The 72089-nt window shown below is 32.9% G+C and overlaps 3 protein-coding genes across 4 annotated transcripts; 2 read left to right on the top strand and 1 right to left on the bottom strand.

Annotated features, from left to right (window-relative positions):
* Window positions 1-7006: 7006 nt before the first annotated feature.
* On the bottom strand, window positions 7007-10204 carry LOC129940091 (acyl-CoA Delta-9 desaturase-like). Its single transcript, XM_056048334.1, has 5 exons — window positions 9984-10204; window positions 9288-9597; window positions 7921-8257; window positions 7670-7855; window positions 7007-7610 (listed from the first exon to the last, which is right to left on the bottom strand). Exons 2-5 carry the CDS (start codon window positions 9583-9585, stop codon window positions 7292-7294), a joined length of 1140 nt encoding a protein of 379 aa, XP_055904309.1. The 5' UTR covers window positions 9586-9597; window positions 9984-10204; the 3' UTR covers window positions 7007-7291.
* A 23816-nt stretch (window positions 10205-34020) lies between these two features.
* Window positions 34021-36353, top strand: LOC129939437 (acyl-CoA Delta-9 desaturase-like; the record flags this gene model as incomplete). Its single annotated transcript, XM_056047450.1, has 4 exons — window positions 34021-34644; window positions 35377-35713; window positions 35784-35969; window positions 36041-36353. Coding segments are annotated over exons 1-4 (1116 nt in total), but the record flags the coding sequence as incomplete, so codon positions are not given.
* Window positions 36354-40789: 4436 nt separating this feature from the next.
* Window positions 40790-43784, top strand: LOC129942894 (acyl-CoA Delta-9 desaturase-like). 2 transcript variants are annotated; one of them, XM_056052014.1, is made up of 5 exons: window positions 40790-40926; window positions 42426-42740; window positions 42807-43143; window positions 43203-43388; window positions 43442-43784. In XM_056052014.1, exons 2-5 carry the CDS (start codon window positions 42437-42439, stop codon window positions 43755-43757), a joined length of 1143 nt encoding a protein of 380 aa, XP_055907989.1. In that variant the 5' UTR covers window positions 40790-40926; window positions 42426-42436; the 3' UTR covers window positions 43758-43784. The 2 variants fall into 2 exon arrangements, with proteins under 2 accessions (XP_055907989.1, XP_055907990.1); XM_056052015.1 differs by having other exon boundaries at window positions 40909-40933.
* Window positions 43785-72089: the final 28305 nt, after the last annotated feature.

The raw sequence follows: 72089 nt of genomic DNA, 5'->3' as shown, positions 1-72089 counted from the left end.
TTGTTTGAAATGCCGGCAATTTTACATATATGTATTTAAACTGCATGCTTTGTGGAGTATTAAATGAAGATTATTGTTGATTTTTAAGGAGACTGTATAGAAGGGATTTGTAGCTTTGAAATATTGAATGTCTTAACGAAAAAAGACAGAAGTTGTCAAATCACAAGATCTTGGTGGCCAATTGTGATCATCTTTTCCATTTTGGGCTGTTAAAAATGAAAGCTCTTATAAAGTTCACAAGTAGTACCCGTGGCATGATGGTTAGTGCGTTGGATTGTCATGCCAGAGGTCTTGGGCTCGATCCCTGCCTATAACATCTAAAGTCTTTTTCACGGGTACTCCCTCTTGCGAGGAATTGACAAATTCTCCAAAAGTGATTCTTGTCATGAAAAGTGCTCTCTCAAATTGGCTGTTCGGATTTGGCTTAAAACAGAAGGACCCCTCCATTCTTGACTGCAGTACTCGCACACAGGATTGGTTGAGAGTTGTAAGTCACTAGGCCCTAGTTCTCAACGGCATGTTACGTCCCCTATTTATTTTCTTATAACATTCAAAATAATCCAGTTTCGTGGTATTGCAGCTTTAAAAACATCTCATTTTCATACAGACAGATAAAGGATTCGAATGAAAATACTAGCAGATATTTCTTTGAAGACACAAACATTTTCTATGTAGGAGGGTAGCGTTTTTTTTTTCAAAAATAATGATTTCCAAAGTAATATTAGAATCAGGTTGTCATATAATATTTATTATTTATATCTATGAAGAATAGTTAAAAATATAAAACAAATCATTATTAAAATTTGATATGCATTTGAAAAAAATAACAAATAACTATATTTTATAAGAAACTGCAAGAAATTATTTTATATCTCGAGAATCTGGGGGACGAAGAAGGACGTTTTTGACATCTGGTAGTGTTTTTGAAAAAATTAAAACAAATATTAAAAATAGTTAATATTGTTATCTGCCTCGATTATCTTTAAAACTATTGAAGAAATTGAGTTCAAACATATTTAATGAATTGGACAGTAGGTGCATACTTATATATTTCTAAGACTTCTGACAATTTCGATTTCGCACATGAAATACATAAACATAATTAAATTTTTATTCTCGCCTAGCTATTAAATGTGTTTGCTTTTTTTTAAACTGTTTGAGCCATGCGAAAGAGAATTCTTGAGGAATAGAATCATAAGATTATTGTTCTAATAACAAAATATAGAAATTTGCATGAAAAATTGAGTTGATATTTCTGAAAATACGGAAATCTCTGAGCTCTTAAAAATATGAATATGAAATATAAAATTAATTTAGGTACTTGATTAAAAAGATTTTTTCTAAACATACTTTTCAAGTTCTTTAAATTAAATGTTTGCACATTAGTTTAATTTGCAAAATATTAAGTATTTACAGTGGGTACATTTAAAATCCAATCCTATTTTTTAGAATTTGTTTTACGGCTTTTTTTATGTTAAAAATCAATTCTATTAATACTGGCTTAAGCCAATTTGTATTTAAAGAAAATAAATTTATTTCAAAAGTGTATGCCGTCTTGATTTTAATCAAGACAATAACGTCATTTAGTTAATTTCAACGAATTATTTAAAAATTATAATACCTATTTTGCTATGCCGATAATCCTCTTTATGAAAATAATTTTATAAGAACACACAAATTTTGATCGACTTACATTTAAAATACAGTGTTATCCATTTTGTGGTTTCAAAAGTAAACGTAAATAAAACACATACAAAATATTGTATGATATTTCTTTTTATTATAAAGTTTGAACGCTGACATTATTACACTGCATCATTTAAATGATCACCACGCTAACTGTTGCAAAACGTTGATTTTTTTGAGATAATTTCCGACCATTTTTTGACGCAAATTGGGTGGTATCTTAGTCATAACTCCACGAAGGCTGGTTTTTAAGTTCTGAAGAGTTTAAGGTTTATCTCCATAAAGACGATCTTTCGCGTAGCCCAACTAAAAAAGTCCAGTGGTGTTAAATCACATGATGTTGATGGCCAGTTGATATCGCCACGACGAGAAAACACGGCCATGAAATGTATGTTGTAATAACGCCATTTGCCCAAAATCAAAAGCCTAAATAAAAAGAGGCTGATAACTTCCCTTCCCGTCTGTCAAGTTGTCTTGCTTAAAAGTTTGAAGGGTTGGGTTAAAAAAGTTGTTAGTAGTTGCATTATGTATTCTTAAAAATTTTAAAATTACAAACAATATTTTTCATATAAGGAAATATTTTAGTTTGAAAATATAGTTTTGTTAAATCGATTTTTAGTCGAAAACAAATGTTTACCAATTTGAGTAGCATTTCTTAAATTTTTACCAAATTTGCGTACTATTTCTTGAAGATTATATTTTATTTTTATGAAAAAACGGACTGTTGGATTAAAAAAAAAAAACTACTGAATATCGAAAACAATATTTTCTGTAAAATAAAAAAGTTAGAAGATAATATTTTTAATTTTTGAAATGCTATTTGAGTCGAAAGTAAATTTTTACCAAGCTTGAGTACTTTTTTTGTAGGTTTTTATTTTTGGTAGAAACACTGTAAATTAGGTTTTTCTCAAAATTTTACTGAATGTTCACAACAATTTTTCAGGTAGGTAGTTTAAAGCCAATATCTTAAAGTTTTGAAACGATATTTGAGGCAAAAATCAATTTTTACCAACATTTATTAATTTTCTTGTTTAGGTTTTTATGTTTTGTAATAAAACTGTCAACTCGATTATTCTCAAAATTTTACTAAATGTTGAAAACAATATTTCTTATAAGATAAAATTAGTTGGTAGCCATAATCTCAAGTTTTTGAAAAGATATTTGAGTCAAAATTAAATTTTTACCAACTTTGAGAAATGTTTTTTTTAGGTTTTTATTTTATATAAAAAAAACTGTCAATTCGATTTTTCTCAAAATTTTACCACATGTTAAAAACGTTATTTTTAGTTGCACAAAATTGTTTTGGAGATAAAATCATTTTGCATTCGTAAAATATTAGAAGTGACAAATTTTTTTCTTTATTTTTTTTTGATTTATAAAAGAACTGTTAATTGGATGTTTTCCAAAAAATATAATTGTTTTGTATCACGTTAAATATATTATATAAAATTTAATTCAAGTCTCTAGCGTTTTTGGTTCATGAGATATTAAGGGTTAACCAAAATTTTCACCTTTTTTAAGCTACTATGGGAAAAAACCACTCACGCAATTTTCTTGAGAGGCCTTTCTGCAGTGTTATCTGTATAACAAAATTTATTTGAAATCGATATCTCTTCTGGTTCTTGAGCTATAGACGACGAAACAAACGTCGCAAACTTATGGACGCACGCGCAGACTTCTTTCTAAAAATGTTTTATTTCGACTGTAGGGACCTTGAAACGTCGAGAAATGACAAAATTTTCAATTTTACAAATTGGGCCCTTTACAATAACTTTCTATTTGAAGTTAAAAATTAACAAAAGTTGGTAAAAACTGATTTTCCACTCAAATATCTTTTCAAAAATTTGGAATTATGGCTTTCAAATAATTTTAAGTTATGAGAAATATTGTTTACAATATTGTGAAAAATCAAATTGACAATTTTTTTTTTTAAAAAAACCTAAACAAAAATTAATAAAAGGTTGGTAAAAAATTGATTTTCGACTGAAATATCTTTTCAAATCTTTGAGTTATAGGCTTAAAACTAATTTAATCTTTTAAAAAATATTGTTTTCAATATTCAGTAAAATTTTGAGAAACATCGAATTGACAGTATTTTTGCAAAAAAATTAAAACTTAAAAGAAAACCTATAAGGAATTTGGTAAAAATTTACATTCGACTCAAATATCTTTTCAAAAATTTGAGATAATGGCTTGCAACTAATTTACGCTTATAGAAGTATTATTTTCAACATTCGAAAACATTTAGAGAAAAATCGAGTTGACACTTTTTCACAAAAAAAAAAACCTTAAACAATTAATAAAAGTTGTTAAAAATCTACTTCCGACTCAAACATCTTTTCAACAATAAATAAAATGCACGACTGGGTCGCACGAACTTGCTCTTGGATGCATAAAGTCTGTTTAAAAAAGTACTTATATAAGATTTTAAAATATACCTATAAAATAAGTTTGTGTTTAAAGATATGAATGCCATTTGATTTGTCAAAAAAAACAGTTATTCATCCCAAGACACAACTCATCCTAGGACATTTCATCCCGCAAGTGAAATATACTTTTAAGCGTACTTAACGAAAGCAATTGGTTATGTATTCAACTATTTCGTTCAATTGGATAGCCTTATTTTAATTTCATATTAGAAGAACCAGGATGGAACGTAAATTATCTGAAGATAAGAAAGAGGAAGAATATGTATGTTTAAATTGTAAAGCGATCGCCTATTGGTTGTTTAGTAAGGTAGGTGTCTTAAACGGATAAAGAATAGTTCATTAGCGTGATCAGCTTTATGCAAATAGATAGATAAAGACACGTTTATGATGATAATGAAGGAATGTTATTGGTAGGTAGAAGCTACCTACTACAATTCAATCCTTCTTTCCTACAAGTTTTCAGCGCAAACATGGTGTTATTACGTTCAGTTTATTTTTTTCGTTAAAGTACAATTGCTATTTATATGTTGGTTACAGTCAGGCTCTTGTGCGTTTTGGATTTTAGCAATAAAGTAAGCAGTAGTTGAAGAGGTTGTTTCTTTAACTAGTACTAAGTATTTATTCTTTTATATAGGCAAAAGCAAGTAAAATATGTGTTAAACAACCTTATTCTTAAAGAAAAATATTTTAATATCTAATATACAAAAGTACCAAGATAATACTTCTTGACAGACACTTTGAAATAGATTGTTGATTAAACATATCATATTCGTTAATCCGATGCAGTGGCAATACACGGCCATAGTTGGTATTTACAATAGTTATAGTTATAAAAATACATCAATATGAACCAAATGCATTAATTTGGATAAAAGATAGGAATGCAATTAAAATTTTGTCAAAATAATTTACTTAAATAATTAAAAATTTAGTCAAAATAATTTTAAAAAAATTAAAAATATTTTCAGATTCAAAATTTTACCTGAAAAATAAGTTTGTCTTCAAAAATTTAAATGCCATTTTATAAATCAAAAAACCGTTGAATTTTCAAATTTTTTGTTTGAAAATCGTTAGAGCGGTTTTTTTTTTTAAATTAATTTTTTATATATAAAATTTTTCAATTTTGTTCTAAAAATATTTTTGGTATGCAGTTGTTTAGAAATTTAAAATATACGCTGTATATTTAAATTTTGTAAAAAAATATTTACCCGTTTTTGAGATTTCGAATTTTGAAAAATAAAAATTCAATATTTTTTTAAGAATCCCAACAATTAAAATTTTCACTTTTGATAACCAAATATTGTTAAGGAATTATAAGAGCTTATTCAGAAAACAAATTATTGAAATCAGGTCGTAAGTTGCTGAGAAAATTAAAAAAACAAAATAACGGTTCTATGAGCGGTACCTTTCCTGAGCAATACAAAAATTTGTTTTTCTTATTAAAAGAAGCCAAGTTAAAAAATAAAATTTTAAAGAAAATTTAAAGAAAATCTATCGGTTTGTTTTTGAGAAAATTCGAATTTTCGTTTTTTGACCAAAAAAATTGTATCGTGGCCACTGTTAGTTTTGATCTTTAAAAAAAAATGAAAAAAACTCCTAACGCGAATCTGCTCAAAACCTTAACTTCCAAGTTTGAATTCAATCGACCCAATGGTTTAGGCTGTAGGAGCGTGGACAGACAGACAAAACCGACCGGACGGAATCGCGGGACCAACTTTTTTCGACTTCTCTACCATCGTAATATCATGTTTGATTAAAATCTCGAGTTCGAAATTTTGCACGAATGCAAAACTTGCCATATAGTTCCTATATGTCGCAATTAAAAATGTTGGCTTCAAGCTTATCTTACAGAAAATATTGTTTTCGACATTCATTAATTTTTTATAAGACAACAGTCGGTTTTTCCATAAAAAAAAATTAAATATACAAAAAATAGTACGCAAAAATGGGTGTTCGGAAATGCTACTGAAATTGGTAAAAATAAGTTTTCCAAAAAAAACTTGCTAAGAAGACTAGATTTTGAAATAAGACTGTTTCATTATATGCAAAATATTGTTGGCAACTTTTTTAACACAACACGACAACCTTCACACTTTCAAGGAAGACAAATCGACAGATAGCATATAAAGTTATCAGTGTGGGTCGCATCCCAGTCTCTTTTTTAACCATTAATATTCCCACCGAATGAGAAATGTGCTTCGTTGCTGAAGAAACCCTTGTTCAACAAATCACCGTCCACCGCCTGTTGATCAAGCACCCATTCGACGTATCTACTACGTTGTGAATTGTCAGCTGGATTCAGGTGTAGATCCAAATGCAAAATACGCCATAATGTGCCGTAAGACCGTCCTCATTCCTGAGGACGACGAGGAATCGACACATTCTGGTCTTCGGCAGTTGTACGAGCGAAATGATGATGCACAAGTCTTACAATATCTGTAACCAATCGAGTCTTTTCATATTTCTTTACAATTTTGCAAATTGCTTGCGTAGTTGGACGATTATGTAAACCATAATATCCTTGTAAAGTTCGATATGTGGCTGTAGCAGAATCCCAAGTAGTGTAGTAGGTTTTAACAATTTGTATCCGTTGGGCGTTGTCCGATAGTTAAGCGAACCATTTTCGTATATATCAACTGAAAAAAAATCGTTTTAACAACTTGGTTTAACAGATGTACAATTCCAGCCCTTTTGTCCTGAAACCCCAAAATGGATAACCCCTTATATCCCGTAAAAACCTTTTTGTAGTTTTTAGTTAAAAGTTATTCAAATGAGAATTTATTTTTAGTTCGAATTATTGTGATTTGAATAACCTTTAAGAACGAACAACGACACACGAATACTTATAAGTTTTTAAGTTCTAAAATTTAAAAATAACTAAAATGCAAATATTCATAGTTTTTGCATAACAAAGAGAGTTATGCTTGTGTTTATTTTCATTTTTTCAATACTTCTTCTCCTCACTTAAGACTATTCTTCTTTTTTTTTTTTAATAAATATCATCTTGTTTGTTTGTTTTTTACACCTACATTATATGACTATATTAGCTTATGAACAAAAAATGCTTAAAACTAATTAAATTGTTGCAAACTCAATGCAATTTACTTTTCTTGAGAAAAATGGCAGCTAAGCATTAGTTGTTCGATTTCTGCTAAACGGTTGGTTTTGGCAATAATTTACTCCGCTTTTTGATTTTTGATCAAAATGGCTTCTGCTTCGGATTTGCTGATATCCTTATCACCAAAACCCCATGTGGGATGTGTACCATCTCCGGTTCTCTTTACACGCCTTTCAATAACTTCCTTTGAGACAGTCTTAAGATCATAAGCCCAACCGATCTTGGCGAAGAAGTCAATGAAGGCGGTGGTGATGTTCATGGAGTAGTTGCCCCATTCAGCTGTTTTGTAATCCCATGGGAAGACATGGTGGTAGTTGTGCCATCCTTCGCCCAAAGCAAAGATAGCAACTCCAACATTTTCAGAGGGATTGATAGATCTGTGAAATATAAGTTAATAAGTTAAGATTTTCTAAATTGAAGATTTTGTTTTACTTACGCGTCATAAGATCTGTAGCCGAAAGCGTGTGCTGCACTGTTTACACACCATGTAACATTCAACAAAATACACCAACGGAACATAGTGGCAACAAACCAAGAATTGAGGAAGCTTTCATTCCAGAAGACCATTGGGATCAAAGTTGGCAGAACGAAGCAGGCCAATGGCATAAGTTTCATGTAGTGACTAATAAATATGAAAACAAATTTAATACTTTTTCTCGAGACGATTAAACTTCTATTGAGACTCACTTCTTTTGGAACATAAGAATAGGGTCAGCTTTGAGGTCAGAAATATCAAGGCCCTTTCCCTTAGCTTTGACGTCGGGATGTTTCTTACACAACAACCAGCCGACATGAGAGAAGAAGAACCCTCTGGTGGCATTATGAGGATCAGCATCGGTTTCTGAGAACTTGTGGTGCACACGATGATCACGTGCCCAATGGTAGGCTGCATCTTGGAAAGCAATTGTGTTGAAGATAATGAGAATCAATCTCAGAGGCCATTTAGCTTTGTATGAACGATGGGCCCACAAACGATGAGCACCAGCTGTGATTCCAAGAACAGAAACGAAGTATAGAACCACCACTGTTGGAAACAAACATGTAAGCGTTAGAATTTTATTATCTATGCAATACTTTAAGTTTTATTATTATTATTTAAAACAGTAGTATTAATGACTAGTTAATCAAGATTGATTTGTGTTTTCTCCACTCAAATAATATTGATAATGGACACACCTGAAAACAACATAACAATACGAAACTTTTCTGATTTACGAACGTTTATCTACACGTGGAGATTTTTTGCGAAGCCTGATAAACCAAATTTGATAATAACAATAACGCAGGTGTCAAATATAACATATTTTTCTAACTAATTACTTTCATTTTTATTTTTGTGTGATAAAACCTTCTACGTATGTAAAATTTTGTTGACTTGGAAACGGCGCAGCGCACTTAAATTTGATATCGTCGCAATAATTATTCTGAAAGAGATTAGCTTCTCCAGTAAAAAGGGGCAACGTCGAAAATCTTTGATCAATCAAGGAAATCAATCCGGAAAAACCTATGATTTCCTTTTTATAAGAAATTCAAAACATTTATTTAAAGAATTTTTTTGTTAAGAAAAAACCTTTAACTCCTCATTCATTTGTCTATTGATTTTACTGAACACATGTCAAAAAATTATTTAGTCACAATTTGGACTTCCGGTAGTTTACAATTTAACTACCGTGTTTTGGAAATTGTTGTTCATACGTTTACTATCTGTTTTTTTTTTGAAAGTATTTGAAATTTTATTTCTAACTCAAAAGAAAAAATTTCGTTCAAGTAAGACTCATAGTTGACTTTGAATCCGTTAAAATAAAAAATTTCCATTCAATTATTTTTTGGGTAAAATTCATAATAGGGAGGATTATGAAATGTGGTTTTAAAATAAGTTGAGAAATTGAATATGAAAATGGTGATAGTTAGTCAATTTTTAGAATAATTTCTTGGAGATCAGTCTTGAATACGGTATTAATTCTACAAGTTTAATCATTAAGCCCAAGTGATACTTGGAGCTTAACATGTGTTTCCTACTTTTTGCTTTTTAATTATTAGAAAAATAAACTTACCAAATCCAATGGTTGCCCATTTGGCAGATGTCAACATCAACCACAATCCGTAGACTGCAGCCAAATGTAAATAACCAAAAGCAAGAATATTCCTCCAGACCAGCTTCAATTTTCGCTTCTCGGCCTTCTTTAAACTAACAATGTCCTTGGCGAGTCCACCATCAATAGTTTCAGCATCGCATTCAAATAAAACACCAGTAGTTTCTGGAGTTCCATCAGCCTTGAGGTTATCTGTAGATTCAGCATGTGCTGATGGCACTGTGCCTTGCTGTGTTGCTGAGGTGGCGTTTGGTGGCATATTTACGAAGAACTAAGAGGAATAATAATTATTTTTTTTTATTTTTTTTTTCACAATAATATTTTATGTGTTAATAATTAAATTTAATTGAGGGTTTGTGAATAAATTTCGTTCGTTGTTCTTAAAGGACTTGCATCAATGTATAGAAAAATCACTCCATTTTATTTTTCATATTTTCAAAAGTCATATGATTTATTTGATTTCTTTGAATTCAATCAATTGATGTAATTATTTAGTTGAAAATGATTGATTTGTATCCACTGCCACTGGTTTAATCATAGTCTTTAGTTAGAAAGTCTTTTGCAGAACGAAATTTAACAAATGCACTCAATAAAAATTCATCACTTAACATCCAATTAAAGGAATTTAAAAAGAAATATTTTCATTGTTAAAACTACCTTATGCAAAAAAAAACGAAATAAAAGAAATCACACAAAATTAAATGTTCACTGCTCGGTGGTGGTGTGGAACTCGTTGAAGGTTTCGTCGCGCACTGAAATGAAATTTCTCCAATTCGCCGGTATAAGAACTTTTGTGATGGCTTCAAGTTTGAGTCGTGACTCGTGAGGCACTGATGTGTCTATTAAGCCGGACAATGCTAAAAAACTTGTTTGACTAGAGTCGCTGTGTGTTTTATACTCCCCGAAGAGCTGCCCAAACGCCGAATATATTGTCCCTATCGCTATCGTTCGTAATCTTGCGTCGTGTTACAAGTGAACTTCGAGTACCTTATCAATAAAAGCAGCGCACAATAAATTCGCGGTGTGATAGGGACAGCTGATGGTTAATCGGTTATCGAACACCTCTGTAGGATAGTGTAGGAAAATGTTAATCTAATATTTTTGCATTTTGGAACCCTACTCTTTCTTGAAAAACTAATGAAATTGAAAAAAAAGTTCCTTTTTTGGAATTCAATTATTAAAATTACACACGCGTGGGTAATTAAGTGAAAGTAAAGTAAGAACAAAAGTTTAAATTTCTTTTTGATTTGCTTTTAAATAAACAGGCTTAAAAAAAGCTATGATCTATAAGAGAGGTTAATTGCTTCACTCTTTTTAAGTCCTTACACTTAGTATTTTTTTCTGAGATATTGAACTTTGAATCGAAAGTGTACTAACTCTGGAATTATGGGCCTAGGGTGAATATATTGTTTTAATAAGGAATTTTTGGAATAGCACTATTGGCACTATTGAGGCTTCGACACATGAGGCGACTTGCGACTACATGCATATAATATTGACATAAAATGGGACAAATGATTTTGTATTGGATTACTTACATAAAATTCATATCTTTGTTTATAAAAGGGTAGAAATTACAAAGGAATTGCGTAGTTATTCATAATTTTCTAATACCTTTTTAATTTTTGCAATTTAGACCTTATTCAAAAGAAAACGTATATTTTTCATTAGCAATTATTGATTTTCTATTTTGAAGTATCCTAATCTAGAAAATGTTCTTCTCGGAAAAATTAGTTTTTGAAAATAAATAACTTCACATATTTTATTATTGTAACATATACAATATCAGAAGATCGCTAGATGAAGATAACATAACCTCGAACTTTATTATTTAACTTCGATTCTGGTGTGTCAAATGTATTAATATTTTGTTTTAATTGATTGCATCTTGTATAACAATATTGATTAAAAAAAGGATTGATTTAATTCGTCGCGCAGTTGTTTGTTTAATCTAATGTTTCCATTTTTGTTCTATTTGTATCCATGCATAACAGGTCTTAAAAATATAAAGATTATTTTTGAAGATTATTGTTGGCATGTTACTTTTTTAATGCATAAAAGTTTAACTGGGGGGCAGTGCAGGATTTTTAAATTCTCGGCCCATACTATAGGTATTTTATTTATCGAAATTCCTAATAATAAAACAAAATACAAAAATAAAAATGAAACAGAATGATAAAAAGTTTCAAAAGCAAACAATGTTATAAAAGTTATTAATGTAGCCACTACTGTTTGCTCTTGATTTCAGAGGTAAACCAACTGCATTTGCGGATGATGTTGGTTTTGCTGATGGCATTAATAGTCTATTGGATTTGGTCTCAGATATAAATTGGAACCTTGAGTTATTGAGAATATGGTTTTCGGAACATAATTTGGTTATTAGTCCAAAAACGAAGCTAATGTTGTTCAGCTTATCATCCTTCCAAAACTTTGAAGTTGATTTTCTGTACCATGTCCCAGAATGTCAAAAGTTCAAGCTTCCTAACTGTAAGTTTTTAACCGGGACCAAGACTTATCTAACTTATACTAACCCAAGCTGTGCATCCAATTGTTTTTCAATAGAAAAAGTGAATGATTTTTAGTACTAAGGCCTTTGTTAGTTTTGCAAAAATATGTTGCTAGAAAAATTGTCCGTGAACCAAGTAGATATTCGAGTTTTCCTCTTTTTTGTGACCTGAAAATTCTTCCAGTGCGTCATTTTTATTGTTTTAAACTGCTTAAATCCTTTTTAATGAAGTCTGGTAATCATAATTTCCGTTTAATTTCAAATTATAGTATACGTGGAAACTCTTGGAACATCTTTTCCGTACCCACATTCCGTGCAACAGCGTTTCGAAATTTTTATTCTATTTCATTGTTTCGGTTACTTAACAAGCTTCCACTTCCTTTAAGAACAGTTACTGCTCCTGGTATGTTTTCAAGTCTTTAAAACTATGGGTTTTAGATTTTGATTATTCAAACTTGGAATTAATTATTTCATGATGTGTTCTTTATTTTCTCTATGAAATGTTTTTGATATTGTGTAACAAAGAAATTGTATTTTCATTATTGTAATTTGATAACATCTTTTTGTTTGTGTGTATTTTCAAAAGGATTCGATTAAAACTTTTTCTAAACTTTATTGTTAAGGGTCACCCCACCCATTAATTTTAATTAAGTTTGTTAATTGAAGTGGCATTCAACACTATTTTATTTTCTTTGTAGATAGAATACAGAATGTCACTACTTTTTTTATCATTTTATTATATTTAAATTTAGAATCTTTAATAAAATCATTGTAAACATTTACTTTAAGTTTATACGAAATGAATTAAATAAATAAAAAATAAATAAAAATAAATAAATAAATTTATTTTTATTTTCACAATACGTATTGTTTTCTTTTTTGTTTTCAATTTTGAAGCAAACAAAGTTAAGAAAAACGTCATTTAGATTCGGTTTATAATTTTTCAAAAGCCTTACAAACTTTTCGGATTAATTTTATTAATTTTGTATTATTATAATCTTGAGACCGTAGTACCCGTGGCATGATGGTTAGTGCGTTGGACTAAAAAATAAAAAAAAAAAACAACAAAATATGAAAAACAAAAATGTTAGATAGTTAGATTTGCTGCTGTGGTTGTTCTAGTTTTAAGTAGTTTATAGGTAGAATAGGTAGTTTAAGTTAGTTTTAAGTTTTATTTAAGGACCTTATTTTAAGTAGTTTGTAAGTAAAAAAAAAAAAGGTTATTAATATTAGTTTTTTTTTTTTAAATTTTCTAATGAAAACTAAACAAATAAACTTTAAACTGAAGTAAAATAGATCTTTAGGCCGAAAGGCATTAGTAATTAGTGTTATAGTTTAGCTTAGAGTGTCCGTATGGGACCATTAAGTTAGTTGTAAGTTATGGATAATTAGGCTAATTTTATGAATTTTTGTCAAGCTTTAAGAAAGGTTTAAGAATGAATTAATAAAAATTAATTAAAAAAAAAAAAGTGCGTTGGACTGTCATGCGAGAGGTCGTGGCTTCGATCTCTGCCTGTGCCACCGAAAGTTTTTTGCCTCTTGTCATGAACAGTGCTTTCTTAAATTTGCCGTCCGGATTCGGCTTAAAACTGTAGGTCCCTTCCATCCCTGACAACAGTACTCGCACACAGGAATGGTTGAAAGTTGTCAGTCATTAGGCCCTAGTTCTCAAACAGAATTGATTTCTTAAATTGCATAGTCTTAACTATCAGTCTAATTTTTCACTACCAAGTCCAATAAATCTAGCCGTATGGCGTTAATGCTACTTAAAAGGGCCTTGCACATAAGAGCGAATAACGACAACAAAAAGTCAATTTTAAACAAAAACACATTTAAGTTTTAAGAAATGAATTGACACTTATGTTAGGATAATAAACTTTGCACTTTGTTCTCTAAAACAAGACAATTTTGTAAAAACAATTTCGTAGTAACGAATTGCAGCGTGGTTGCTACGAACTGTCAAACTCTTTTATCGTTTGCACTCAACTTAACCTCAAAATTATAGCACTCTAGTTTTTTTTGTTGAAAAGGGTAATAATTATAAGTTGACAATTCGTCGCTGTCTGCGAACAGAAATAAAGCTTATGTGCAAGAAAAGTCAAACTATGCGAATATCCACAGTTCGCAGTTCGTAGCTCATGTGCAAAATGCTTAAAGCACCTTTTTTGCCGTCCAATAGGTATTTGAAAAGTTGCAGCTTTGTTGACATCAACTAAAAACTTTACATAGCCTCTTGAAAAGTAAACGAGTTATTAGTTAAGTCGCTCGAAAGAGTAAGCCAGTATCAGTTAATAAGACTACTTTTTGAAAAAGAGTTGTCAGCAAATGGCTAAGCAAACTGTATGACAATCTGCACCGCCTTGCTAAACTAAATATCGTCAAAGTTTATTTGAATTTTTTCTTCTAGAATGGCTTTGATAGCGCTCGCCATTCATCACAAAATAAGGACAGATGATGCCGCCAGCGTGTTAACCGCATCAAACAGTCAATTTCAATAGATGTTATGGTTAATCGTTAATTGCTTGAGGATGTACCACAATGTTTACTTATTGAAGAAGTCTTAGACACGAAGTGCTCTATGTACTTCGCAAAGAAATTTTTTTCACAGAAAATGTTCCCAAGTTTTAAATTTTGTTCTAGCAAATTTATTATGAATTTCTTAGCCTTTAACCCAACAGAAATGTCAATACAGTTTAACATTTTCAACTGTCTAACCATAGACAGTAAAAATCGAAATTCTTCACGGTTTAGGTTATTGAAGAATTCAAGCTTAATTCTAACATAAGTGATATGACAATTTTAAAAATTGCATTTGCGTAACATTTCAAACGTTTTATCAAAATGTTGAAGCCATTTTTAGCAAATTATTATTTGCATATTTATATTGATATTAATAATTTGCTAAATGTAAAATGATGGAATGGGTTCTTTAACTTTTAGCAATTTGCTATATCCTTATGACATCTGAAGAATTATTCTTATAGGAGAAGTTGATCAGTTTTGAATTCCAATTAAGATGTCCGTTCAAGTGTATTTGCTTCGTTTATTTTCACAAACTGTCACTTTTTTAGACATGTTTGGATGCTTGTTTTTAAACAATTTTAAATAAAAATAAAAGGCGCTAAGCAATTTACTGGTTAGCAAAAAAAAGGTTTTAAATGTTGGAGTCTTCTAGTAAATTGCTAAATATATAGCTAATTGCAACAGCAACAGGTTGTTTCAACTTTTGCTTCATTATTTATTTTTATACCAAAACAAACAGAACTTATTCGACTCGATTAATTTAAGACTTCATTATTTTCCTTCTGTTATATTCTAAAAGCAGATGTATTTCGTTTGATAGCAACTCTACAATTTTCAAAAATTCTATAAAAAAATAACTTAAAATAAACAAACAATCGTACGAGTGCATTGATTTTCTAAATCAAATTAAAATGTTTGGTTCGTTTTTTAGTTTCAATTTTTATTTAAAGTCATGCATGCATAACCAGAATGGTGTTTTCAAAGGTCACAATAAAAAATGCATATTTAATTTTTAGGGTAATGGGTTTTTGAATTCAAAATTTGGTTTTTAGGCTTAAGGAAATAGTGCATTTTGAACTTTAAACTTTTGTATTTCTGTTTTGGGTTTGATTTAAATTTATATCAGATTCTTTGGTTATCCCTAAGCCTTAACATTTATAAATTAGAACGGAAGTGATATCTTTTTTTATGTGTATCGCCACTTAATAGTAACACAAAGAAAAAATGCAATTGTTTATTTATTGTTGCTTTGAATTTCGTTAATTTTTGTATTGGGTTTATTATATACATATGTACATGTTTTTAATCGAACGAAATGGTTAATTATTTTAAAAGTTAGATATTTTTGTTTGTTTGTTTTATTAAAACAGCCGTATTTGAAACTTGAGAATAGCATATATTATTGCGTTCGCATCATATTGCTGATATTTATGTACATATATTCGAATAATGAATTTTGATATTAAATCAAAAGGAATGAAATTATTGCATCTCGAAAAACTTTATGAAAAATGAATGGTATGAGTCTATACTAACATGAACTATTGCCAATTTTATGTTGATTCCCAAACTCCATGTTTTTTACAGGAAGATAAATACTTAAGGACCTTAACCTGGCATTATTTTGAGAGGCAGCTAGGCGATCCTCGATTTTAAAAAACGAAGTCGAGTAAAATCACTCTACAAATGGCTGAAACACAAACTTCAGCTTCGGCTTCGCCTGAGGTTTACGTGTTCAGCCATAGAAATTCAATGCATGTCATCGAAATGAAGCTTCGAACTCAATTTTCATTTGACAATCATAAGAAAATAATGTATTGTTAAGTAATGTAACTCCAAACGGAAGCTCTAGTTCAAATTTGCTGACCATTTGCTTTGTCTGACAGCTCAACAACTGTAAAAAAGTCAACAAACAAAATACATTTGCTTTTGGAGGGATTCCTATTGGTTATTATAGGCTGTGTAAGCTACTTCCGCGATAAATTTATTTTTTTCGATTTCAAAACTCATATTTTTTTTTTATTTTGAGAAAAAATAACAGCTTCTAATAACAGAACTGCCATTTTAGAAATGTCATATTAGAAGTCTCATTCAAAGCAGCCGCGAAGCAGGCCCAACGTAACGCAGACGAATCGAAGCTGAAGCGTGTTGGTGTTTAAGCCATAAATGACAACAAAATCAACACATTTACAGAGAAGAAAGACCCATTCTATGCTGACATTGAATGAATCTAGCATTAGCGTTGTTATATTATGTAGTTAATTTAATCTTAACTAAATATTTTATTCCATTGAATATTGAGGAATTAGTTAGAACATCTCTCGATTTGTTTGCAAAGTTGACTTTTTCTTCTTTCTACAAATATGATTCTTTTTCTTAATAACTGTGAACAGTGTGAATTCAATTTATGCGTAATTTTTAGTCGCATGAATTTAATTGAAAACAGACCGCAACTCACAACGGATTCCAAAGAAAAAAAATATTGTTGGGATTTTTTGTCGCAAGATTCAATCTGTAGGATGAAATAATAGAATTATGTTTAATATAAATGAATGTTTTATTGAGAAAATTAAATAAAATTGTTTATCAAATTTAATAATAACAAGAATGACCTCAGTATGTCGAGAAGAACTCGAACCTTCAAACCCAGTTAAAATATTATGTAAAACTGAAAAAGGTTGAGTTTAAAAAAACTTAAGAGTTCAAATATCAGAAGAAATTTTTGGTAAACAGATGCATCAAAAGAAGTAAATAAAAACTCCAATACTTAAATCTGACAAAGTGTTTTTGATTTTAAAGATAATTGTAACCTTGATTCCAATTCGTAAGGGTTCAATTCAAATCAGTTATATTTATTGACACTTATTTTTACATTAAATAAATTTATAAACCTATGACTGCTCGTATACTAATGAAAAAAAAAAAAGAAAAGCAGAACGTAACCACGTATATTTATGTAGTATAGGGTATGTTGTTCATTTTTTTATTACATTGAGCTTTAATGTATCGTTTGATGATGCTTACCGTTTGCTTTTGATGTTGAGAAAACTAATGAAAAAGTACCGCTATTCTTTTTCTTGCTCTCTTGCACAGAGATCCATATGGAAAAATGCATTTTTTTTGCATCAACTGAATAGACACAAGATCATTCAAGGTCATTATCTTCATTGTTTATGAGAGTTTTAAGGTGATTGGCAGGCATACTAAATCAAGAGTTAAAGTGTTTTTGAAGTTAAATTTATTCGTTTAATTTAATTAAAAAAAATAGGTAGATCAAAAGTGTTGAAAGAGCTACAATTGATTTCTTCAAAGAACAACGACTGACCGGGCGTGCTATAGCTACCAACATTGATTGGCGTTTTAAGGTTGTTTATTCCTACCTAAGAAATAAAAGTTTTTAGGGGAAAAACATAAAAGGAGGTAAGAAAACGGCAACAACAGCAGTTAATCGTCGAGCGATTGTGAGATGTGCTTCCAATTCGTGCGACTCTGCGGCAAAAATAAAACAAAAAGCTGGTGTTACAACAAGTGTTTCAACAGTCCACAGACTAATAAATAGCGCGGATCATTTAAAACGGTTAAAACTTCAAAAAAAAACACCACTTAACGATCAACGAAAAGGTATTGGTTTATAATTTTCTGAACTCCATCCATATGAGTTGGAAAATTAAGTGGCGAAAAGCAGTTTTCTTGTTATGAAAAAAAGTTCAACTTTTATGGCTCAGATGGTTTCAATTATTACTTTCATGATGTGAGGAAAGATAAAAGATTTTTAGAGCGGCTTCATAGTCGGGAAGGTTTAGTTATGGTATGGGGAGCAGTTACCTACTATGAGACTGTTGATATTGAGTTTCAAACGTCAAAAATGACTTCAATTACATACAAAGGAATTTTGGAAAGAAATTTTCGGATATTTTTGAAGCCACTGACTGGAATTTTTAACAGGACAACGCCCCCATCCACACGGCGTGCATTGTCAAAAGTTGGATTCATTACCAAACTATTGAATTGCTTTAATCGCCGCCATACCCACCCGACCTAAACCTTATTGAAAATGTGTGGGGTTGGTTGGTACGAAAAAAGAATCAGTCTGGCCGTCAGTTTGGCGACAGCAGCTATTAAATTATCGTGGATTGAAATTTCGCAGGACTATTTAAAGAGCCTATACGATTCCATGCCAGACCGTATTTACGAAGTAATAAAGAATAATGGTGGTTAAGAAAAACTTGTTTCATTTCATTACATAAGATTTTATTTCCAATTTCAACAGCTGTATCTTTTCAGTTGACGCAAAAAAACTGCATTTTTCTTATGGAACTCTTTGCAAGAGTATTATTCTTTATGATTTATTTTCTCAACATCAAAAGCAGAACCAAATATCCTCCAAGTCCACATCATGTAATTGGGGCCAAAAATATTAGGTTAACATTGAACGGTAGCGATCCTCATTCACAGTAACGTGTCGATCTTGATCCTCATGGAAGAAATACCATCCCAATGACGCCGCCGCTGCGCCGCCGCCACCGCCCATAAACCACACAAAACCGTGATTTTTTCAGGATGCAATGATAACTCATGAAATAAGGCTTATCGCTTAGGGTGATTTTTAATGAAAATTCGAATCATTTTCAATTTGTTGCTGAGCCCAATTCACGAACATACGACGCTTTTGGTGGTCAAGCGTCTTTAGGTCTTACCTCAATTTAATCTTGTAAGGATCAAGGCGACGATCTTTTCGCAAAATTCGTCACAACGACGTCACAGAGATGCTTAACACTTGAGAACGACGTGTGAGAGACATTTGGGCTTTCTGCAACTGAAGTCTCAGGGAAAGCAATAGTTTCGACACGATAGACACTTCTTTGTCATACTGGCACGAAAACATTTTGTAATGTGCCTGTGGATTCAAATTTTTCCACTAGACGCTCAATTGTTGATCTCCTATGACGACCATAAAATGGAGGTTGCGCTCGTTGTTGACTCGTATATCTTTTCATTATGAAATGGCAAACCTTATTGAAGAGCAGCAAGAAATATGGCGTCGCATGCTATCCTTGTGGCTGTACTCTTGTAAAAAACCCTGTAATATGGACTTAAAAAAATGTAAAAGAGGTTGGGATGCGACCCACACTGATAACTTCCCATCCCGTCTGTCGATTTGTCTTGCTTAAAAGTTTGTAGGTTTTCGTGTTAGGTTAAAAAAGTTCTTAGTTGAACTATTCTTACAAAATTAAAAATTACCAACAATATTTTTCATATCAAGATATAGTTTAGTTTGAAAATCTAGTTTTGTTAAATAGATTTTTAGTCCAAAGCAAATGTTTACCAATTTAAGTAGCATTGAAGAGATATAAAGAACCGAATATCAATTTGTACCAAATTTGTGTACTATTTCTTGTGGATTTTATTTTTTAATGAAAAAAAACGGACTGTTGGATTTTAATAAAAAAAACTACTGAATATGGAAAATAATATTTTGTGTGAAATAAAAATAGTTTAAAGAAAATATTTTTAATTTTTGAAAAGCTATTTAGTCAAAAGTAAATTTTTACCAAGTATTAGTATTGTTTTTTTTGTTAAGTTTTTATTTTTCGTAAAAAAACTGTCAATTCGATTTTTCCCAAAATTGTTCAGATCGTTGAAAACAATATTTCTTATAAGATAAAATTAGTTTGAAGCCAATATTTCAAAGTTTTGAAAAGATATTTGTAGTTGAAATTCACTTTTTAACAACTTTGAGTAAACTGAAGATGTTTGACAGTGAAACAAAACACGAAACGTGGTCACCTGTTTAATTGTTTTACTCCAATTAAACGGAAAGTTCAGTGCGATCATTTCAAAATAAGACCGTCGCGTCGCGTCGTGCCAAACCGTATCAAATTCCCTTTTAAAGTCTAAGGAACATATTACCCTACATTCTTTGTTCCTCAGATTTTCAAGTATTATGTTTTCAAGGTACAAAACAATGATATTTTTATTGCTTGACATTGAACTTCTATTTGTTTAAGAATTCCTCTTTCAAGTATTTTGCCAAGATTTGAAAGAAGTGAAATTAGTGTGAAATTTTCAACTTGATTGTAGGAATCTTTGATTTTCAATTTGCAGGAGAATTGGTTTTTTTCGTGCATTATTTATGCGTTTATTCAATATTTTTGTTAAAGGAGTTAAAATAATATTCATCCGTTGTTGAGTGAAAATGTTAGATAACTTATACGGATCAGCCGATTTTTTATTATTTAAGTTCGAAATTGTGGATTTTTTAGAATCGGTTAACTTAAAACAAATGAATTTGAAAAGACTTGATCTGAATGAAAGGTGTGAAGGAGGTAAAGGTTAAGGAATATAAAGTTAGAATTTTGTAATGAATCAATTTTGGAAGCGGCTGATGGATTAGTTAATAAATTTCGGTTACAGTAAATTTCACCGAAAAACCAATTCTTGAGGATAAAAGCTGTATTTTTAACTTATTATTCTGATGCAGCTATTGTTACATACAAAATATCCAAAAAGATGAAATCGTAGTTCAAGAGAAGATTTAAAACCGAATAAAAATGTACACATTTAAAAAAAAAACCAAGTTCACGGGAGCAAGCATACTACAGACAGACTAAATATCAATTCAAAATAAACGCATTACAAGAAAAAAATCAGTAAGAGAATCATAGTTTTATGTTTGGTGGAGATAGTAAAATCTTTTTCGAATTTGATAGCTCATTTTACAAAGAAAGGCAAAATACCTGCCACTATTGTTATGACTTAAAGTATATTCAAGATAATAATTAAAACATTCGAGTAATACGAAGCTTTGGTTTGTTTTTTTTTTGCTTCTAAGATTGAGGGAAGATTTACACAATCATAATAATTTTGAAAACAAAAATTTAAATTTAATTTTAAAATTGAAATAAATTGTATTTTGACCTTAATGTCACTCTATGTTAATCTCCAAAAAATTAAAAACAAATCGATCAGACAGAATTGGCTGGAAAAATATTATCTACTTACGAGTATTGTACATAAGTACCAACACTGTACGAGTATTATTTTGAAATTGTTTACTCATCGTGTTAACACTCCACTGAACTTTGGATCCTTTTCTACAAAAAGAATTTTGACATCATCATTTCCCTTAGTATATGTGTCCACAAAAATTCTGGCTTTTTTGTTAATAAACAAATGTTAAGTAAATATGCCTACCTATTTATACGCAAGTAGACTTTAGACTTTGAAATAAGCGAACAAAAAGTAATATCCAAAAATAAGACTCTTTATCAAGCATAATTTTGAATAACTCAGTATAGCTTTTAGAAAGGAAAAAAATAATTTCATATCTTTAGTATTTTGTTTGCAAATATTAACATGCCACTTATTAGAGGTTTCATTAGCAGTCCGAGGTCTATGAATATCAAATATCTATACGAAGTGCGAACGAAAAGGCACGAAAAAGAATCTAACTATCAGACAGATAGTAAAACAGGAATACTTATCTAAGATTCATGTGTTAATGCCAAATATTTATTTCACGGGAAGGGTGAATCAAGGTATAAACAAACTATTTAGCTACCTTTATTTTTTTGGTCTGTTTTTACAGTGTTACTCATTTCGTGAAATTTGTCAAATACGAAGGGGCGGGTGAATAAGCCAGTAAGTTTTGAATTTCCCTCATCTTAATTGAAATATCATATTGTTAGTTTGTCTCTGGCGGTCTTTGATGCCGACTACCATGCTTTACAAACAATTTTAAAATATAGAATTTTGTGTGGCCAATAAGCATTACTTTTTGCGGAAAAAAACATCACTGAAGTCAAGGCTTAGCTTGATAAATATTATTGGGACTCTGCGCTATCCATTTCCATAGAAAAGAAGTGGTATGTGGAATTTGTATGTGGCCGTACAAGCACAGAAAATGCCAAAGTGGAATGTTTACCATTTACAGCAACGGATAGCTTAACAATCCGACAAAGCGTTAACTTTAATTTAATCTTACTACTTAAGTAGGCGAATTTGTGATCTGTGAAATTGTCAAGAAATTGAAAGAGAGTGGAAGCTTCGCCGTCGTAAGGTCTGTGTTTTATCGTAACAAACGGTTAGTTGAATTTTTTAGCAAAAACAAGTTTAACTTCAAAGACGAAAAATGAAGGAGCCTTTAGATACATAAAACAAACGTACGTATAAAAAAAGGTTAAAGGTTTTAAGGTTAAAAAGGTGGTACGTATTTAACCATGGAAAACATTTTAAAGAAGAATTCCGGTACTTCTATTAGAGTAAAAAGTGTTAGATTCTCTTAAAGCAATAATTTTGCAGATTTTTCTTACTTCACCCTACAATGTTTGCAGTTTATTTTTTGGTAAACGAGCTTATTATCACGTTCCGAAAGTTCTTTTGAGCTAACAGTCATAGTAACTTAAAACGCTGGATGTATATTTGTTTTTGCAAATGCCAATGTTATCTCAGGAAAAAACCAACCAATAAGAAAGATTTCTACTATGTTATAATGTACCTTTAGATATTAGATACCAATGTTTGCTAATAAATACGAAAATATTATTAGGTAAGGTTCAAGATATTGTATATTATTTATCCTATTGAAAAAAGAGAAGAGAGAGAAAGTCCATAAAGATAAGGCTGTTTTGTTGCTTTTGACATTTCATTTAGACTTTAATCAAGTTTAAGTTAATCATTTTTTATCGCAATTGAACTTTGATTATCAAATATGAAATGCGAATCAATAAACATTCATTAAAGCAATAAAAGCAGACATCACGTTGGTTGTACATGTATGAAGTTTATTGCTTTGCACGACAAAAAATTATTTGCAAACGCATCCAAAAAAAAGTTGCGATAGGTAATCAAGTCAAAATTTTGAAAAGTCCAAAAGGCACAGGAGGAGTCATACCTTATAACGATTGTAATCTTGTCGAAAAAAAACCACCTGTCATCTTAAAGGTTTTTGTTGATAGTAAAATCAACATTTTCTTAAATACCTAACAACACAAAATTAAAGAACTCTGTTGGAAGAAAATATTTTTAGTTTAGCAAAATAAGGATTTCATTCGGAATAAGAGATATAAAGCTAGAAATATGCTTATAACTTCAAGTCTCATAAAATCTCTACGTTAGACTACGTTTAAAGTTATGGACCGCCAATAGTCACGATAACAGCTTTTTCTTGATTATCAATGTTTCTATATGTCCAATGGTGTTAAGACCTTTACCGAAATTGTGAAGCATACAATTTGATACAACGTTTGTTTCAGTAATTTTTTCATATGCTCAACCATTTCTGGGATAGAAGACAGAAAATGCGACCTGCTCATCAAATTTTTTTGAAATTAAATTAGTAGTTAAAAAAAAATTAAAGTTAGTTAAAAAATGGCATTTTTCTTTAAAATGTGTGTGCTAAATCATGTCTATCATTAAAACCACTAATGGGTATGATTTAGAACTCTAGCTATAGACCTAAGTGCTTAAAAATAATTTCTGAAGCCAATTACAAAAAATGGTAGCACTATAAGTTCCAGATGAAGTAGTTAAAATTATGTTTTGTAATTGGGGTCCGCAAGTGGTTACAATGAACACAGGCATTCAGGAATTCATTTTTGTGCACTTCACCTCTTTCCAGTTGTTCTTAATCATATCTTTAAAATTCTTGTGTTTGAAAATTGAAAGATCCTGATTCAATACAGTAATTTTCAGTGGAAATTGAATAAATAATTATAGGTATTTCAATAAACAAATACTTTATTTCATATGTTTTTTTTTTAACAAACATTTATTTAAAAAATAAAATTTTGAGCTTCGCACCATTTTTACCTCTCTTCCGGAAATTGTTGAGCATGTGGAAAATAATTGAGACAAAGATTTTAGTAAATTTTATGCGCGGGACAATTGCGATAAAGATGTTAATACCATGGGACCTATAGAAACGGCGATACTCACGAAAAAGTGTTTTTTGTGACTTTTGACGTTTCATAAGTACCATAACTATCGCTCCGGTTATTGATATTGCAGCTTTATCTCTTGAGTGGCTTAATCTATCATTAGATTTTGAAGTAGGAGTGGCGAACTTCGGCTTTCGGCTGATGAGAATCACCATTGCTTAGTGCCATTATTCTTCTCACACCATGGTCTCGCCATATATATTAGGAATGATGTTGCATATCAACTTTTACCACAATACGGTCATTGTACCAACTCCTTTTTTAATTTCAAGTGGTTAAAACTTTCCGTGAATAAGCACATCATTCACTATTGTTTTCTTTATCGGAGCCCAAACCTGGACAGAGTTCCAACTTCTCAGGAATTTGATGCTCTGTCTGACTCCATACAAAGAATTGTCTCCCTGAATCCTCACACTGAAATCGTTATTACGGGCGATTTCAATGTTCACAATTCTTCGTGGCTTCGCCATTCGGGCCAGACAACGCCCGAAGGAATGTGTGCTGAGATTTTTGCTGAGTTTAACCATCTTACTCAGCTTGTCAATGAGCCTACTCGAATATCAGACGTTAACGGCCGAGCAGAAAATACCCTTGACTTGTTTCTCACTTCTGATCCTGATAAGTACACAATCAGTGTATTGACGCCTCTAGGCACATCGGACCATAGTGTTATATCTGCTAATTTCTCGTGTCAAACAAATCCAGTTAAAGAAAGAGCTCCAAAGAGAACCATTTGGCAGTACGAGAAAGCCAACTGGGACGGTCTCAATAATTTTTTCAGGATCTTTAACTGGTCGCTATGCTTCCTCGGTAGCGACGTAGACTCCAGTGCAGATATGATTTCTAGTATGATTCATTTGGGAATGGAAACGTTTATCCCGAATAGGGTTAAAAGTATTAAACCCAAGGATAAATCATGATTCGATTCGAGCTGCAAAGAGGTTATCAAGGAGAAAGAGGTGAGCTTCCGGTGTTTTAAAGCCAACCCAACTGAGGAAAACCGGAAAAAGTTTAAGCAAGCCAGGAAGGCCTGCAACGCCTATATTCGAAGGACCAAATTTTTACATGACCAAAATTACGGCGAAAAAAACTGCAATGTCCCAAAGGCAGTAAGAATTTTTGGTCATTTGTAAAAAACATGAGGAATTCTTCCTCGGTTCCTACGCTTGTTGTCAATGACACTCCTTTAGTTAGCTCTATTGATAAAGCTAACTTATTTGCAAGGCAGTTCGCCGAAAATTCCACCTTACCAGATAGTGTCATGACTCCTCCAGTTCTTGAACGCGTAAATGATTCTATGGAACCAATCTTTTTTCGTACTCGAACTGTGGCGAGAGTTCTTAAAGATCTCAACATTCATAAATCCGCTGGCCCAGATGGTATCCCCGCTATTATTCTGAAGAGGTGTTCTTCCACGCTAGCAAAACCACTGCGTAAGCTTTTCCATCTATCCTATTCTTCTGGGCTCGTTCCGAGTAGTTGGAAAACTGCATTTGTTCAGCCAATTCCAAAAAAAGGCGAATCTTCTTCTCCCACAAATCACCGACCGATAGCACTAACGTCCCTTCTTTCTAAGGTCATGGAAACTTGATATTTCAAAGGCATTTGATAAAGTTTGGCATCTTGCTCTCTTATCGAAAATGCGTGCTTTCGGTATCGACGAATCTCTTCTTCGTTGGATTAGAAATTTTCTTTCGAACCGTTCAATACAAGTTGTTTTGGACGGATTCAAGTCTGAAAAGCATAGCATAGATTGCATTCCGATTGAATTCTACAAGAGTAGTACGGCACCGTTTAAAAATCATCATCTGGCATATTCCAACAAAAAATCTTTTGTTCCAAACAATTTCAACTAAGCGATTATGTTCGCAATCTTCAAAAGAGGAGATATCAATCAGCCAGAGAACTATAGTCGAATCTCGATTCTCAACTCGGTAAAAAAAGATTCTAACTTCAATTCTTTATGAAAGGTTGACGGAATGGATTGAGAACAACAATCGACTCACCATTTTCCAGACATGATTTCGGTTGGGTTTCTCAACGCAGGACCATCTATTGGCTCATACTAGTATTGCCAGGAGATCGATTGAGCAGAAAAAGAAATTATATGCCTGTTTTGTGGATTTTAAAGCAGCCTTTGACAAGGTAAATAGAAATGCCTTGATGTACAAATTGTTTACCTTAGGAATTTCACGTAAATTCTTAATGTTTTTATTTCAACTTTCTTGCCTCATCTACTGCATCAGTGTGGGCGGAACTAATTTATCTGAATGGTTTGAAACAACATCAGGTGTCCTCTTAGGCTGTATATTAAGCCCTATATTATTCGCCTTGCTTATTGATTACGTTTGTGATTCACTTCCGGGTGGAATACTATTTGCCGGTATACACATCAAAGTTTTGCTCTACACCGACGATTTAGTTTTACTGGCTGACAATCCATCTACCCTTCAGCTGCAAATCAACAAACTTAATATATTATGTGAATCCTGGAGTCTCTCCCTCAATACTAACAAGACAAAAATAATGATTGTTGACCCGCGCCAGAGAAGAAGACTCGCAGAAGAAAACTGGTCAAAGCAACGAAGCCAAAGTGCTCTAAACTTATTAAATAAATTGGGTGGCGCAACAGTCCGTTGAGAACTAGGGCCTCGTGACTTACAACTCTCAACCATTCCTGTGTGCGAGTAATGTTGTCAGGAATGGAGGGGACCTACAGTTTATATGCCGAATCCGAACGGCTAATTTGAGAAAGCACTTTTTCATGACAAGAGTTACTCTTGGAGAATTTGTCAATTCCTCGCAAGAGGCAGTACCCGTGAAAAGACTTTAGATGGCACAGGCAGGGATCGAACCCAAGACCTCTGGCATGACAGTCCAACGCACAAACCATCATGCCACGGGTACAACAACTCAACAACAACAGCTCTAAACTTAATGAACCAAAAAATCGATCTTAAATCCAAATACCGTGTTTTTCAAGCATTCGTGAACTGCTGCATGTGCTACGGTACCCAAGTTTTTGGATATTTACAACTGGAGGAGTTTGAAGCCGTGCAAAAGAATTTCTTCAAACGCTTGTTCAGATTGCCTTCTTCTTTTTTTTTATTTTCTTTAAGAATTCCCTTCAACTCAAAGCTTATCGTATTGAATTATTTTGAATTATTTATTTTTTTATATGAAAATAAAATTTGTATTTTACTTCCTAAGACTTTGTTGCCAAAACTACCACTTTTAAAAGAGGACTGGACCGAGAACATAATATGAATCAAAAACTTTAAATTTGTATGTGCCACATTAAAGTTTATTCCCAACTTATTTGTTTACCTTAATTTGTTTTTATTTTATATTCAGTGAAATTAAGTAATTAAATGCACCTATTTCGTTAAATTCAAGAACCAAACATTTGTCTCTTTACAATTTTTAAGTTTAATTAACTTCTTTAAGATCAAAATATTTTCTAGCATCAGCTCCAATCTACAATTATTTATGTACGTCAAAAAAGCCAGAAAATTGTTGATATCAGATTCTTTCACATTTTCTGGGTTTTTGAAATTTTTTTAGCGTTTTTAGCGTTTTGCGCATTAATAGAAATGGCATCAAAAAAGGATATATTCTTTTTGGAAAAAAGCTGTTTTTAAACAATTTCTTACATTTCTGCGTGAAAGTAATCCTCTAAAGCATTGTGTTTTGCTCTTAAATATGGCATATTTAGAAAACTGTAGGAATCTTTGAATGCTTAAATGTGTAAAGTCGACCAAATTAACTAGTTAGAATATACATTGCTGGACAATAGCATTCTTAAATAATTTAATAAATAAAGTCGTCACTTTAGCCCTTAAAATGTGTATATTTAAGGTTAAGATACACATTATTTTATTATCATTATTAAGCGGTGAGTAAAAACTCGTCAATATGTTAAGCGTGTGACCCCCCTGATTAAAAGTCTGGATCCGCCCTTGTCCACTCTACATTCTTTGCGACTTTCATATTCTTCATTTGCGTCCACTTAATGTACGAGGATATCAACGAAAACAAATGAGTGGCTTTTGGGACAGATTAAGCACATCGTCTGAAGACCCTTATATGCGAGTTTGCGTACAGTGATTTAAGTCAGAATTTGAAATATATGTGGATTTTTATGTGCTGTCTGCCCGTATACCTTAAGACTATAATATGACATAAATTTTATATTTCCTTATTAACATAGGTACATCAAACTTTCAAGGAAAAACATTAAATGTTTTAAAAAACCGCTTTAAATAAAATAGCTTCTTAACCACTAGTGCCATCTACATAGTTAGATACATATTGACGAAACGAGAACCAAAACGAGCTTTTTTGGTGCATGAATTTGATATTCAAGTAGTTAATACTTGAACCACATTATAACAAATTTAATAAATAAAAAAAAGTTTTGGTAATCTTTTAACACTTCAAATATTTTTTAATTTAAAATCGTTTAAAAATGGTGAATCTAAAATTGTAAAGATACAATTACTCATTTGCTAGCTTGAAGCTTTTATACTTAGTGCAATTGATTTTCTTGTCCGGAATATAGCTCGCGGCAAACTAACTTACTAATTCATAAGTCGTTCAATTTGAATTATAATTTTGAGTATGGTTTGGTTAACATAGCAAAGTGCAACACATTAACAATAAAAACTTTAAAAAATAATTAAAACATCAAAGTGATACAATACAAATATGATTGTATTAATGAATTTAAACAAATTGCTATTTGAATGTCAAAACCGATATCGGTAATAATTAACACTCGTTTTTACAATTGTGTCACAATAGCTGTGTTGCCCTTAAATGTGTGAACAATGTGACTATGCACCCCGCAGGGTGTCCCATATTAAATAAAACAAACTTGTTATGCTTGAAGGGCAGTTAATAATCTAACAAAATTGGAGAAATCGTTATTACAGTTTTCCAGTGACGATTGCTCACAACAATATTCGAAATTTGTCTGCCTTCCCCAAATGAGTTTTGTTTTTAAAATTTGTTTCATTTAGCATCAATATCTGCATAATTATTGTTTTTCAAAAATGACATTGTGACTTTGATAAATATGAATAAATATTTTTAGCTTAAATTGAAATGTTGCTAGATATTAAGTTTTTAGCGTTATCCACACCCTGTATACAAATTTCATACTAAACCAAATAGCTTTGGCCATTGAACTTAACAGTCATTATGCCGTAATATTTTCATTTTGAAACACTTAATAAGAACGTAGTTGGTTCTTGAATATATGAATATTGAAAAATCCAAAGAATAACAGCGAAACATTATGCATAAATGATAGTGAAAGCAAATGCTTTACAAACTCGCACATGGAATAATTTTGGTTTCGAACGCAAGTTCAAGAAACGCCAATTGTGTAATAATTAGTGGTTTAAAACATATTTTTATCAAAAGAAGGTTATAGACAAGGTGATGCGATTTTTTTAAAATCGTACTTGAATGAATAGTGCAGAGTTCACATGTCAACACTAGAGGCACTATCTTTCAAAAGTCTGTCCAATTACTAGCTCCGCTGTAAACGCAGAAGACAGCAACAGCGCTGAGATCAAACGAAGAATAATTCTTGCTAAGGGAAAAGTTCTTCGTGTGATCTACGGTCCAGTATGCATCGAAGGGGAATGAAGGAGAAGATGGAACGACGAGCTGTACGAGTTGTACAAAGACGTAGACTTAGCAAAAAGGGTAAAACTATAGCGACTTAAATGGTCACGTAGGGTGCTTGGAAACCGATGCTCCGGCATTGTTTTCGAATCCACACCCACAAGACAGATCAGTGGAGGAAGAAGCGGATCAGGTGGCGCACAAGTGGAAGTGACCTCACCCAACTTTGAGCGTGAAACTGGAGACATCCAGCTAGGTACCGTGATGTATGGAGAAGTTTGTTGGGTAACGTCCTAGTTTACACAAGACTGTAGCGCCACCTTAAGTAAGTAAGGCTGGGCAACGCAACAACGTACATTTTTTTCATTTAATCGGCGTCTTACCGTCCTTAATGATATGTTGACGTCATAATTTTCTTTTAGTTCGTTGCGGATGACACTGGAGCTCCAAAACGGATCCTTAACTGACAAACGATAAATTACTTTGTCTTCTTCTGGTGTGTTCTTCCTTTTGCGAGGACATTGTTCGATATTTTGAATGGTTCCAAATTCTTCAAAATACCGAAGCGGATTGTAAGCAATATTCTAGAGCACTCCAACAGCTTGGATATATCAGAAACTGTCCTTCCTTTGTCTTTCATCTGCAAGATTATTTTTCGTTTATCTTCTAAACACTATTGGCCTTTTGTTCAACTATAAACGGATTTAAAAATGTATCAGGACTAAAATGTGCTAAATAGCTTAAATTACAAACTTATGCAGTTTTCTCAAAACGCAAACAAATGTATTTATTTAGTTTTTAATATGGTTGTCAATGAATACATGAAATTAAAAGTTACTTAGGATAAAACTTATACAACTAAAATACCGATATTTCTTATCTTCTTCAAGGGTGCTACGTTTTTGTCCACAACTGTGTATGCATTTTACATGAAATACTTTGACTGACATACACTCCGATGCAACTGAATACGAACACACATTTTTAAAATACTTTTTTGATGATGTTGATGATATTGATGATGATGAGTAATGTGCCATCTGTTTGTGCTTACGACTTTCTTAAGATGTTAAGAAAACAATTTGAAAGGAATTATCCACTACTTATTCTTTCACCCACTTGCTTAAGAAAAATTCAGTATTTACAAATATAAATAAATAGGTACAAATATTAAAATAATTATTGGATTTGAACAAAACAAGTTTGTGTTAGGTTTCATAGTTCCACCTTAACTTTTTATTCCGGTATGAATCCTGCAGCCTTTTGATATTTTGCTAAAAGCTAACTTCATTGTAGAAATTAAGGATTCACTGTCTTTAAACTGACGACCACCATCATTTACTCGTACTGTGGGTACTTATTATCTTTAAGCATTATTTAATAATGTTTAAATCAGATGAGTACGGCAGTTATTAAAGGAAGTTATGGTAAGCAAAGTTTATGGGTAAAAAAAAGTATATTAGGAAAATTTCCTTCCAAGATTCTCTTATACTTAGCTGCAGCATTTTGTGATTACCGACCTCAACCTTAACTGTTCCATAATAAAATGACAGCTTTCAATACTAAAACACAACTTTCACAGTTGTGATGAAGCTTTTAATCCTTTTAATTTTTCAATTCGTGAAAACCAAAAGTTTTATTGCTTGAAAAAACCACGTGATACTATTCTTTTTCCAGATATTTTGAGTTTTGAAAAGCATTACGAACGTAACTTTCAGTTATTCGTCCATTATGTTTAATGCGGTTCAAATGGCTTGCTTTTAATAAATCATAAAACTGTTTAGAGACTTGCGTTAAGGGCAATTGAATGTTTTATTTTAGCCCCAGAGTCAGATGCACACCTTAAACTTACCAAGTGGGCAAAAACAAGACAACAAGTTTTATTTGTTACATTTTTTTTTTATTTACATGTTAACATCTCAGCATCGACAGATGATACAAAAACCGTAAATATTTGGAAAAAAAATGTAAAAAGCATTTTCAAAAATGTTGAAGCGGAAACAATTCTTTATTAACAATTGAAAGAAAGAACAAAATCGCTAAAAGATTCGGAAGAAATTACCCTGATAACATAATAACATATCCAAAATTGAACATTGTACTCAAAAAAGGAATTTTATCGTTTACGGTAGGGCGATGAGTTTTTTTGAACTACAATTTAAAAATTCTTTATGTTTAAAGGTAAACATGCAGTTGATGCAATTAATTATTTGTGATTTGAATAAGTTTTGAACCAATGCAATAAAATCACAACATTTCTTTGATGTGTTAGCGAATTTGAAAATATCACTAAAGACAAGAATTTAATCAATCGAAGCCTTATTTGGTGATATTTTTCAAACTGTTATGTCATGTATGTGTCACATAAATAGGGACAAGATCTAAATATGCCTTAAAGGTAAAGAAAATAACAAAAAATCTTATGGTTTAGGTAAATACTGAAAATCAAATGGATAAAATAATTTTTAGTAATATGTGATGTAACATGTGGTATATGGATTCATAGAGTTCTGTCAGATAATTTAGCGAAATTTGGCTCCAGGACCGTTTTATACCTTCGAATATGGGTGCCATGGTAATAGGTTCACATTTTGCGCCTGTATCCAGGCTTTTGTTGTCCGTGTGGTATGTATTGGTGCATAATCTTCTTGGAAAGTCCATCTTTGTCTACTAAATAACTCAGAAAACTGCGAAAAATCTCGTTCCAGAATCGATTTGTAAGTGATTGCTCCCCATACAATTGCAATGCCTCGTTTTCCGTTTTTCAAAATAGATTTCTTCTTTTCTTAAACCATTGAAAAAGCAGCTATGTATATCCATCAGGTCCGTCCAAATTAAATTTTCTTTCATATAGGAAAAGACGACGGTATACCAAGCTCGATTCCACCTGATGTGATTTGTTGCTAAATTAAGGCGTTGGCTCTTCCGTGCAGTATTCAACTGTGGTTTTTTCTTAATTTGTTGGTGCTCTACATGATCTGCCTTCTCTATGACCCAAGCAGTCGATCTACTTGGATTTACCCAAGCTTCTTCCTTGGTTTTACTTATGGAAAACCTTGTATTTGTATAACAGCTCTCACTATCGCCCGCCTTTCCTGAAATCTCATCTTTTGTGGTTTTTTCATACCTCTCTTAGTCTTTGAAGTACTTTTTATGGCATTCTTATGAAAAAGCAGCTATAAAACTTGAATTTATCAACTTAATCCAAAAATATTTCGTGCATTCTATAAAAAACTCAATGTTTATTATCTTAAATTAAACTATTGCTATTTTAAAACGATTTCTTTTTCTCGAATTTGAATCACTTGAAAATCGCCAAAATCGAAATGTAAAACATGCAAATTCACTTCGTTTTAAGTTCGAAAAAAACGAAAGCGTTTTCAATGAAAGTAAATTTCAGAATTTATATTTTGAATCGATTTCAATTTCATTTAGCGTGAAAGTGAAATGTAGAACCTAAATATATTAAACTTTTTTTGACAAAAACTATTTTTTTTTTTTAGTAAAGTATTCATTCAAATAAAGGTTTTTTTCGTATTTTCCTTTAAACCATTTGTACACTTGTAAATCACTTTTAAAATTAGAAAATACTATCTCAGAAGTAAGATAATAATATTGTCAAATCTCTGAATTGTAAAACGTGCGGTCATAGGCTTTGTATAGAAAATTATCACGAAATAAATATATCTATCTATCTTTTAGTAAACTAAACATAATTACTTCCAGTTTTCTTCAATGATTCTATTGCAATAATGTAAATATTACTATGGAAAGTACATAAGATGTAAGTACCTATTTAAGCGAAATAGTTCCAGGAAAAAGCTTCCTTACGTCAGAGTTTGGTTCGATTTCTTCTAAAGTGTAGTGAATTAATAGTTTGATGTTTAAACAAGTATATAAAATAAGCTAAGTACAATACAATTTAATATTTTCATTTTAAATTATACCTGTGTTGAACAAGCTTCTTCTTATTTAATATAAACAAGTGAATATTTTCTATAAAACAAGGTTTGCATTTTGTTGGTAAAGTTCTTTCCGAACAGACGGTCTTAGGAGCCACAGTGTCGTTAGACAAACGACAAACAGCAATAGTGTATTGTACGTCCTGAATATCAATAAAAAGTGTCGTAGAGAATACCCTGGTCCTGGTCTAAGGTTGCTTAAATAATCTTTCATTTCAGCCATTGGTATTAAAAGTACCTGTATCAGTTGTGAAATCTTACGATCCGACTAATATTTGTGACCTATTAATTCATAAATGCAAATTTGTTGTACTTTGTTGTCATTTCACACAAATTTAAATGTATTAATTCAGTTTATTTACATAATAATATTGCTGTAAATTAAACTTGTGACAAGTTCAACAATAATTCCTCAATTTCATTTTAATAGAATCATTTTGAATTATATTTTCAGCACAATAACCTTATACAAAATATGCTACCAAATTTTACATCGTCAGAAACTTTCACCAATGAAGTTCAAACACAGATTCCTGAATCTGGAAGATGTCCAACGACAGGCGTTTTGTTCGAAAGTGAAGTCGATATGCTCGATGGTGGATTGGCGGAAAACACTGTGATTACCAGAAGAGCTGAGAAACGAAAGTTAGAACTGGTCTGGAGGAACATAATTTTATTTAGCTTTCTACATTTGGGGGCGGTGTATGGGGCGTGGCTGCTGGTTACCTCGGCAAAGTGGTTAACAAGTACATTGGGTAAGAAATTGGAGGTTCAATAATGACTTGACTTCACTGTCTATTTTTTAGCAAGTTTTAGACATTTTCTATAAGCAGGAAATTTTTGAAAATTCACTTAAAATAGTTTTACACTTTAGGCTCAAAAACACTAGAAAATCTGTCAAAAAATTAAAACGTAAGCACACAAAATTACGCACTTACATTTTTCTCGAATCCTAAACGAATTCAAAACTTATGAATATGATTTTAAACTTACATCGAAACGAATTTAACTAAGAAACGAAAACTTCAGGTAATTGAAATGAAATTCGAAGTCCGACGGAAATTAGAAGAACAACAGCTGATATAAATTTGTGGATTTACAGATATAACCAACATTAAAAAATAGGTATATCAGTCGTCTGGTAATTTCTTAGCGTGCGTCGCTGGCTGGCAGCAGGGGAAAAATAAATGTAAGCTAACGAGAAGTATGCCTTGATTAAGAAGTTCGGGTTCCAGACGTTGCTTGTCAAGAAGTGCTGCCACAACCAATCAGACGCTCCTAAGTTCATCATTTTATGATTTATTTTTTTAAACACAGAAAAGCTCAAGTTTAAATGTTTTTTTGTTTAAAATGCATTTTAACATGAAAAAGTCGAAACAAAAGATAGAACGTATGTAGGTCGGCTAAATTTTCAATGACTTTCAACTATTTGGAATTAAAGATGCTCCTCAATGAGTTGATGGCTGATGAAAGTGCTGTTTTTTCAGTTTTTTCATTGTTCTTTATAACTGGTTTTGGGGTAACTGGCGGGGCTCATAGGCTTTGGGCCCATCGAACATACAAAGCCAAATGGCCCTTGAAGCTAATTTTAGTTATTGTTAACTCAATGGCCTTCCAAGATTCGATCTTTTGCTGGGCCAGAGATCATCGGGTCCACCACAAGTATTCCGAAACCGATGCCGATCCACATAATGCCACAAGAGGTTTCTTCTTCTCGCACGTGGGTTGGTTGTTGTGCAAGAAGCACCCTGATGTTCTAGCCAAGGGTAAACTAATTGATCTTTCAGATCTGAAAGCTGACCCTTTTGTAGCGTTCCAGCATAGGTAGATATTCCGATACTGTATTAAGTTATTTTAAATATGAACACAAAATACATGCATTTAAAATTTACAGATATTACAATCCCCTAATGCTGTCATTGTGCTTCGTTGTACCAACTCTTATTCCGATGTATTTTTGGAATGAAACTTTATTAAATTCATTCTTCATTTGGGCAATTTTTCGTTGGTGTTATACCTTAAACGCTACATGGTGTGTAAATAGCGCAGCTCATGCTTTTGGTTACCGATCATACGATAAGTAAGAAGATTATCATAATTAAAAAAAACAACAGTAAAAATACTAACTAATACAATTCTGCAATAATAAAGATCCATCAGACCATCTGAAAACCTTACACTATCAATAGTGACGTTCGGCGAAGGATGGCATAACTATCACCATGTCTTCCCATGGGATTACAAAGCATCTGAATGGGGTGCTTCGGTACTGAATACTACAACTCTTGTAATTAATCTTTTCGCTAAAATCGGCTGGGCTTACGATCTCAAGACGGTTTCAAGAGATGTGATCGAGAGACGTGTAAAAAGGACAGGCGATGGCTCACACAACGTGTGGGGCTGGGGTGATAAGGACCTTACAAAGAGTGATAAAGATGAAGTATTGATCATAAATAAAAAAGTTATTGAAAAAATAATTATCTTTTTGTTTGAATTTAATATATTGAAAGAAATAGTAGACAAATTAAGTTTGTACTAAGTTTTTGGAGTACTTTCGTATCGTGTTAAAAGACTGTTCAAATATTCTGCACAGTCAGTTGAATTTTAAATACATAAGGCATTGTATTCATAGTTCTGAAAAAAATTAACACCGAAGAATTGTACTTGTATTATTGTATAAGTATAACACGAACACTAATTAACATTTTTGTCGATGATAATTTGACGTCTTAACAATCGAATAAAGCATAGACGCACCGAATAAATTAGCTTAATAAGTTATGGTTCTAAAAATAGTATAGGTTTTTTAAATTCGGAGCGGGTAGATTTTGGTTCCCCGTGGCGGCATTTTGTTTTGGTGACGTCTGTCAAATCTTTTGGTTGTTATTCAGTTGTTTATGTCAAATCATCATGGCAAGTTACACGATTGAACAGAACGTTCAAATGATAAAACGTCATTATCAAAATGAGCAATTTTGGAATTCTTCACAGAAAGAAATTTTTGAGGAAGTCAAACAAGCAACAACAAAAGCAAAATACAGGATTGGTTATTTTTATGCTATAGGCCCCTCTGGATACGGTGACCCATACCCTTTAGTCGGCAGTCGAAATGCGTTGTCAGCATTAAAGTGTCTCGATCAAACGTTTGTCTACAGCTGTAAGTGTCATAAAAACGTCAAAAGTGACACTTTCACCAAAGTAATATCTAATTAAAAAACATAATAAACGTTTCATATTTATAAATTATTATAAAAGCTTTGAATCTCTCGAGAATTGAAGTGAAAAGAGATTCTGAAACATTTAATTCGTGAGTAAAAGTTTCTTCCCAACTTATTTGCGTACTTTTTTTTTTATTTTTAAAAAAATTATGTACTTATTTGCAAATATTTCCTTAAATTCAGGAACCAAATATTTTTCTCTATATAATTTATAAGTTGTTTTTTTAAATTTTTCTTCTAGCATCAGCTCCAATTTACGAGTACGAACATTGATACAAGGGTGGATCCAGTTCAGACTTTCAATCAAGGGGGGGGGGGGTTAAACACTTAACATATAGACTAGTTTTTAGTCACCACTTATAAATGTTCTTTAATGTTCTGTAAAGGAGGCTAACAAAATTTAGATAACATAATGTGAATCTTAACCTTAAATTTGCACATTTCGAGCTCTAAAGTGACAGCTTTAGTTATTAAATTATTTAAGACAACAGTGTGTCTAGCAAGGTATGGTCTTACTATATAAACGACTCCCTACATAGGAAAGCATTCCAAGATTCCAACAGTGCTATGTTTAAGAGCTAAAACACAATTACTTAAAGAGTTTTTGTTGCCTTTACGCAGAAATGTAGACAAATTTTTTGAAGCTTAGCTTTTTTGGGTACAAAAATTCAAAAAAAGTGACGTAGTTTTTCGAACTCAATTTTCCGGAGTCTATATTCAACAGAAAATCAATTTTGAACTTTCTTGTTTCTTCCAAAAAAACTGTTTCAAAATATTAAATATATTTGAAGATTTGAAAATGTAGTTTTCCACAAACATTTAAATCCCATTTTATTTCTCTAAAAACCTAGATTAACAACATTTTGTTTGATCAAATTCATCATTTGATCATCGACAAGAGCTTTAAGAGAAGATATTTGAAATCGGTCTCTTAGTTCCTGAGAAAACTTAAAAACAAAATAAAGGGGTTTATAAGGATAAGGAACACCCTTTTGATCAATACCTAAATACATTTTTCTTTTAGAAAGAAGTCAAATTGAGAACAACAAATTTAAAGAAAGTTTTAAAAACATCTATCGGTTCTTTTTTAAAAAGTTCGAATTTTCGATTTTTAACCAACAAAATTGTATGACTGCTGTTAGTTTACGTATTTGAAAAATGAAAAACTGAAAACCTTGTTTTTAATCGACACAATGGCTTGGGTTTGGGTCCAGGACAGGCAGACAGATAGATGGAATCGGGGGACCAACTTTTTTTGACTTTTTTACCATTGTAATGGCATGTTTGATTAAAAGCGAGTGATCGAATTTTGTTAAGTTCTTATACGTCACAAGCAAAAATCATTTCAATGTTCACTATTTATGTGTGTCAAACAAAAATAAGATAAAGTACAAAATTGACGACTTCCTGTTCAAGGTTTCTTTTTGAGAATCTGAATATTTGCTCTTTTTTTAGAAATAAATTATATGAAAATTATTTGAAACATTAAATTTTAAGTTTTTCCAAATTCTAAATTGCGTGAAAACAAAAATTTTAGTGGTTTGTCACAGCAAACCACTTTTTTGTGAATGTCCGTCCTTAAATTACTAACAAATATTTAGATGAAATATTTACTTATACAATTTAACTGTATTAGCTTTATGGTTTATATGACCCCCCTCTGGATCGTCCATTCGCCAAAAGTTGATGAATTGGTGCTGCGTTTTTGGAATAGTGCTTAATTTCCGATTCATATTGTTTTTTGTCCGGAACGTAATAATGGGTGCGTTGGACAGTCATGCAAGGGGTATTGGATTCAATCCCTGCCTGTGTCACCTAACTTTTTTTACGGGTACTGCCTCTTCCGAGGAATTGACAAATTCTCCAAGAGTAATTCTTATCATGAAAATTGCTTTCTCAAATTAGCCATTCGGATTCGCATATAAACTGTAGGTCCCTTCCATCTCTGACAACATTATTCGGATAAAGGAATGGTTGAGAGTTGTAAGTCACTAGGCCCTAGTTCTTCATGAACTGTTGCGCCACCTAATTTGAATTTAATTTAATTAATTTATTTTTTTTATTTTATTATGTTTTTGTCTAGTCCTCAGTTAAAAGTAGTACTTTTAGCAACAAAGTTTAGGGAAGTTAATCAAACATTTTATTTTGATATCCATTAACGCAATAAATTCCTAGGATAATTTAAACAAATTATCTCCCAGGAGAGGGTCATGACCCCTACGACATAACACATTATTTAATTTTTGTGTTTTGTAATTAAAACTAATTTTCTCATACATTTTAATTTGGGATAAAGAATTGTAAGATTTACATTCTTCGAAAAATATTTAAAATGTAATGACGCTGGGAACTGAAAACTTATTTTCTTATGTACCGTTACTGCAGATTATAGGTAATTAATTGAAAACAAAATTTTTAATCTTTATTTAGTAAACTAATAAACAATACAAAAAAAAATTATTTCAGTGAATTTGATTTTAAAAGGAACTCCCAAAATACTCTTCAAGTCCAATCGAACTCTATTTTAATGCTGTTTTTTTTTATTCTATCAAAATCTTAAAACTTTTTTAAAGCTAGACAAAAATTCTTTAAAAACCAGAGTAAATTTCTAAAGCATACAAAAATATCTTACTGGCCCTATTCGGGGCTCTAAGTTAATCTATTATCTTATAACTACTGCTTTTCGGCCTAAGAACAATTTTAATACTAAAGAACAATAACTTAATCAAAAACCAAGAAAATAAAAAGAAAAACATGGTATCTTTATAATTATTTTTTATTTTATATAAAACTTAAAACAACTCAAAAAAACAAACGAAACCCATTATAATTCTTAAGCTTATTAAGATTAACCAAAACCAATAAAACCACTTAAAAATACTTAAAACTATTGTCGATTTGGTCCATTAATCACTAGTTGAACGTTAAATATTTAAAAATGTCTTTCTACATGTACTGCCACCTAGAGGTAACTAGAAATTACCAAAAAATGCTTTTAGCAATAACGATTGTAGTTTTTGTTTTAGCTTAGACGCGAACCCTTGGTCAAACTCCGAAAAACAGTAGCAAAGCAAAGTTTGCACACAAAATGCAAGTCTTAAAAATTATTTTTATTTGTGTAAAATAAAAAGAAGAAAAATTTCTATGAGATTTATAACAATAACAAATAGTTAATTTATGAAAAGATTGTTGGTCAAAATGTTAACTTTACACTTCTACCAAGACTACTAACACATTAATTCAGATGTTTATTATATATGGTCTTATCGATTCAACTTCTTACAAATTAATTGGGCCACAAATTTCACAATTTTTGCTCAAAAATTAATTTTACTCATGTAAGATTTAGTTTGAACTATAAAATTGAATTCTTTGAACAAATAAAGTTTGATATTCAAAAAAAGGTCGGGTACCTTACGAAATGCATATTCAATGCATTTATTCTGCTAAAATTATGAATCAATATAATTTCCAAAACACTTCTGCATTTCAAAACAATAAATCATTAATTCGAAATTATTATGTGTGTATTAATAGAAAATATGCTTCCTCACAATCGGCTTAAAGTACTGAAGTCTTTGGCGATATGGTGACGACAAGCCTATATAGTACCTAAATTATGCACAGCCTAGATTAAAAATGACATGTAAGTATTTATAAATTTATTATTTCATGGCAAAACAATGAGGAGTCAATAAATTGAATAAACATAAGAAGAGTATCAAGTAAAATTGAAAACTTAACTACATTCATTTAGTTTGGTTTGTCAAGCAATGCTTGGTTGATGGGCTTATAGACATTGTGTATAAGAGTTTTGAGGTAAGATGTGAGTGAAACTAAGGACAATTCATTTTATAAGAAGATCAGTACAGTGTCTTTCAAATTAAATTAATGAAAATATAAAAAACATGCGCATTATAATAATAATTCTGTTTCAATTATTTCAAATATTATCAACATTTTAAAACACGTTTTCGAACTAGCTGTGAATTCTTATTGGAAAAAAAAACTGTGTAAAATTATCGTTTAAATATTTCACTAAATATTACTTGTATAAATTTTAACTAATGTTAATGCGATACTGCAGTTCTATAGATAATTAATTGATGAATTGAAAGATTAATACGACGACGCCTTTTTATTTCACTAAATGTTTTGTAATTAACCTAGAAAAGTTGCTGCCTCCTCAGGGAACCAATATAACAAAGAAAACAAGTAAACTCAGGTTAGCAACAACAATTATTTAAATTCCCAAGGAACTTACGAAAAGCCCTTCAAAATATGAAGTTCAATCTTCTCTTATATTTTAAACAAAGACAAAATTATGTTTCGTGACAACAGAAGACAACACGACTTCCAATATTGTGAAGATATTCTGAGAATAAGTGATAAATAATTTCATCCCGCTTAAAAGAAAAAAGTAACTAAATCACTAAGTGACAAAGGTTATCCTTCGATTGTCATTCTAAACCTCATTTTTTAAAGAAAAAAACTATAATTCCACGAGGAATCAATGTGGATGTACGTATAGTACTTACCATACAGGAATAGTGTACATTCCTGGTTTGGCCGATAATTTTAAAAAGCCATAGCTAAAAACCTACTTGATGTTCGACATGCCTTTACGTCAAATTAAACACACTAATTCCTACAAATTTAAAACCAATCCAAATACGGATAGCTAAATGTAATGGAAAACCCAAAGCATCTTCCAATCTTTTTTATATTCGAAACATAAACCAATTTCTTCGACAACGTATTTCTAAGCATTGATCTGACATTAAGCTTAATAATACTGAGACCTAGCGAAATTCATTATTGAAAACGGTCATTTTCCAAATTTTGAAGGCATGAAAGTTCTACAGACGGAGAAATATGTTTCCAATCGTTAAACTTTTAAAAATATTTCACGTACTAAACAACAAGACAAACAAAATGTCGTCATGAACCACAATTAGTTCTTTGTTTAAAATAAAAAAAAAGACTAAACTTCACACCTTCAAGTACTTTTCTTTAGTTGAATTGATAATTTAAGAACGCTTTTTGCTTTCTTTTGTTATAATTTTGTTCATTAATATGTTTTTGTAATTTTTTATTTAAATAAAGTTCCCCTAAAGAAGGCAGCATCCCCTGTCAAAACGGAGGGAAAATCAATGTAACTTTTTAGATTCATTACAAAACTTATCGGAACCTAAAATGCCGAAGGCAAATTTTACTTTCAATATTCATTTGATATTGAAGTCTGTTTGTTTTTCCGCCTTTAACTTTTTTGCTTGAGGATTTTCAACTTTTCAATACACAAATTCATTTGTTTTTAGGCAAGGAAAAAATGGCGCCCAACGCAACAACTTCAAAACTAACAATCAAATCCACACTCCCACCAAAATGTCCACATGAAGTTGAGAAAATAGATTCTAAATCTTCCGAAATCACTAAAGTCTTATTTGAAACTGATGTCGATCCATTTGAAGACGAAAAATTAGCTGCCGCTATTGCACCGGCTTCAATACCTGAAAAACGTAAAATTGAGCTCGTTTGGAGGAATGTTATAGCATTTGGAATTCTTCATGTATCAGCTTTATATGGCGCATGGTTACTAGTAACCTCGGCAAAATGGGCAACAATCAGTTGGGGTAGGTTTTGGAAAATTTATCGTTTATTATTAAATTTAAGTTTAAATATTGTCAATTTAATTTAAGTTGTACTTTTGTACATGTTTTCTGGATTCGGGGTTGCTGCTGGTGCTCACCGGCTGTGGGCCCATCGTTCGTACAAAGCAAAGTGGCAATTAAGGGTGTTTTTAGTCTTTTGCAATACTCTTGCTTTTGAAGACGCAGCCTTTGATTGGGCTCGTGACCACCGAGTACACCATAAATACTCCGAGACCGATGCTGACCCACATAATGCTAAACGAGGATTTTTCTTTTCCCACATGGGTTGGTTGTTGTGTAAGAAACATCCCGATGTCAAGGAGAAAGGCAAAAATGTCGACATGTCGGATTTGAAAAGGGATCCCATTCTTATGTTTCAAAAGAAGTTTGTTTAAATTTATAGGTAGTTGGTGATTTTTGAAGTTCAATTGTAACTTAATTTAGGTACTACCTTACTTTGATGCCGCTTACATGCTTCATTCTACCAACTATCATTCCGATGGTGGTATGGAATGAGAGCTTTCTTAACGCATGGTTTGTTGGAACAATGTTTCGCTGGTGTGTTTTCTTACATGCAACATGGTTCGTCAATAGTGCAGCACACATTTTTGGCAACAAACCTTATGAAAAGTATACAAATTTTTAATTCAGTTCAAAATTGAATTAATTATCTTTTTTAACAGAGCAATAAATCCCACGGAAAATCTTGGAGTCTCAATTGTGACATTCGGAGAAGGATGGCATAACTATCATCATGTATTTCCATGGGACTATAGAGCTTCGGAATATCCTGGTTCAGGACTTAATCTTACAACTTATCTCTTAGACCGCTTTGCTGAAATTGGTTGGGCTTACGATATGAAAACTGTGTCTCCAGAAATTATTGAGAAGCGGACAAAAAGAACAGGAGATGGCAGTCATACAACCTGGGGTTGGGGAGACAAGGACATAACAGAGAAGGAAAAGGAAGCCGTTTTGATCACCAAACGAAAAGAATAAAGAGAAGCATTTTTTTATCTTATACTTAACCATTTTAATATCAAAACAAAATAAAATATTAGAAAATGGCTGGATTACAAAAATTATTGTGTTGTTTGGTGACTTTTGAAATACTTAATGATTTTATAAGTGGCGCAATTGGTAAGCGTTAGGAAAAGAGAAAAGATATCGATGATATTGCACATTGGTCTTATAAAAAAAAATTAGGTGGCGCAATAGTCCGTATATAACCAGGGCCTAGTGACTTACAACTCTTAACCATTCCTGTGTGCGTTTAATTGCAGGAATGGAGGGGACCTACAATATATATATCGAATCCGAACGGCTAATTTGAGGAAGCACTTTTTCATGAAAAGAATTACTCTTGGAGAATTTGTCAATTCCTCGCAAGAGGCAGTACCCGTGAAAAAAACTTTAGGCAGGCATAATAGTCCAAAGCACTTTTTTTTTCTTTATTTTTATTCAATCATTCTTAAGACTGTCTTAAAGCTAGACAAAAATTCATAAAACTAGCCTAGTTAACCATTACTTACAACTAACTTACTGGTCCCATACGGACACTCTAAGTTAAACAATAATATTTTATTCTAATGCCTTTCGGCCCTAAGATCTGTTTAACTTCAATTCAATTGTATACATTTTTGTATTCATTAGGAAATAAAAAAAAAAACTATATCACTATCCTTTTCAATTTTTACTTTAAAACTACTTAAAATTAGGTCCTTTAATAAAACTTAAAACTAACTTAAACTACCTATTCTACCTATAAACTACTTAAAACTAGAACAACCACAGCAGCAAATCTACCTATCTAACATTTTCGTTTTCCATATTTTGTTGTCCTTTATTTTTCTTATTCCATGTTTTTTTGTTTCATATTTAATTAATTTTTGTTTGTATTTTTTTCTACGTAAAACTTAATCCTTAAACTATGAAATAAGTATGTAAGCCGGCCAAGGCTTAAAACCCCATCCCGACTACCCAATATCAAGAGCCGATTGAAGCCAACAAAACTGGTTCTCCTGCGTCACCCTATCAGTTCGGACCCGTTCGGACACAGCCCTACTGAACCGAAGAAGCTCTGCTCCGCCTTGTGCCATAACGTCCCGATTGTACAGGACTTGCCTATCCACGGTTCTTCGTCTGACGTGGTAGATTAGCCGAACTGCCAATCTATCCTGTATCAGACCGCATTTGTCTAAAAAGAGGAATGCGTCTGGTGGAATGAAGCCGCTCAAGCGTGCACTTTCAAAATACTGGTCGTTTGGATAGAACCCCCCGAAAATAAAATTGTAGGTCGAAGACATAGCTCTTGCAATGTGACCTCGAACGAGTTTTCTGGAATAGAATTGTCTCAGACTTCTGGACATTTATTTTCAGTTTCCAGTCATCGCAATAACCTCAACCTTTCGTCGGCGTACGCAATTGCCTTTGTAAGACTACCTATCAGATCGCTGGTGTAAATGCTGAAGAGAATCGGCGAATTCACCGCTCCCTGTTGAAGACTATTTCTAATTGAGAATGTTGTGGTAGAAGTTACATTGCCACTTTTGACAACAAACCTATCATAAAGTATATACAACAATGGCGTGCTTATGCCAAGCCTGCTCAACTTTAGGTAAAGACCCTCTAACCATACGGTGTCAAAGGCCTTTTCCAAATCAATCAGAACAGCATCTGTGCATTGTTGTTTTGATTGATTCCATTGGATATCAGAAACGAGTTTAGACGCAGCATGAATTATGTTATTTTAAGCAGCACACTGAGTCAGAGCCCTATTGATGATCTTCTCGAAAACTTTGCTGATGCTTTGAAGACGACTTATCGACAGAAGGTTTGACGGTTTGGAGTTGTCCTTTCACTTTTTCGGGAGAGGATAAACCACTGCAGTCTTCCAATGAAGTGGATAATATGCATTTTCATTGCATTATTGAAGATTGTGGTGCAAATGTCCCCCTTGGGAAATGTCTTAGTACAACGTTGGATATACCATCGACACCTGCTGACTTTTTGTTTTTTATTGAGTTGACGATGAGCTGAAGCTCAACCTTCGTCACTAATAAGAGACTTACGCATTAATCATCATGCAACGGGTAATACATTGACATTGGTTTTATAGTCTTTAATATTAAAATTTGATTGAAAAACAGACTTGGGTAAAGCACTGAAGAAAGAAACTTTAATCTAAAACAGAATAATCCTGTAAGCTCAAGACAAGGGGTTAATGTAATTTCTATACAATAAACATATCTATAAAATAACTAATGACATGAAACATTATATTAAGCTTTCGAGTGATATAAAAGATTTGCTAATAATTCCATTATCATTTTCAAATGTCTTTTTTGAATTCAGTTAAAAGTTTAAAGCATCATATTGGGACAGTAGCCAAATACATATGAAAGTTGTACAGAAACTCCGGGCAAATAAAGGATTTTCAAATTAGAGTCAAACCAGAAGGGATCGGAAAAATTCCTAAACACTGAATTTTTGACAATGTCTGATATGTGATCATTTTGAGATCTAGAATAAACAAAACTCTGCTCTATTTTCAAATCACAACGACGCGAAGCTTCCAAATCAGTTACAATTTGGAGAAAATCCTTTCTTATTGGAACATCAGATGCCCTCAAGATATGTTTTAGCAATCAGAGAATGAGAGGCTTTATGTGTATAGATGTTTAGAATTCAACACCAGGTCAAAAGTGAAATTTTCCATTATTTCAAATTATTTGCAGTCCCACTCCCAAAATACAAAAACAATGCAGTCAACAGCAGCCGCTGCTATTCTCGTTCAAATTCAATTCAAATTCAACACTTCGTCTGTCCGTCCATTTCCGTACTAAAATTATCCAAATTCAATCCAGCAGGAGGCAGAGCATCAGCAACAATAATTGTCGACCATAAATTGGGACTCCGGCAGCAATAGCACAGCAGCAGTCAGAGTAAGAGTCAGAGCGGTTGGTTGTATCTCCTCTCCGATACTTATGGAATCTTTGTGTAGGCGATTAATGGGTTTATTGATGTCCATTTTGCGCATGTTTGCAATTTGAGGACCTATGGACGTCCAAAAGGGTGTCCGGGGTTGCGGCATCAATTTCGCGAATACACACAAATTCGATTTTATTTGTTGGCACTTCATTGGCATCGTTCCATAGTCATATTCAGAGCCTGAGCCATCTGATCCCTTGAGCCCATTGCGTCGCTATAGTTTGAACGTTCTTATTCCTCAACACCGATATAGTGCGAAAATGAGAGTTTGCGCCCCGAGTGTGAATGTGATGTAGGGCGAACCGCACGAGCACGAGAATCACGGTTGTTCAATGGAACAAGCTCCGTCCGGCCTTCTGGGGCCAAAGTGTGAATATAATTTAAAGTGAGCAATTTTCCATCTCTCAAATACAGCGATTATTTATTATCCTTGATTGGCTGCCTTGTGTTGCATGCAGCATGATACTGCATGCGTACATAGTACCTTACCTACTCCAAAAAACCTTCCGATATACGAGTATGTAAGCCTTTGGATTCGTTCCATCTATTTGGCTTGGCGGGTGAAATGAGAATGCGAAGCTTTGCTGTTCAATATTTGTTTAGTGTAGCGTGTGATGCCTAAACGATGCATGCAGCCAGCGAAGAAAGGATTGCAATGCGGCGCGAATCAACGGGGGAAGGATACGAAAGTGCGCTATGACTATGACTGCGAGGATGATGCAGATTCAAGTTGCGTACAAAATTTTTACATGCAACGATGATGATGATGATGTTTTTACGACCCGATATAATATGAATATTCTTGGCTTCATGTGCCTTATCCGTATGGGCCATAAAAATGGAACCTTGTGAATTTGCTTTTACTATCAGTAGGTGTCAATGAAATCTTATAATGGTGTTTTTAGCGTTCAGTAAGGAATACAATGAGTAAACGGTATAATTGAGGTAAGTTTATTGACTTAATAAAATCTGCTAAATATGCGATTAAGGTTACCTTTTCCGACTCGTCGACAAAGTTTTACTGCTTTTCTGAAAAGTACTTATGTACATTTTGTGAATATTTATTTTTAATTTGTTTAAAATTGGCAGCTGTGACTGTTTTTTATTGTCTTTAAACAAAAGATTATTACTTCCTTTTTAATTTAGCCGTTGGGCTGGTATTACAAAATTGTAATGCAAAGAATTGGAGGAATCGATTAATAAGAGCAAAAGCACCCCCTCCTCCGTTTTTTTTTGGAATGGAAAGTTTTGAATACGCAACACCACCTTTAAATACGTACAACAAGAACAGTCTGTTCGATGCCCGGTAGAATTGCAGCTTTTTTTTACAGTCAATTTATATTTCTTCTAACTTTTTGACGAGAATCTCGTGTCAGATACATCATGTTACGGAGGTACTAATATTCTCGAATCATGATACTTCCCTGAAGATTATCATTCAAGAATTTCCAAAATTTAAAGTTAAAGGTTGCAAAGATCATAGTACATCCAGATCAATAACATAATTTCTATAAATCTCCCAACTCAGTTTCTCTCCAACTTCTTCCAAGCCTAAAATGAAGAAAGGAGAAAAACTCTACAGAATTTTTCGATGAGCTTATCGTTTCTGAATAAATTTCGGATTTTACTTTGTAGGTTGAAGTATCGAAAGATTATATGACAGTCGCTACTACCAGATCTGTGTTTGACGTGTGCAAAAATTAATAAAAACCATATGATGGTCACATATGGTGATGGTCTCAGGTTTATTTTGAGTACCGGGAGTAGATTTCTCACTTTTATGTTCCGTCGATAACAAAACAACTTGTTTGTTTGGCTTTTTAACATAAAGACATTCTTTTAGAAAATCGAAAAGATAGGTGAGGGGGACTAGACGATACAATTTCATCACCAAAAAATTCCTTGACTACAGATTGTATTGGATATTGGCACGTATCGTTTGTTTTCGCGGATTTTGGAAGATGACACAATTTTGTATCGAGCTACTTCAAAACCAACTCAACGGGTATGGAGAAGTTATCGATTGCAAGGTTTCAAGGGAATTATCGTCAAGCTACGAAAAAAGGAGATTTTACAAAATGCGAAAAATGGAGAGGAATTTGCTTTCTACCAGCGCTTGCCAAAATAGTAGCAAAAGTTATACTGGAACGCATAAGAGAACACCTTGAGGCCAAACTCGAAGCCGAAGAAGCAGGATTCCGCGCTGGATCCTCCTGTATTGATCATATTAACACCATGAGCATCATTATTGAACATTGCGTTGAATATCGATCACCACTACACCTGTTGTTCATCGACTTCGAGAAGGCTTTTGATAGAGTTAACAGGGAGTACATCTGGTTAGCTTTGCGGAGGAGAGGCATCCCAGAAAAAACTAATTGCTATTATTAAATCAGCATATGATGGATAAAAGTGCCACGTTCTGCACGATGCGATGGTAGGTTATCAGATGATTTTGAATTCGGTAGCGGAGTCAGGCAGGGCTGTATTCTGTCACCAATATTGTTTTTGTTAGTGATAGGCGATGTACTGGGCTCAGCTCTTTCAGGTAGCGAAGGGATCCAATGGACTTTGACATCCTATTTAAAGCTCTTGGATTACGCTGGCGATGTTTCCTAACTCTCTCATAGGATCATGGATCAAATGACAACAAGTGCGGAGAAAGAAGCAGAAATTGTGGGACTGACAATTAATTAAGGCAAACCAGAAATTTTCAGGCTCGGAACCCAATACTTCAATACTTTCCATCGAAGGTATAACTGAAGAAGACGTCATGGGCAAAGCAAAAGTGGCGTTCGGTATGCTGTCAAAAATTTGGAGAAATAACTATATCAGCTTAAGAGCAAAGCTATACTTTTTCACACAAATGTCGAATCTGTCCTTCTTTATGGGTGCAGCACTTGGAAGATTACTTCAGAAATAACAAGAAAGCTGCAAACCTTCGTAAATAGATGTCTTAGTATTATCCTAAGGATTTTCTGGCCAAACCGTATTTCAAATGAGGTCCTTCATAGAAGGACAGGTCAGGAACCTATAGAATCTATACGAAGACGTAAGTGGCAATGGATTGGACATACGCTTCGAAAAGGTAACGAATGCATTGTAGGCTAGGCAATGCAGTGTAATACGCTCACACGAGAAGGAAGAAGAACTGGACGACCGAGAAGCCAATGGCGCAGGACAGTCGAGGCGGAATCAGCGTCACTAGGCAAGAGTTGGATGGAGCTGAAACACATCTCCGGGAACCGTACACGATGGTGCGTAGGCGTATTAGAGGCTCTATGCCCCTTAAGGGGTTCCCAACGGACTTAACAGGTCTTAGGATCTAAGTAAGTAAGGTTGCACCAGGTATTGGAATATGATGGCATCAACGACATCACCACATCAAATAAACAAAGGTTACTTCATCAAGAAAACCGTTAATCCTCATCAAAAGTGGATGTGTTAGAAGTTTTACACTTATGGCATTTCCTACTAGTTTTTAATTCAAACAAATTTAAGAATATATTTCGAATGACCTGAAATATTACTTTTTTTTTGGAATTTCAACTTTACTTACATGATAAATGTTCTTAATCCATTCATTAATAAGTTGGAGAAAGTAAAATGGAATAATATAGCATAGATATGAATAATGTATCGAAAATATTCAGGTTCACAAATAGACCCCATTACAAGATTGTACCGATTTTTACAGTTATCTAAGGAAGAGGATTAAGAAAATCTTCTCTGAAGAGTGGGGCTGCATAAAAGAAATGGGATGAAAATTAATTAGTATTGATCAACGTCCTAAATTACTCCTGAAGCTCAGATGATTCCATTGAACATTCACTCCTATTAAGTTCTATCGTTAATTGATTAAAAATTCTTTGCTGATTGTTTATAAGTATAGTAGACCTAAGGCACTACAACACCGTTAGTATATTATTTTTAATCTGTTTGTGAAATATTCCCAGACCGAGCACCAACATTTCTTTAAAACAGTCGGTTATATGATTCATCATATTTGTTAAATATATTATCAGATTTACAAATTTCTTAAATGCAAGACAAACCAAATACGCCTACTCCCAATACATTCCTTCTAGAAATTATGTATTTCCAGAGCCGGAAAAAAACCTCAAGCTTTAAAAATCTTATAATCTCTACGCACATCTTATCTGAGTTGGAGTCAATTCACACTTAATGTTTCGTACATCTTAAGCAACAAACTTCAAAGGCAGTATTCCTTATACCTTGCACAAAAAGTTGACAAATTAATATCCCAAACCATACAGTTGAACCAAAGTTAAGTTAACAAGCCCGATCGTCGCCATCACATCGGGTCAAATTAATTTTTCCGATATCTCACTAGCAACCATCTTTGACACTTATTTAAACACACCATGTAATCGCAGCTAAATGCAAAGTATATTCTTTCTATAGTCGAAGTCCCAAAGATGGGATATATGTATTCTGTCCTTAGATTCTTACCTCAAGAAAAATAAAGAACATCCTTAGACCACAAAGAAATGCAAAGGAGATGCAAAGCAAATGATGTGGCATATCGCGCTGCAAAATTGGGCCTCTGACACAAATCTCATATCTACACTTGCCGGCTTATACAAACCACATATGTATCTTTTCCTGTTCTTCACAGTTCTGGTGTATAGTGGGGCTTCTAAATTGGAATTAAGTTCTTTCTGGAGGACTTATGACTTATGAAACATAGGAAATGAAAAAATCTATTATGTAGTTCGTCTTAAAAATAGCAGAAAGAAAGTTTTTTTTACGATTAAAAATTTCTTTTCTTTTCACAATTTTGCAATAAGCTTAGTTACCTTACTTTTCTATTACAAGATTTCTTTCCAACTTTTAATCTTGTTTGTCTCATAGTGTGCCGTCATAATTGGCCCTGAAATCGACTCGGCATCGTATAATTTTGAATAGCTTAGCATGAAATGATCGATGAGGTCTTTATAGTTACACCGATATGTGCTAATGATGGACATTATTCAATTTAATTTTCAGCTAATATCCACCGAAAGCACTCGCATTGACTCTTATAGATGTGGATAAGGCAACGATGTGCAGTGCTTGTGGATCTTGTTCTTGTGCCTCCTGCCACAACTCATGTGGACGTTCTCTGTGGCTATAGGTTAGGTTTCATTTAAAGAATCTCATCATATCGATATGGAAAAGACAACAAAACAACAAGACAACAATGGCCACAGCAAATTTATCATCCTAAATTGATTATGATTGAATTTATGAGACCCGAACGTTGCCTTCACCGTCGCGGACCCTAACTCGAAGTCAGATGTAAAAGGAACAAAAAGAAAACGAAATATTCATAAATTTGTACGTAGGTTAGGTATGAATCTTCTCCCTAGACTTAAGATATAAAACCTTTGAAGAAGAATTCTTATTGTTGGTGTTTCCGACTTGACTAAGAATTTGCATTTTGCTTTATGGAATTATTGTTTTGGGTTGCCACATGCAGGGGCGTCGAACGTCGATAATTTTTGTTTGTCATTATCTTATTCAAGCTTCTTCCATTCATTGATTTCTTATGGGTCTACTATAGGTCGGACTATAGGAGTTTGTATTGTGCAGCAGTGGAACAAAGGTTATGACCTATTTTTCACACCTCATCAATTGGAATTGTTTCCTATTATCATAGTTATCATATTTTATCGCTGCATAAATTTCATATTTTAACTGTTATTTAAATTATTATTTATTTACATACTCGTATAAACCTGGTTAGATTTTGAGTCTTGAAATTTAAAATGTGGGATGCGGCTTTTTTAATTATATGTGTATATTTATTTATTTATTGATTTTTGTCTTTCAAGTAACATGACTTTTTGGAGACTTTATTTAAATTAAATATTAATAAGATTTATAATAAATGATTTCAATATAACCTACTATTATTAAAATCAATTACAAAATCAAATTCATTAAAACCAATACAGGAATCAGTAATTGGATTGTGTTTGGTATAATTTGTACTATGAAAAGGAACATGAAAAGCAATTACCATCTCTAACTCTAGATCGCAAACTACTAAATATTAAAAATTAGAAAATAGAACAATCTACATTATAATTCAAAACATCGAAAGCAAACAGTATCGAATATAGTTTTCTTCTCAGCAATAAAGGTTTTAACTTAATTATAATACATACACCTGATGGTCTCATAAGATGAAATATCTGAGTTTCTAAAAACCTTACGAAAAGCAAATTTGGTTAATCTTTTCTAAACTTTTTCAATCCTAAGGGTACCTACTTGATTGAGTAAAGGAATTCCATATAATGCAACAATACTCAAGCAAAGGTCTGACAAGGGATAAATAAAGGGTTTTTAGAGTGTATGGATCTTTAAAAGACTAAGAAATTCTAGAAATAATACCCAAAATCAAGTTAGCTCTAGAAATAACGTGGTCAATTCGAAGTGAAAAATTCATTTTATAGTCAAAGATAACTCCAAGATCTTTTTTTCTCGTTGATAATCAAACTTTGTGATTGAAACTAAATGGATCTAGTATCTTAAAAAATGTAAGAACACTGCATTTTTGAATATTGAAATATAAACCTTATATTACATCAGTTAAAAATGCAATGGAGATCATTGGCATGTAAGAGACACTTTACATAAAAAATATATAATTTGGAAAATCATTAATAGAAAGAATAAAAAGGAGTGGCCCAAGTTGAATGCCTTGTAGTACACGTGAAAAGTTTATTATTTCATTTGATAAAACATCAACAATTTAAACATATTGACTACGTTCAACTAAATAACTTTCAAACCAATCAAGGAAAGCATAGTGACACTTTAGCAGCTTAAGTTTTTTTTCAAAAGAATAATATGTTTTTTTTTTGTTATTTTATCAAAATTTTAAAGCTATCTAGACAAAAATTCTTAAAAAACCTTGCATAAATTTCAAAAACTTAAATATCTTATTGGCTCTATGCGGGTGCTCTAAGTTAATCCATTATCTTATAACTATTGCCTTTCGGCCTAGAAACTATTTTAATAAGAAGTAACAAGAACTTAATCTAAAACCAAGAAAATTAAAAAAAAAACTGGTATCACTATCATTTTTTAATTTTATATAAAACTTAAAACTAAATAAAAAAACCAAGCAAAAACAATAATACTACTAAAAAAACGTTAAACTACTTAAAAACTAAAACAGCCACAGTAATCTTTTTGTGTGTGTGTGTTTTTGTTTTCGCCCTGACTATCCCTAACCTAATCCTTAAACCTACGTAAAACGGCCAAGACCAAACGCGCTAGACAACTTTAAATGACATTCTCAATTTGAAGCCACCAAAACTAGTTCTCCTGCTTCACCCTATATCTTCGGTCGCTATCGGAAGCAGTTCTACTGAACCGAAGGCACTCGGCTCCGTCCAGTGCAGTCCAGTGTATCCACTGTTTTACGGTGGCAAATTAGCGGAACCGCCTCCCTATCCTGTATATCGATTGCCTAATTAGAGAAAAGCTTTAAGCGGAATGTTGCCACTTAAACGTGCCCTTTCGTACTACTCATTGTTGGGTTAGTAAGCCCCAAAAATTAAGCTGTTAGTAGACGACATCGCTCTCGCAATGTGAACCCTACCAAGCTTCAGCAAGAAATTATCTATTCTGTTTATGTTGGCTCTGTTGTTGGAACCTGGTTGGAATAGTAATATTTATAATCCGACTCTGGTGTTCTGTGTAATCCAAGGCAACGTCGCTCGCAGACATTGTCTCTTAAACACCCCAATCTTTTCCATTTGAGATGGGGCAACGTTGAACTATACCGGGCACCCATAGGCAATCATCAGCCAGATAAGGGCTATGTAGCAAATCATATTCACCCTGCTCTCAAGACGGCTGCTAAAAAACAACCGTTTTGTCAGGGCAAAGGTTTCCCTAGCTCTGGCCAGAGCAGCACTCATATGTCGGTCGAAATACAAGTACTGTTCCAACCAGATGCCAATGTACTTTACTAAACTTTTATTCGCCAGTGGCTGTCGATTCGGTCCAACAATCACTAGATTTTTCCAGTTCTTTCTCGTATCCCTTGAGGCTCCATACAACGGATTCCTGAACAGAATAGTTTCGCATTTCTAAATGTCGTAATATTGGTGAATCTTGTCGAAGTCACCCTGCAAATGTTTTTGGGGCCTTTCTTTACGCAATTAGGTCGTTGGCGTACGCTGTTTCTGAGTCAGACTTGCTATCAGATCAGTGGTGTAAATGCTGAATAAGATCGCCGAGTAAGCTACTCCCTGCTGAAGACCATTTTTAATATCAAAGATTTTGGTAAATGTTACATTGCAAATTTTGACTATAAATCGTCTAACATTGAGCATGTCATTAGGCATATACAACATTAGTTTAATTTTGGCAAATATGTTTAATTTTACATACAGATCCTCTAACCATAGGGTGTCGAAGGCTTTCTCCAAGTCAACCAGACAAGCACCCGTACATTGTCTTTTAGATTTGTTCCATAGGATATCAGAAACAAGCTTAGACGCAGCATGAACAGTGTCATGACCCGCCTTAAAGCCGAACTGATTATCCGGCATTATTTTGTTGTTCTCGGCCCACTTGCACAGAGCTCTATTTATAATCTTCTTGAATACCTTACCGATACTCGGCAGCAGACTTATCGACCGGAGATTCGCCGGTTTGGACTTGTCCTTTGGATTTATGTGTGTTGCACACGATCAAATACCTTTTTTAACAATTGCTTCAAATACTTTTGGGATTAACTGAAGTTTAGCAATAGGTCTATAATTTTTCACAGATCCCTTAGATCCAGATTTATGCAGAGGAGTAATCAGAAAATGTTTGCAAGTATCTGAAAATATACCTTGTTGCAAAGACATACTGAAAATATAACACAGGAAGACTGCTAAATTGTATTTCAACATTTTAAAGAAGTGGAGAAATATTCACTGGTGCAGCGGAGAAACTGTTGTCCAGAGATAATAAAGCTGGCAACACATCATCTGTAGATAAACAAAGGCTACCAGCATTTATATTAGAATTGAATTTACTAAAATCTTGATCATAATTTATTTTCAAGCCAGCAAAACAGTTCCTGCATGTGCCGACTCAAAAATAGTTTTGCGAAGATTTGACAAATTCTACATGAAAAATGCTTTCTCAAATTACCCGTTCGGGTTCGACTTAATTACTGTAAGAACCCTTCAATCCTGACTAAATACGTGCACATAAACTGTTGTGACTTCTAAGTAACTAGACTCTTGTTCTTCAGGAGCTGTTAGCGGCCCAAAAGTATTAATTATACATATTATTTCGATAGTTGGTTTGACTTTTTCGTTTGACAAACTTTGCGAAAGAACCAATACAAAGTTTGTGGTCATATGAAGAAAATGGTACTGACTAAATCTATGCTCTGATTTATGTAGATACTTATGGCATATTTGGATACTCGTAATAACACCAGCGCTGAGATCAAACGAAGAATTAGTCTGCTAACCGGAGTTTCTCAGTAAAGCCCGCTCTCGAGCAACTTTGTCCCCGTCCTTCTTTACAGTGCAGGCCTATGACAAAAGCGAAGAGGATGAAAGCACCTTGGGTCGTTTTGGGAGCAAAGTTCTTCGTGTGATCTACGGTCCCGAATGCATAGAAGGTTAATGGATGAGAAGATGGAACGAAGAGCTGTACAGCGAGGTAGACTTAGCCATAAGAATAAAGGTCAACAACTGAGATTGCTGGTTCACGTAGAGCGTAGAGGGCATGGGTACCAATACTCAGGCTCGGAAAGTCTTCGAATTCAAACAAGAATCAGGTGGGGTGCACAAGTGAAACGTGACCTCAGATGGAGAAGTTTGGCCCTAGTTCACAAAGGACTGTAGCGCAACCTAAAGTAAATAAGTAATGGAGGTATCAGACTAATTTATTAATTTAGGATAATTTTTGGGAATGTGGTAGATATGTATAAATTATTACGCTCATGTTGGAAAAACCACTAAAGCAGCAGTTATTTGTTTTTCACATCCTAAAATTTTTGCAACGGCTAAAAAATAATTTTTGACGAAATTTTCAAGAAGATCCTACAAGCTTCATAAAAGACAAACAAAACTGAGACTTACTACAGATAGCTTGAGACTTATAATAAGTTTTAAAATTTGAAACAAAATTTGGTTTCGGGAGTTGCTGCACGGGTAAAATATGAGCTTAACATTTTTTTAACTCAGTCCTATTTTTCGTATACTAAGAGCAAATTAAAATATTCCTACAGTTTACTTCGAAATAAAATAAAAACCAATAAAGGCTAACATTCCACCAACGCCACGTATATAAAGCTCACATTTACTGACACTCAAGTCACTTAACCCATTGATTAGGACAAAACAACAAAAACAAGCCATTCATTGCATTTTATCTTACCAGCCATAAATCCTCCATAATCAAACATTTTAATCGAACTTCGAACACAAGAAACGCGTTTAGAACTATGAATGGGCGCAATCGTAGGCTAGTAAAAAGTATCTATATCTACTCAAGTAGATATACCTATTTGCTAGCGTCTTGCAAATGTAAACATTACTGCAAGCAAAGTCCCTGATGTTGCTGATGCACCTCCCACTGGGGCGGCGTTTGCAATTGCGAGATGGCTACAAACTATACAATTCACCATTTTTGCTTCTCCAGCATTGGACCAGGATTACAGCAGCTTTTATGCCAATCCAACGCAGAGCTCTAGCATTGCGGGTATATAAGTATAGTCTAGTCTGGTCATACCAGTCTTACCATCAAGCATTCCAAGAGACAATAAAAGATATAAGGTTTTGTAGTAGGTTAGGTATGCAATTGTGGAAAGCGAATCTCTGTTAAGCGCACGGGATTGAGTTCACTATTTTGGAATGGAATGCTTTCTTCGTCTACTTTACAGGTGCACCGAAAAAAGTTCACAAAAATAAACGTCTTGCTACGCATAATATACAAGTACCAAAATTACATGGGGGTTATATGATCACTTTCTTGAGAATTAGAGATAGGGTTTTTTAATAAGAGGTTTCATTTTGAATTTGACTATTACGCCGATACTAAAAGAAGGATGTTAGCTGGTTCAAAAACGCATTGAAAAAGGGGAATTTAAAATTATTATTCGTGAAGTTATCAAAGACATATTTGTATGTTCTGCTGCTAGAAGAGGTTGTGGCTCTTCAGCTGATTTCGTTTTTTAATGGTAATTGCATAAGCATGTTGTTTTCGTCTTGAATCAAGATCCATTGATTTTTAATAAAAACACATATTTTTTCTAACATCAAAATGAAACTTCTTATTGAAGAACCCAAATATTGATCGTTTTCCCTGAAGTAATTTTTTCAATTTTCTTAATCATACATTTTTTCGAAATCTACAATTTGTACTGCAGAGGCGAATTTCGCTATCGAAAACTCTTTTTGAAATTTTCGCAAAGCTTAAAAAAATAAATAAATTAGGATTTACAACTCTCACCATCTATGTGTGCGATTAATGTTGGCAGAGAAGGAGGGGACCTACAGTTTTAAGCCAAATCCGAATGGCTGGCTGGTTTGCGAAAGCAACTTTTCAAAACAAGAATTACTCTTGGAGGATTTTTCAATTCCTTGCAAGAGATAGTACCCGTGATAAATTGCAAAGACAAGGTTTGAACCCAAGACTTCTAGAATGACAGTCCTTCGTACTAACCATCACGTCACGGCTACTACGGAAATCCGTAATGGTTAGGTTTTATAAAGATCCTAATGGTAGGAAGAAAACATGTCTACACTCCGATAAGTATTTACCTATATCATACTTAGATATATGTATATTCTTAGTAAAGGACAATCTGGTTGTTTAAATAAGATACTTAAACGTTGATCCGTAAGCAATATTGAATAAAGAGCCAAGATCTCTTAAAGAGAACTTTAAGCTTTGGACTCTTCCAAATAGTGAGATAGAATGTCAATCTCATAACTATTTCAACCGCAATTTGACAAACTTAAGGCTTATAGGAACATAATGGCTTAAGTCCGCTCAAAACAAATTGTTGGAAGTTCTGTGTCACTTCTAAATATTTTTTATATTCAAAAACATTTTTTTCCTTGGTTGTTATAATTTTTGTGTGCTGACAATTTGTGTCCCATGTTTTTAGAAGCAGTTTCTTCCGTGAATCTTAGAACAAAACAATTTTCTTTATAGCAGATAATAAGGCAAAGAAGGTTGAATTTGCTAAACTTGTTTGAACCTTCTTGATCTAAGCGAAAGTGCTGACTTAGGTTTGGATAACACAAAAGAATTTAATAATCGCCACAATAATAAAACATGATGGTGATGAATTTTAAAAGCACAGGCATTGCAAACAAAATTATTGTAGTAAAGAACACTGATATATTTGTGCACAGAACAGTCTTGTTTGTACAGGAGATCACTTAACGAAATCAAAAGTAAACTCATGCAAATAAATTCGAGAACAAACATTTATATTAAGGGATCTAAATTGCAAATTGACAAGTTTTCGCTTTTCTATGACTCTTTGGATTACAATTCAAAACAAACGAGGAACTGATATTTATCAAAAAACATTTGGAGAAGATGCAATGTGCTCTTTTGACAATCCTAACTTCTTATCAAGAGCAGAGTCTCAGCTTTTCTCATCAAACTAAATAGGATATGGTTGCCATCTGCCAAAATATAATCAATTATTGTAAATTTAAAATTTTATACTATAATATTACAGGTCTTAAGAGTAAATTATTTATGCCAGATTTTTTAAAATTAGTTTCAAGTTATGATATTATTATTTTATTAGAAACTTTATTAGAGGAGGGAAAAGAACTGGAATATCTAAAATATGTTGAAAATTTTAGCGTAAAGTGCTTTCTAGCTGTAAGAAATAAAAGACTTGGGAGAGCTAGTGGTGGAATAGTGTATACGGTTTTAAAAATAATATATGTGTTGATAATATAAGTTTCAACAATTAGGCTAATCCGAGTTCACCAGAAAATTATAGAGACACTTCAGTTCTGAGCTCACTAAGAAAACTGTTTGCACAAATGTTGTACGTTAGGCTTGTGAATTGTATTAAAAGAAATAATTTAATAAGTCGATATTAGGCTGATTTCCGGGCGGGCCTTTCAACAATTGATCAAATGTTTGCTCTTACGAGCGTTGCCAGTCATTGTATCGACAAAAAGAAGCCCCTATACACTTTTTTCGTCGATTTTAAAGCTGCGTTTGATACCATCAACAGAAGTAGAAGATCACTTGTATATAAGCTAGCAGTTATTGGCCTTTAACCAAATCTATGGTTTGTAATGGTTTATGTATGTTAAAATCCTTTAATACCGAAACAGGTGTTCCACAAGGCTGTATATTGAGTCCGCTGATGTTCGCTCTTTTTATAAATGAAATTGAAAGTCATAATTATGGCTTGCAATTTTTTTTTATCATAAGACGAATTTTTGAAATTTGCAACCTAGGTGATTTGGATTCAGCTATTTTCAAAATGTATGAAATACAAATTTAATCTAAGGATTCTATTAAATAATTTATATAAATCATTTCGTCAACTTTTGCTAGTATGAACTTATTTTTAACAAAGCATGATCACTGCACAAATGCAGTTGTAATTTAGTAGACGTAAGGGAACGATAAAGGGGCCTTTAAAGATGTTATATGTAATTTGCATCTAGAAAGAATAATCGTATAAGAAAGTCCTTTCAGCTGGAAGAACCACTAACAAACTGTTTTAAGTTTTTGACCGGAGTATAATAAAAATCTAATACTCGAAAATGTAGTTCGTTTTGCACTCGTAAGCTAGCGTAGCTATAGATTGATTTCTCTCGTAAGCTAGCGTAGCTATAGTTTGATTTCTCCAGCTTTTATAACCCCCGAAAACTAAAGCGCATTGCCAATAACAACTTTGTTATATATAAGTGGGACCATGCAAGAATAATTTCAAAATTCGTTTTTTATAGTTATGATTAATGTCTTCTTGATATATTTAATAATGCCACTTTTTCGATACATACATTATACTGTAATCTGTTAGTCAGTTAATAAACGCTTATTTGCTTTGTAAACACTTCTTCACTTTGAGTTCCCAAAACAGTTTTTAAATTAACTCATCATCATTCGAATATTATTATGATAAAAACTTTCCTTATATATTTACTTTATATCGTCCCTCTGCAAACAAGCAAATGCACACCTTCCTTCCGACAAAACAAAAATACCAACTCGCACTCGTATCATGTACATATTTTGCAGTCGAGACAGATGATATTCCTCAGATAGCTTGACATTAGCAAGCAATTTAAATGCAAATGAATCGTTGCATTATGATTGATGGCGTCATTTGATAAAATTAAGCAGCCATGCTGGCTATGCTAAGTCATAAGCGAGTCAACGCACTGGCACCTCATCACCCCGAGGCGATGTTCCGAAGAGTAAAAGTCGTTAAGGCAATTACCACATCCTAAACACACACAACCTGGCCCAGACATGGGCACTGGACATCGAATACCTACATACATATACGAGACCATCATCAGTCCAAGTCCCAGTCACAATCCCAATCTCAATCCCAAAACAGGAATCCATCCCGAAGAACTCGCGCAGCTGACCCATTGGGCCCGCAGTGGCGGCCACTAAGCTAATACCGATAGAAATAATTACTTGTCAGGTTCGGCATAAACGGACGCCTCCAAGTGAAGCTGCAGCTAATTTTCACTCACCACATGATGCTCCTCCGAAAATGCAGCCCCGGCCAAAACCCAGTCGAGCCGAAATTGATTCGTTACAGAAAACAAATTTGAATCTGTCCAAACGACCTATCATAACAAAATTAACAAAATCCATCAAATCGTAATGATACCAGGACCGGGCTGTGCGGACTCTCAGACTGTGACTGCGATTGCGAGTGGGGCTGGTTAGCTGGATTCATCGAGTGCTGATTCGGCTGCCGCTGTTCAAGACGCATCCATCCCCGTCCAGCCGTTGGAGGATAATTAATGGTCGGACAATAAATTCTCGAAACAAAACAAACGAATCATCAGGAATCATCGCACTCAGTTCTTGTGTTACTGTGATGTGGCTCGGTGACCGGTGTACATCACGCAACAAGGCAGAGGCATCATTTCCACCTCGGGACATTTATGATGGCTTCGCTCATCTCAGCGGGCTGTGGCATCTTCATATATTTGATCCCTCTGATGTTGATGTTGATGTTGATGTTGATGTTGATGCTTATGCTGATGCTGATGATGATAGAGCTGCTGTGCATGATTAAAATGTTTTTGGTTTCATTAATTTAAATGCGAAAGGAAAGGAGCGAACGGATATGTTTTGTTTGTGTTTTTCTTTTACATATTCTAGCTGAGGTCATGAAATCACGTTACGTTCCGAAGTTGCCTCGAGTTCAGCAAATATTAAAACAAAAAATCTAAATTGAATGTTTATTTTTTTTTGAATTCGCATTTAATTTAAAGCCAGCGTAATTGAATGCACTGATACAAATAAAATTTTCTTAAAAGTAGAAAACTAATAAATATAACATTTATTTTTAAGTTAACAAATAAGTTTCAAAAATTGAACATTCCAAAGTGACTTTTTAAGTGTACATACATCTATATGTACATGTGATCAGTACGATTCTTGAATGATTTTTTCTTGCGGCATATTCGAACTTGAGGTTTTAATCAAACATGACATTATGATGCACGGTAGAAAAGTCGAAAAAGTGGTTAACCCGATTTTCCTATTCGCCTCTCTGTCTGTCCTTGCCCCTGCAGCCCAAACCATTGGTATTAAGTTCACACTTTTTTTTTCATTTTTCTGAAGACTAAAAATAACAGTAGCCCCCATATCCGAATTTTCTTAAAAACGAACCGATAGATTTTTATTTAATTTAAAAATTGCTTAACCCATTTTCAAAAAAAAAAAATATATATATCAAACTAATTAAAGTTTTTTTGGGAATTGAGATGGCATTTTGCTTTGAACGAAGCAGTCGGTATCACTGAATTCTCACGTCACTTTGCTTTAACGTTGTGAGCATAAGTCTCCTTTTTTGGATATCAGAAAGCAAGTGGCTAGGATTTTTTATGATTGAACCAAAAGTTAAACAATCAATAAAAACTCTATGGCTAACATTGCTTCGAAAGCAAAATTTAAAAAAGGATGGTCTCAACCCTTGAATCTTAACATGCCCGTTAAAGAAAAATCTCCTATGAGAACAGTTTGCTTCCTCCATGTAGTGACGGGGATTCCAGAGCAGATATGGTATCAAATTTAATTCTTTGTGGAATGAGAAATTATATCCTGATTATGGTAAGATCTATATCAAACCCAAAGAGAACTCATGGTATGATTCGAGCTGTAAAGAGGTTCTTGAGATCAGAGATGTGAGTTTCCGTTTTTATAAAGACATCCCCACTGCGGAATACGGGAATAAGTTCACACATGCTAGAAAGACTTGCAACGTTCATACTCGTCTTACAAAATTTTTGCTTGACGAGAAATCAGTGCAAAAAATACTCAATAACCCAAAAGAAATAAACATTTCTGGCATATTGTAAAAAACGTACAAACCACCACGTCATTTTCGGTTCCAAATCTCGTCCACAATTAAACTCCCTATGTAGGCTTATTGAACTTAATTTTTCTAAAGCGCTTGATAGAGTTTGCCATTAATCTCTCTTATAAAAAATGCGTGCTTTTGGTATTGATGAAGGATGAAAACCTTTCAAATAGGTCAATAGAAATTGTAAAGCTTCAAGTCTGTAATTCATAAAAAATGTTGGTGTTCCCCAGGGCTCCGCTTTTACTCCGACTCTCTTCCTGGTGTTTATCAACGATCCCTTGTCTTCCACTTCTAATCTATTGAACCTTTTTTCTGACGACCGACAGTACCCTATTATAAGCTTTTTAAATTCCAATCTCGACAGTTTTGTGCAATGGAGAATTAAGAACAGTTCAGAATTTATTGCTTGTCGGTAAAGTGGCACTTGCATCCAGAAATACTAATAAACTTTCCGTAGGTATATCATAGATCACCTCTTATGGAATGATAGCGTGTTCGATATTGCCAAAAATGCTTCTAAATTTAAACTTGAATATACCTCGTATTTTTGTTGCTTCTGCCAAAAAAAAAGCTTTGAAAATGATAGGTGATAAAACTATAACGAAATTGTACGTACTTCACTCAAACACCGATGCAATGTCTCATGCATTTCGTTGTTTTACAGATTATAGATTAAACAATTAAGCCGTAATACTCGCAACTCTAGAAATACCCTTGAGCTGAATATCGGCTGCATTGTTAAGTATAGAGATTCTTTTTTTAACAACTCGTCAAAAATGTGGAATGCTTCACCGAAATCTGTTTTTCCATTTCATTTTAATATTCATAATTTGATAACCAATGTGTACCGGTATCTTTAAACCCTTGTGTTCCTGTAAATTAAAACAAAAAATATCGATTATTTTAAGTGAAGGAATCACCAACTTTTTTTTAACAGTGAGTCATCATGGTAGAAATCGATCACCAACTATGATTATTGGTTATAAACAAAGATCTATAGTACCTTTCTAAAAATTGCGGTCAAAGAAAATGTTTTTACTTTATTTAAATTAACAAATTCGTCCCAGTTTTATTCTGAAAGCAATTTTTAGTTACATTATCAAAAAGATTTTAAAGCCTGATAACAGAATTTTAAGCACACGTTAAGGAATTTTGTTCCGATTGAGACTTCTTTTGTTCGTCTCGTATCAAATTGATGGACATGTGTTTGACAAATTACAAAATTTGCTCAAAGGAGATTTTTTTGTGAAATTTCAAATAACTTTTCAAAATCTTTTGAATAATACTGTACTTCTGTTCAGTCACTTAAAACACAAATGTAATTGAATACTGTTGTAAGTAAGAACGCTTATTTTTTCAAAAAAAGTTCTTTACTCGTGATGAAATTTTTTACACGTGCCATGTGGCGTATACTTCCTCTTTGTGTGTATTAGCATAGCTTACAATTCCTTCCTTCAACGCGTCATTTTTTATTTCGATATTACTAATCATGTAAAAAATAGGTCTCGTCTTCCTTAACCTAAAATATTGTCATTATCAGCTAACTACTTCAAGTAATACAAACATAACGAAGAACACAATAAAATAAAGTAAAGAATAAATTATAAATAAAGTAAATTCTACACCTTATATATATACTTCTAAAAGTATGAAGGTAATCTTTATAAATAATTGTAATACCCAAATAAATAAAATTAACATCACATAAGACCATGCAATAAACACACAATATGCATTTCGAATCCTTCGAACAAAATTGCACTTAAAAAAAATTCAATCAGCAAAAACACTTTACCAGTTTTTAAATCTACAAACAAGTATAATCCTTAAACTTATGAGTTATTCGAAACATGTTCGATCTGATATGGCAAACTCAGAGCGATTATTCCCGTGAATTCATTGAAATTATTAGCGATCTGATGGGTTGATATGACTCCACTATACCATCAGAGGTTTGGTGTTCCCGATACCCAATGGCCAGCAACAACGCGACAGAATGGAATAACGAAAACAATGATAATAATAATAATTGTACCCGCGTACATCGATAATAGCACTTGCTGAGGTGCTCAAGCACAAGTACCTTACCTAACTTACCTGGTCGTATAAAAGCTATAACCAATTCCTGCATAGCTACAACTTATCACAGTCTGTCAAGAAGACGAGTCGGTGTTGGTTGGAGTGTGAGTTTGCCACAGTATGAAGAGTTGTTAGTTCCAGAAACGTGATGGCCGGTCATATCCTTTTCAAGGGCGCGAGGCCAACACCAGCCAGGCCAGCGCAGTAGCATATATTTTCTTCTTCGGATTGATTGCGATTTCCATCGGAGTCTTGAGGTTTAATTCCACATTCATGACCAATTTATTGATTAATTTTGTTTCTGTTTATAATTTTCTGGCAAATGGTCTGGAATCATAGAAGTGTTACATTTAGATCGTCGTCGTTGTCGTGCGTCGCGTCGTAGCTTCAACTTGATTCGGAAATGTAATTTGTATCATGACTTAAGCTCAACAATTTATTTTCTTCTGGAAACATTGTTGAAGAGGAAAATAAAGAACGACGTAATTACCCGCCATCATGTTTTCCAGCGCAAGTTAAAAGATCCTGTTTGTTCAGCTCTCGAGTCAACCTGAGCTAACAAGGATTAAATTGTTATGTGCTTAAATGCAGTTTTAATATACATTTTGTATGAATGCAGGTATAGGTTAATAAAGTATTATCGCCGGATCAACATCTCTGAACATCTCATGGGCGGGTTCTGTTTTTATTGCATTTTAACAACTTCATTAGGGGGTTCATTCTGCCACAACACGGCATTGAAGCATTGGAATTAACGAGCGAGGGTTAGGATCACCGTATATCCGGTGAGGTTCCGCAAAGCTGAATCGGGTCTTTAATTATGTCGTTAAGATATCGCTCATCAATTACATATTTACATTTTTGGGTTTATAATTTTGTTTTATCTTTCTGAAAGGAAAAATTACAGAACACAAAGCAACAACGTTTAATATTGTCATCATTATATTCGATGGTGTTTTTATAGCTTTAAACAGATACTAACATGTTAAAGAAGTTTTGGGGTCAGATAGTGTTAATTAAGAACTTAAAATTATTATCCAAATATCTTACGACTAGAATTAATTATTTCTTCCTTTTACGGTTTTAGTTTATTTATGTAGGTGCATATTGGTAAAGTGATCAACATCAAATGACGCTTTAGTGAAGTATTTCTAGTCTTGATAGTACCCGTGTTTTGTTGGAAAATATCTATCCATAGTATAGTAGGATTTTACACAAATGACAAAAACAATATAAATTGATGAATAACCCCGATAAAATTTAGAGTAGATTCTTATTATGAATGGGTTTTTGACTTTTATATGAGTCTCGAATGGATCTTATGTGATTTCGTTATCAAATGTTGGCACGATTGATATTGCATTTGTATCTCAATGGCTGGGTTCGTTGAGTAGTTGTGCATTTGGAATCATGTGTGTTTTTCTTAGGGGAAAAAATCAATCTATTACTGGGGTTGTTTTGCAATAGAAAAGATATTTCTGTTTTGCTATGTTTACACCAAAGGTTTATCTCAGTTTAGATTAAACAAATCTTCATGGTGTACAAAAAGATCCCCGACTGGAATCGAGGCGAATCAAGCTTATTTCCACTCGATTCAGGTTTATAAAGAATTGAGGCGAGCTTCAAGCTCGCTTTGACACCACATGTTTATGTAGTAGTCTACGAACAAACAATTGCAAAAGCAATTGTTAAATGAACTATCTTTATAGAATCTCAATTTCCAGGTGTTTTCTTACCATTTCTTCTTGAAAATTGTCCAATTTTATTAGTTTTAGTTAGTTTTATTGCTAAGTTAATTTTAACTTTTGATTTTCACAAAACTTTCTTCTATTTGTGTGTTTGTTTTTTATTATTCTAAAAGATCTTCTCACAGTAGTACCAATTTTTAAATACAAAAATCTGGCTACTACAGATCGTTTTGTTGGCATTTTGTCACTGTACTATTATGAAATACCAAACAAACGCACTTACTATCATTTCAAGGTTGGGATTTTCCTTTTATAATAAGTGCACACTGATATGGGTATGTCTACCCATATTATGCAGAGACACAGTGTGAGCATAGGAAAGTGAAAAAGGTTTGAAAAGAGATGTCGGTGCACATTCGTTTTGAATTCCTGAATATTTCAATGACACATTCGCGTTGTACGGCTAGAGAACAAATCTCTGTATTTGACAGTACGACCAAAGTTGGGCTCGAGGGTATACTGATAAATATTCCAATAAGCGCGAGTATTACAGTTGAACCTTTTAAGAGGAGGAATGCAGCTGGCTATTTTTTTAAAGCGTAAATTGTTTAAATAACGTTAAAATGAATAAGACGAGAAGTTTTACGACGGTGTTCGAGTGAAGTAAATGAACCAATGATAATATTATCACCAATCAATTGAAATGTTTTACGTTCAATACTGTTCAAATGATCTTGGTGACATCGCGATGGTTGACACACATATCGAGAATATCGAGATGTTCAGCTTCATTGATGCAAGTACCATCCATGGGTAATGGCAAGGCGATATATCTTGCTTTAAGGATACAAGACAGAATCGGTGTTTCGAAGCATTAAATTCCACGCATGAAAAGCTTAGAGTATTATTGTGAGTGAAACAATGTTTTGCATTAGAAGTTGCAGACAGGATATCATTAATGAAAAGAGAAACAGTTCCCTAGGGCACATCAGCATTTATTTTGTGGTTTTCAGTTTTGAACCCATCCAATATTTTTTTGTATAGCACGCATTTTCGATAAGCGAGCCTGTTGCCAAACAATATCAAACACTCGGAACGAGACCTGAGGATTAAGACAGATGAAAAAGCTTACGAAGTGGTTTTGCTAGCGTTAAAGAACACCTTTTTAGAACAATTGAGTGATACGATCCGGACTAGTAAATTATGTTTCTTATGATCTTTCTGGACTCTTGCCACAGTACGAGTGTGGAAAAAGATTGGCCCATTGAATCACTAACCCGCTCAAGTACGGTCGGACTCATCACACTCATTGCCAGCGTTTTAATGGCCGTGAACAGTCTAGCAAAGAGATTAGCTTTCTCTAAAGCTAGTCATTGACAAAGAGCTTACACATTACCAAAAAGGTGTGCTTGGACATTGCAGTCATTTTTAGTGATGACTTTCCTCAGTAGGGTGATCTTTATAGCAACGGAAACTTCATTCTTTGCCTCTAATAACATCTTTACAGCTAGCATAGAACCATGCGTTTTCCTTAGGTCTGATGCTTTGAAACTATTTCGGGATAAAAGTTCTCATTCCCAACAGAATCAAACTTGTGATCATATCTGCGACCAGTTAAAGATCATAAAATAATTAATGAGGCTTTCCCTGTTGGCTTTTTTGGTATTGCCAAAAGGACAGTTTTGACACGAGAAATACACAACACAATGGTCAGATTAAACCCTAAAGTGTACTTGTCAGTGTCAGAGTGTCTGTAATCGAACAGGAATTTATATAGAATTACCTTATGATTCGTCAAAAGTCCAACATTGGTTTTGATTATCTTAATGTGCTAAGACTAACTAAATATGTCTTCTATCAAAGACCAACTTATTTTACAAATCAAATGACTGTGTAGAAAAAAGAAAAATATGATTTCATCTTTTTAGTGCATTTTATAGTCACATACTATCGTGACTCACCGAGAAATACTCAGAACATTTTTGACCACCATACAAATTAAGAGTAATTGAAGTCAGAAATCTGTTAAATTTTTATTGAGTCAAGTAGACACACGTTATTATACATATGTATTTCTGCTTCAAAAAACAAGTACTTTTCTACTTTTTGTAAATATTGATTTAACAAAGTATACTTAAACAAAACTTCAGACACATATCCTTATTGTAAAAACTATTTTCAAAGGCGTCCTTATTGGATGATCTTCATCTCTAAGAAGTACACTATGAAAATGTTCTTTAAAATGAATAATATTTCAGCTAAATAAGCTTAAAATTGTCTTAGCATACAGCAATTCACCAAGATTGTTCAATCAAACTAATATATAACTTTAAAAACTTTGAATCTTGATTAAATCGTTATAATAAAACATTTTTATTAATTCGCAAAATGCAATCAAAAATCAACATATCAAAAATACCTTGTTGTTGATTAAAAAATCTTCCAAATCAAATTTATGACACAATTTAATACTAAAAGGTCAATTTGGTTGTTCGTGTCACATTATTGGACGTCGCTGCGCCGCCGCCGCGTTCAAGCATTGAAAACCATCTGCCAAGCTGTCCTAATATACCGGTTTCGAAAATTTGTTTGGTGGTAGGAAGGTTATTTATTAATGATGCTCAGAGCCATCTCTGAGATCATGCTTATCCATCACTCAAGACTCTAACATAAGCAACTCTACAAAAGATGAAACTTCAAAGGCGGCACAATAATATACTTAGAGTCTCTTGATTTGTACAAACTAATTTGTAAATGGCAAATTAATGCGTGTTTTAGATGTTTTCATTTCAATAAACGCGTTCTGCCGCCACCCTAGAGCTGCTATGCTCGTAGCATAAGCAAGCGGTTATCCGATCCGATTCGACTCCATCAGTTCTCCACACTCCACCCATGGGCTATTAAATTAAATGAATATAAAACAAACAGATACTGATGAATATTTCACGGTGTAATTACTAAATGACCAACGATAGATATAGATGGAAGAGCATTGAATCCATTTTTTGGACGATTAATCTTTGAGGTATCAACCAGGCCAGGCCATACCCATCATAAGGTTGATATAAGTTCTAATCAAGGCAAGGTTTGTGTTTTTAAATTTGGTTTTGGATTTGAGTTTGAGGGATTTGTGTTATTTTCTTCTATTTTTATATTTTGTGGGTAGGTAAGGTAATAAACACATCTGTTGGTCTGACTGACCAATCAGTCATTTAACCGCAATAATCAATCATTGACGATCAAAGCTTCTTGGTCGTGAGTGTTTTATAACAGATCCAAACGAACCATAGAACATTGTGGTAATAACGATCCTAATTTGAGTTGCATTTGAATCAAATCTTTTTCAAGTCCAGTCTCGAGTTAAGAGTTAAGAACAACAAGAAAAAGATGAATATCCTAAGCCTGGCGCCAGTGTAATGTCTATGGCTTGTATAGATTGCTGGAGCTGTTAATTGCCGAAACCGCTATGCAGACAAATTAATTTGATTTTAAATTAGGAACATTGAACCTAAGGAAATTAGTTATACAAGTATCAAATAAACGATGGGAACCAACTTGATGTACATAAAGGGGAGAAAGTTTTGTAATCAATACCTAAAAATCAATCACAAAATGTTGATGCGAGTATGATATGTATTCAAATTCTGTATAGGTACTTATAATTCCATAATGTTTAGAAAGAAAGTATCTTGATATCCGTAGGTTAATTTAACTACCTATGGGAGAGCACATCTAGAAGATACAATATCTTGTTTGTATGTGTTTCTTTAAACTGTTGAATTAAAAAAAGCGACAACTTCAAAGAACATTTCTGAAAAGAAGTGAAACACAAGAGAAATGGCGTTAAGAAACACTGAAAAAATATTGTTTAAAAAATTCTAATAGCAAAATTAATAAACGTGCAATATCGAAGGGTAAGCTCTTATACCATAGATTAAGTTTAAAATGTTATGAATAAAACACAATTCTTACTAAGTGACGTTTACTAAGTTAAACCACCGTTGACAGAAAAGAGACACAATACAAATTGAAAAATGATAATAATTTTGACAGAAGAGAATTCCTAGGTGTGTTTACAAAAACTCACAATTTGCCGTCAAAACCCATACGAAAAAGAGGTTGGGATGCGACCCACACTGATAACTTCCCATCCCGTCTGTTGATTTGTTATCATTTAAATTACTCTATAAAAATGATGAAATAGTTTGATTTCAAAATCTTTTTTTTAACCAGTTTTTTTATTCGTTAACCAATTTTTACCAATTTTAGTAGAATTTCTTAAAAGTTTTTATTTCTAATACAAACAAATGCAAATTTGATGATTGAAATTATTTTGAAGTCAATGTCTCCCAATATTTAGGAACATCAAGAACCGAACTTCAATTTATACCCATTTTGCGCACAATTTTGGAAATTTTTATTTTTTTATGAAAAAAACCGAACGTTAGATTTTATAAAAAATTACTGAATGTTGAAAACAATAGTTTTATAAAATACAATTAATTTGAAGCCTATATCTTAAATCTTTGAAAAGATATTTGAGTCGAAAAGATATTTGAGTCGAAAATCTATTTTACAAATTATATTATTTTGTTTAGGTTTTAATTTTTGTAAAAAAAATAACTGTGAAATCAATTTTTCTCAAAATTTTACTGAATGTTGAAAACAATATTTCTCATATTAAAAAAAGCTTTGAAAAGATATATAAGTCGAAAATCAATTTTAATTTACCAGCGTTTGTTAATTTTATTTGGTTTTTAATTTTTTTTAAAACCTATCAATTGGGTTTTTTTCAAAATGTTACTGAATGTTGACAACTCTATTAAAAAAATGTTTAAAGCCAATGTCTCAAAGTTTTGAAAAGTTATTTAAGTCGAAAATCAATTTTTATTAACTGTTATTAATTTTGTTTAGGTTTTTATTTTTTGTCAACAAAACTGTTAATTCGATTTTTTTCAAAATCTTACCGGATGTTGAAAACAATATTTTTCTTATAATAAG

This window comes from Eupeodes corollae, chromosome 1, assembly GCF_945859685.1.
Source record: "Eupeodes corollae chromosome 1, idEupCoro1.1, whole genome shotgun sequence".
Classification (NCBI taxonomy): Eukaryota; Metazoa; Arthropoda; class Insecta; order Diptera; family Syrphidae; genus Eupeodes; species Eupeodes corollae.
Note: the sequence above shows the minus strand (reverse complement) of the source record. Positions and strands in the feature narration are given on the sequence as shown.

Bases quoted from the DNA above. Each gene is read 5' to 3' on its own strand.
- LOC129942894 (XM_056052014.1), top strand. From the start codon at position 42,437: ATGGCGCCCAACGCAACAACTTCAAAACTAACAATCAAATCCACACTC. The intron at 42,741-42,806 runs GTAGGTTTTGGA...ATTTAATTTAAG, and splicing joins ATGGGCAACAATCAGTTGGG to TTGTACTTTTGTACATGTTT. The intron at 43,144-43,202 runs GTTTGTTTAAAT...AACTTAATTTAG, and splicing joins ATTCTTATGTTTCAAAAGAA to GTACTACCTTACTTTGATGC.
- LOC129940091 (XM_056048334.1), bottom strand. From the start codon at position 9,585: ATGCCACCAAACGCCACCTCAGCAACACAGCAAGGCACAGTGCCATCA. The intron at 8,258-9,287 runs GTAAGTTTATTT...TGTTTCCAACAG, and splicing joins ATGGGCAACCATTGGATTTG to TGGTGGTTCTATACTTCGTT. The intron at 7,611-7,669 runs GTAAGTAAAACA...TATATTTCACAG, and splicing joins GGCTACAGATCTTATGACGC to ATCTATCAATCCCTCTGAAA.